General features: G+C 36.6%; 2 protein-coding genes and 1 long non-coding RNA gene across 5 annotated transcripts in view; all 3 read right to left on the bottom strand.

The window, feature by feature from the left end:
* Positions 1-5,760: 5,760 nt before the first annotated feature.
* heatr6 (HEAT repeat containing 6) lies at positions 5,761-37,913 on the bottom strand. 2 transcript variants are annotated; one of them, XM_056262185.1, is made up of 20 exons: positions 37,546-37,913; positions 36,189-36,296; positions 35,969-36,109; positions 35,774-35,889; positions 32,112-32,226; positions 30,802-30,903; positions 30,520-30,663; positions 29,425-29,666; positions 23,309-23,486; positions 23,012-23,218; positions 21,555-21,654; positions 13,945-14,288; positions 13,738-13,860; positions 13,554-13,643; positions 13,327-13,461; positions 13,103-13,225; positions 11,243-11,367; positions 11,060-11,156; positions 9,182-9,386; positions 5,761-6,477 (listed from the first exon to the last, which is right to left on the bottom strand). In XM_056262185.1, the coding sequence occupies exons 1-20, from the start codon at positions 37,837-37,839 to the stop codon at positions 5,861-5,863; spliced, it is 3,606 nt and encodes a 1,201-aa protein (XP_056118160.1). In that variant the 5' UTR covers positions 37,840-37,913; the 3' UTR covers positions 5,761-5,860. The 2 variants fall into 2 exon arrangements, with proteins under 2 accessions (XP_056118160.1, XP_056118159.1); XM_056262184.1 differs by having other exon boundaries at positions 29,425-29,675; positions 37,546-37,912.
* A 15,236-nt stretch (positions 37,914-53,149) lies between these two features.
* Positions 53,150-60,230, bottom strand: LOC130095447 (uncharacterized). Of its 2 annotated transcripts, XR_008808113.1 has the most exons (4): positions 60,098-60,230; positions 58,199-58,293; positions 57,985-58,094; positions 53,150-53,240 (listed from the first exon to the last, which is right to left on the bottom strand). It is a non-coding gene; the product is annotated as an uncharacterized LOC130095447 (long non-coding RNA). The 2 variants fall into 2 exon arrangements; XR_008808112.1 differs by lacking the exon at positions 60,098-60,230 and having other exon boundaries at positions 58,199-58,343.
* Positions 60,231-63,270: 3,040 nt separating this feature from the next.
* Positions 63,271-66,482, bottom strand: part of dynll2b (dynein, light chain, LC8-type 2b) — a 4,840-nt gene continuing 1,628 nt past the window's right edge. The window contains exons 2-3 of the mRNA XM_056262182.1: positions 64,398-64,534; positions 63,271-63,780 (exon numbers count right to left, since the gene is read on the bottom strand). Coding sequence (XP_056118157.1) covers positions 63,643-63,780; positions 64,398-64,529 — 270 coding nt within the window. The 5' untranslated portion in view covers positions 64,530-64,534 and the 3' untranslated portion in view covers positions 63,271-63,642. The remainder of the gene's footprint in view (positions 63,781-64,397; positions 64,535-66,482) is intronic.

The following is a 66,482-nucleotide window of genomic DNA, read 5'->3' as shown; positions in this document are numbered from 1 at the left end:
CCGCAAGCTCTGCGCATTTGTCAAAATTAAAGTGACTGAAAGACTTCACACTCATTTCCTTTAAGGAGGCAGAGGAGCAAATGAGATCAGTGGTAGAGGAAATAAGGAGTGTGAGTGGAGCTACTCTCCCAGAACGGACTGCAGCTCTGAAGCCCCCGCTGATTTAAACATCCCCCTTACAGAAATCTCATCTTCACACAATACCAACGGCCTTCTTTATTCTCAACTCTACAATCTCAGATTCTCTCTCTCTCTCTCTCTCTCTCTCTGTCTGTCTCTATCTCACAGACAGAAAGACAGACAGACATATAGATAGATGATAGATAGATAGATAGAATGTAAAAAGTGCTCAGTTGACTTAACTTAAAAAAGTGAGGAAACATGTTGCCTTAAAATGAAGTAAATAAACTTCATGCGTAATTGAAAAAAATTAAGTTATGTGGAATTGTCAAGTTCACATAACTTAATTTATTCAATAGGCATGACGTTTATTTACTTAAACCTATTAAGGCAACGGGTTTCCTCACTTTTTTAATGTTAAGTCAACTGATCACTTTTTACTGTGAGATAGATAGATAGAAACACAGACAGGTGATAGACAGACACACAGACAGACAGACAGACAGATGTATATAGATAGATAGACAGACAGATAGATAGATAGACAGGTGATAGACAGAGACAGACAGATAGATAGACAGACAGATAGATAGACAGAGACAGACAGACAGACAGACAGACAGACAGATGTATATAGATAGATAGACAGACAGATAGATAGATAGACAGGTGATAGACAGAGACAGACAGATAGATAGACAGACAGACAGATAGACAGAGACAGACATATAGATAGACAGAAAGACAGAGAGACAGATAGATAGATACAGATAGATAGACAGGTGATAGACAGACAGATATATATATATATACATATATAGATAGACAGATAGATAGATAGATAGATAGATAGATAGATAGATAGATAGATAGATAGATAGATAGATAGATAGATAGATAGACAGACAGACAGATAGATAGATAGATAGATAGATAGATAGATAGATAGATAGAGATAGATAGACAGATAGATAGATAGATAGACAGATAGATAGATAGACAGATAGATAGACAGATAGATAGACAGATAGATAGATAGATAGACAGACAGACAGACAGATAGATAGACAGATAGATAGATAGATAGATAGATAGATAGATAGATAGATAGATAGATAGATAGATAGATAGACAGATAGACAGATAGATAGACAGACAGGTGATAGACAGAGACAACAGATAGATTGACAGATATATATATATTTAGACAGACAGACAGACAGACAGGTAATAGACAGAGTCAGACAGATATATATATATATATATATATATATATATAGATAGATAGATAGATAGATAGATAGATAGATAGATAGACAGACAGACAGACAGACAGACAGGTGATAGACAGAGACAGACAGATAGACAGATAAATAGATCCTCCTAGGACCCAGGAATAGACTTTCGTCCACTATATGGACATTATATTTTTTGAATTTCTCAGATAACATGTCAGTTTTAAGTCTAGATATTATGTAAAGAGCACATTCAGAGATACCAAATGTTTGGAGGTTTCTCCATGACAACAACAACAACTCATTGGCCTTTAGAAATGACTGACATTAATTTAGTGATCAATTTTAGCACTCTTATGGAAATATGACATTTTGTAAATATAATTTAAATCTGACTAATTTTCAAATTGTTTTTTAAAAATCAACATTTCAGGAAAATGTTATGGGGTTTCTAATCAAAATATGACTTGCTGTTACAAGGGCATTGATTTCATACATGTCCACTGTAGAGGACACCACAACTTAAAGCATGTTTGTCAGCCATTTTGGGAGACACACCAAGTGAATAGGGAAAGCAATTACATATCAATATTCCTATGATTCCAATATTAGATATTATTATGAAAATGTTGCCAATTATTACTCCCATTATTACACGTCTTTATTCATTACATGATGCCCCAAGAACACATTACGCAGATTAGATACAGTGTAGATACTCCTTTTTGCACTGTATGATGTGTTATATGGACCTGTGTCTGGAATAAAGCTTTATTATTGTATCGAATGGGACTACACATTTATGGCCATTTTACACATACTGCATAAAGTAAAAAGGTAGCCTATATCAGTTCATTCTGTTATATCTTTGATAACAAAGTTGAGAATCATCTTTATACAAAGTTGGGTTAAAAAAAAATCCTGAAATCCTTATTTCTTATGGTCTAAACTCAGTGTAATGACAAATAATACAAAATTAAAAACCTTTTTTTTTTTCTGGGTCTCAGAAGTAGAATAAATAGATTAGATTGATTTCTAATTTTTTACATTAATTTCAAGCAAACTTAGGCCTATAACATTTACTGAGTATACTGAAGGCCATCCCTTTCGATCTACAAACTTTTGACGCCCCACTCAGTGTTTGCAAAAATCACTTGACATTTCATTTGAATTGCACAGGCAGAACAATTAACAGCATTACAACACGCATCAGTCAACAGATATGATGCTGTACTGCGCTTTTACAACACACTAAAGAATTCATGACCTTTTTATGGATACAACGTTCAAAAGAAGACTTTGATGGCTCCTCATGAGGGGTCAAAATCTGAAGAAATGGCCACCGTAAATGTAAGAAGGAGAATAAATACAGGCGGAGCATGTGATGCTGGCACAGGACCAGACACTTCAAATCTACAGCAAATCTGAAGTAAATGCTTTTTAAATTCAGGGATTCGACGTCACAAAAAAGTCCTTCAACTTTTTCTGTCTTTCACTTATTGCTCTCTAGGAGATCCATCGCTCACCCGTCCCGTACAGTCATTTAGTTAATCGGGTATTGGTTAACGCGCTGCAAATCTTTCAACCAACACAAACACCATGTTAATATCCACTATCTTCCTACGCAATATGTATATATACAAAAGCATTTTAAAAGGAAAAGTCTAGGTTTTTTTTAGTTTTTTTTTTTTACATAACATTTCAAAATATGCCTTATTTAAGATGAGTATTTAAATGATTTACTTTAGCATTCATTAGACTTTTGGAGAGACTCATCCACTCCTTTCAGAAAGGTTTTATTGTGCTTTATATCTTAATGGTCCCTCATTTTTCGGGTCCCCCAGGGTGAAGGGGGGATGAGGGTGAGCGCTCAGGAACAGACGTGCCTGAATCAGCGTTCCTCCCTCCTGTTAGAGATGAGTGGACTCTGCCCCGCTGAACCTCATGCTCGCTTGCTCTGCTCTTCGCAGGAATCACACGTTCCGTCCTCTTCTTCATCCTGATTGCACTCCTCCTGCTGCTTTTCTCTCTCATGCCTCAGTGACCCCGGGGCCCCAGAGGGCCAAAGTCAATCAAGGTATCAGGTCAAACTAAAACTCGCAGATAATTTCGTTACAGCTTTTTAGTCGCTGTCATTGCTCTAGCCATTCAAGACATTTAATGTTACTTTTCTACAACGTTAACAGAATTTTATAATATCCAATAATAATAACTCAAAGTATGTTATTGAACATTTGTAAAAATGCAAAAGATTTCAAAACGGTCTTCCTGGCAATTAGGTGTTGTTGCGCTCAAGCAAATTGATAGATATAACACCCACACACATGTTTTATGGGGACATTCCAGATATAATGATTTTTATATTGTAGAGACTGTATATTCTATCAGAAAACTGCAGTTTTACATTATAAAAAAAAAAAAAAAAAAAAAAAAAAAAGATAAAATAATTTAATGTGATTTAAAAGCTGTTTGCCTTATGGGGACCAAAACATTTCCCCACAAGGAGAAAGATTTCAGATATTGCCATGTTGTGGGGACATTTTTATGTACGTATACCTCCCTACCTACGCAAGTACCTACCTACCTACACTGCAAAAAAAGTTTTTTTTAAGTACAATCAACTTGAATGTTTAAGTCATTTCAACTTAAATTACATTAAACTGACCACATTTTTTAAATTTTTGTAAAACTTATGTAAAAAGTTGAAAATTGCTTAACTTATTTTCATGAGTTAAAGCAATGTAAAAACGTATGTTGTCATAACTTATTGATCATATAATTTTTTTCAGTGTACCTACATAAGTACCTACCAACCTACGTACATACCTATCTACGTACATATACGTACCTATCTACGCAAGTATACCTACCTACGTGCATATATACCTACGTATATGTACGTAATGTATATATCTACCTACCTATGTACATATAAGTACCCATCTACGTATTTATACCTACCTACTGTACATATATACCTACCTACGTACTATATGTATATCTACCTTATCCATCATAGGTGCTTCTTATAAAGATGATTTGATACCAATGTTCCTGTAAATTTTCACTTCTGATCCACAACTATGAAATTATTTACTACCGGTATACAAAATCATGGTAACAGGGTTGACAATTTTAACAGGGTCGTCCCATTACGACAAGCACAAAACAAACAAAAAACGTTTTAAGTCCAACAAAAGAAAATTTAAAAAATGAATTGAAGGGAACACAATATTTCAATATGTTCTCTAAATGTAATTGTCTATGGAAAAACACAATGCGTTGTATTAGAAACATTCATGGTTTGAAAAACAACTCCCAACAGTTATACGTTTCATTCTACAAAAAAAGTAGCTTGAACCGCTAGAATATGAAAATTTCTTTTAATGTACCTCCTGATCACACTGCACAAAAGTGATGGCCTTCCTCAGTATTTTTGTCTTTTCCAGTGGAAATGTCTCAAGATTCTTAAATTAGATACATTTGCTGGAGATGCAAGTTGACAACATATGAAGTCTTGTTTTCTGTGAAACTGATGAAAATGAAGTGAGTTTATGTTTTAAATAAGAACAAATATCTGCCAGTGGGATTAGAAAAATCATGATTTGTGTAAGGGTCAATTAAGACTTTTCAAGACCTTTTAAGACCCACAGAAACCCTGCTATTTGTAATCAACTGGTGATTTTTAGTAAATGCATCAAGTCAGTTCTCGACAAGTTTACACAGGGGTATTCAATATCAACACGTTCCAATAACATTTCACATCCAGAAAGTGTCCATATACTCGGTTTATAAAAAAATAATGATCTGTAGTGGTAACCTAATGATTAAGCAAATGGCTGCTAATACAAATTACTGATTCCAAGAATGACTGATTTAGGAATGGAAGTTATAGTAAGACCAGGTATAACTGAAGACCAAGTAAAAGTTGCCACAAGGGACAGGAGCAACTGACTGTAAATTGCTTTGAAAGAAAATGGTGAGCACTACTTTTAGAGGTTGTAACCATGAGATTTCCAAAATTGCTACAATGGGATATGTGCAAATAAAATGTCTGAAATGATTCTTAAATGCTATATGCATGTACAGTATTTTGCTAACTGAATATCTGCATTAGTCCAATATACAGTAATAACTGTTTAAAAAAAACATTGTATAATGCGAAACAAACACGCACACTAAAGCAGTTTTTGAATAACTTCCTATTCTGTGCAGACATGCTCACCATAATGATTCAGAACAATGATCTCCTTCTGAAATTAATATTTCATATCAGGTTTTAACTGAGAACTTGAAAAAAGGAACACTTGAATACTGCAAGCGTGTTTTTACTTGCGTCAAATCATTCAAGTGAAATTAGTTTTCTGGTGTAACTTGAGACTCAACGGGAATTTTCTTTTGATACTTTGATAATATATGTTAAAATATACATTTTGAATAAAATATAAAGGTGGTTATAACGTCAGACAGTCAATCCGTATGGCTTCATCGGTGCTTTTTTACTTTCACTTTGGTGATTTGCTGAGCTGAAGGGAGGAATCGTTGCTGTCCGATTCTTTTATTTCCTCAAAGTTCCTCACTACATCCTCAAGGAAACTCACCACAGTCTTCAGATCCTCACTGCGGTCCAACACAGTCTCTTCTAGCGGTCCCTTCAGCCTGGTCAGTGTCTCGTTGAGCACCATCAACCCATCTTCAGGCGCAGCGTGATCCACTGCCTCCTCCCCTGCAGGACCGTCAACCAAAGCCACGTCCTTATCGCCAAGGTAACGAACCAGGAAGTCCTGTAGCACTGGCCTGGATTGGTCACTCAGTGATGACCTCAGCGCTGGAAGGTCCTCAGGCTGGCATACGGACAGGAGGTGCAGGAGAGCACGGCAGAGCTGCGAGCGTAAACTAGCACAGTATCGATACTCCAGGAAGTCTTCCGTATCTTCACTGTGTTCGAGGGCCTGAGCCAAAGCTTGCCACACCTCGGCAAACTGGTGAACATCACCGTAGCAATCTCGCGTCGAGGGAACAGAAAGTGCAGCGGCGGATTTGATGCGTACTTTGAAGTTCTTGCAGGAAGTGACGACGTAGGAAAGGGCAGAGTAAGCTTCCTTAGACCAGACAGCAGAACCTGCGAGGGAAGTGGTGGCGTGTTAAGGTGCGTTCACAACATTATTACCAGATTCTGACTTCTCGTAAAGTTTTACAAGAATGGGAACACTTTTTACTTGTACCACGTGACCACAGAAAAACCAAAACACTCTAACAACCAACTCCTCAAATAAGGGGGATAGTTCCTAGAACTATTGGTGGAAGAACTTTTGGCGTTTTTGCACCGCAGGTTTAATTCTAGGAATGCTTTTTGGGGGAACTTAATTAGCACCTACTTCAGAGTAGGGTCTAACCCAGAACAATAGGAACTACCAGTGACATTAGTGTACGCTGATTGGCTGAACGCATACGAAACACCGGCACCTGCCATTTAAAAAAAAAAAAGCTGTGTACACACATAGATTATAGCCTATATATTGACACGGCAAACGCTAATACTTTTTCATTTACTGTCTACTTTTTATACGTTTTTTACTAGTTTTATCTAATAACGTATTAGACAGGAATGTTAAACAAATAGTAAACTAATGAGCACGGAGAATGCAAGTACTGTGTGCTCAGGATCTGGCGTTCTCAGTGCCGTCAAAAGGTCACAACAAGTGCAGCTTACATCACTTCAGAGTTCCTACTGGAAGTGGGAATGCAACCAGGAAAATGAAACATTTAGTTATCAGGGAACCACTTTAGTGGCTAGATCCTATAACTAAAGTTCCTAGAACTACCCAGTACGAAAGGGGCTAAAAAGAACAAATATCCCAAGTGTTCTGAGGCCATAACAATTGATTTGTGTGAAGAACAGACTCAAAAGTGGTCACCGTGTCCATCCGCCGTAGATCCTGTGCAAACATTAAAAAGTTACCTCTCGAAGAAGCTTTGATTGTGGAATGGCATTGGCTCTTGTGCGTCTCGTGACCAATTGCATCATGCTAAAGAGCCGGGTGTCCCTTTTGTATTAGATATAACTGTGTGCGTTCATGGAACGGGATCATTTTCAGCCAAGGGTTTGAAATGTACGCATGGTAACGCATATCATCACACTACCCAATTTGGTGGGTTGTGATTCGTAAATTATGTTCCCTAAAAGGAGCCTAAAACATTAGCAAAACAATGTGTAAAAAGGGTCGCACACTGAGAGAAAAGCTGCGCAATTTTTTCCTTAAAATTCGAACACATTGTTTTCTATGACCGTAACCAGAAACCAGGTTTCTCATTGAAAGCAATGGAGTACCCTGCACATCGAAAAATGACACTAAAGGGGTTCCCCTTTTCATTAAAAAGTGGTGCCGAGGGGTCCTGACCAACCGTCAATATGTGACGAGTTGGAAGTGAGAATGTGTTACAACGATTCGCAGTAGAAAATCACACGTTGTCATCTCGTAATTACGGTAATTATGACATGGCATAAACGAAGCATTAGCTCAATGTCATGTGGTTCCTTACTAGGCTAAATGAACCCACCCACAATCCTCTATGATATTCTGATCTCTAGATGGTGATTGACAAATAAAGCCCAAAGTATACTTCAGTTTTCACGCAAACACTTAGCATACAAGTACAGTTGAATGCAAAACCTTTACAAGTTTACTTCATTTGAAAGGGCACACTCGCAAGTTTCATCTCAGTTTTCCCCAGATTATCAATTAGGAATGATACAAATTGTCCTCGTTTAAACTAGAGTTGTGGGTAACACAAGTGCTCAATGCGGGCGTCTACTGTTGCTGCCATCTCCAGCATAGATATCCATAATAAAGGCTAGATGTCTCGTCCGCGCTGCTGGCCAATGGAGGTCGACGTCCGCACCTGGCGGCCATCTTGTCACAGGCAGCTCGCTCACTCGTAACATTGTGTTAATGGTGCATGTACTTTTTAAATAACCATAACTTGCTCAATTTTCTACCCATTTTCAACGGTTTGGTTTATTATAAATGTCAGAGATGTAGTTATGACACTGCATACTTATGCTAATTATTATTGTGTATAATAAATAATCATCCAGAATTATAGCCATGTTAATAACATTTGTAAGAAACCAAACGTTTGTAAATCCGTCAAGATTTCAACGAGATAAGAGCATTTGTGTTCGTGCTGATCACTCATCTTACATCAGGCACCACAGAGCCCGCCAGAAAGCTTGCCTGTGACAAGATGGCCGACGGTGATGACGATAGAGACTCCGCCGTAAGACATCTAGCCTTTATTATGGATATCTATGGTCTGCAGTAGTTTTTTTTTCTTTTTTTTTCTCTATTTTTTTTTCTAACCATGAAACAATGGGCCGGGCCAGGGGTGCCACCTTGTGGACCAACTAATTATTGCACATGTGAGCTAAGTGAAAGAGTACGCAGAAGAGTTTGCACGGTTAGAACATTTGTGAACAATGCGCACAAGCTATGCTTTGGACAAAATGTACGCCACACACACTGTACGCTTACTACAGCTGTGCGATTCTGGATAAATTGAGAATCACTATTTTTTTGTTTAAAAAAACCTAAAATATGAAAAAAATTAAGTCACTTGTTGCCACCTACTGGTGTAACTATGTCATTGATACTTTCAAAAGGCTTCATTCTGATTTGAGGACAGTTAGTTACATCACGCTGACATATTTGAAATGTAAGCCTCCTGAAATTTACCCCAAGAATAAGCGATAATAATAGTGATTTCTTCCTTAGAAAACACCACTAATCATTGCAAAAAGTTTTTTTTTTGGTGTGTTCACTCACCTAGAGGCAGGCTGCGGTTTCTGAAGGTATTGCCCAGTGCGTAGCAGGCGTTCCAGCGCACTTTCATGGTAGCATCTCCTCTAACCGTCTCGATCAGTGCCGTCATGGCCTCCTGCAGAGGCTGCTCAAACACAGGCTTTCCCAGGTGCACCGGCTGCAGGAAGTGAAGCAGATTCCCGAGCGCACGGACAGCATTGCTCTTTACCTGCGGCACAGGAAACTCTTATCTTCTAGGAGTTCATTCTACTTACAGCATTACTCTATGGTACAATATAAAAATATGGCTTTTGTTTCTGCCCCTAATGAGGATGCCACAATATTCAAAATGTAACTGATAAGCTGATAAGTAAATGTTATGGCTGTTAACACCATAGATCGATAAATGAGCATTAGAATAGTAATTAAGAACTGAAATGCGTTTTAATTACAGCAGTAATTAGTAAAGTTCTTTCAAGTGATGAATTTAAAGGAATAGTTCACTTAAATAATTTTACTCACCCTCAAGTTGTTTCAAACCTGTATGAATTTCTTTCTTCTGCTGAACACAAAGGAAGACATTTTGAAGAATGTCGGTAACCAAACAGTTCATGGACCCCACTGACTTCCATAGTAGACATTCTTCAAAATATCTTCTTTTGTGTTCAGCAGAAGAAAGAAATTCATACAGGTTTGAAACAACTTGAGGGTGAGTAAATGTTTATTTTTAAGTGAACTATTCCTTTAAACTAATCTTTATGCATGAATGCACAGATTTACATTTACAAAGCAACTCTTAAAGGGATAGCGTTATAACAGAGCAAGCACTCTTCAAGAAAAGGTGGTCTTTAATGGGTTAAATCAGGTAAATGTCCAGTTAAATGTCAATAAAATACATATCCAATATCAACTGATAAAATAATGACAATAAAAAAACTTTGAAATGGAAAGCTAAAAGCTACACATAACTTAAAGTACACTGAACAAAATTATAAATGCCAGCCTAAGGCACACCTGTGCAATAATCATGCTGTCTAATCTTGATATGCATCTTGATATGCCACACCTGTGAGGTGGATGGATTATCTCGGCAAAGGAGAAGTGCTCACTAACACAGATTTAGACAGATTTGTGAACAATATTTGAGAGAAATAGGCCTTTTGTGTACATAGAAAAGGTCTTAGATCTTTGAGTTCAGCTCATGAAAAATGGGGGCAGAAACAAAAGTGTTGCGTTTATAATTTTGTTCAGCGTAGTTTAACTCTAGTCAACCTACTCTTCTGAAAGTTTTCTAGACTAAAAGTAACAACAATTGCCAATCTGTTCAAACTATATGTAAATATGCATTACTGGTGAAAAGTTTGGGTAAGAATTTTTTGTTGTTGTTGAAAGAAATGAATTCTTGTACTCAGCAAGGATGCATTAAATTGGTCAAAAGTGACAGTAAAGACATTTATAATGTCACAAAAGATTAATAATTCATATAAATGCTGATCTTTTGAACTTTTTTCATCATCAAAGAATCCAGACAAAAAAAAAAACAGCAACAACTGTGATAATAATAAGACATTTTTCTTGAGCAGCTAAATATATACAGTATATATATTACATTTAATTTGATAACTTTCAAGGGGAAGAACGTTATAACATTTTCACTTAAAATTTGAGGGGGGTTTTGGGATATTATCTGCCCTAATAAAACATCTTATTTTAACAAATGCCTCACTCTCTCCAAAACCAGTATTTATATCAGGCAGTCCTAGTCCCAAAATCTTAAATGTTTGTATCATTTAGCATAGTCACAAAATTGATTCTGCCTTGATACTTGTAGAAAGTTAAACATAAAGTACATGTAAAAGACTTTTTGGCATCACTAATAAAAAATTTAAAACAAGTACCCACCCTGTCTTTATCTCCTGAAGCTTTAGTGGCAGATCTCAACATGTTCAGCAGCAGCATATCAGAGAACTCCTCCTGAAACTCCAGTCCCACTGACTGCCTGAGAACAACAGATGAGCAAAGGAAAACCATCAGTCTGCGAGATTTATGGAGCAAACACATACACACAGATGTGACCGCTCTCACATGTTGACAATGAGCGTGTCGGTGAGGTTGCCGAGAGACCAGGCCGCCTTGGCACGGACGTTAGGCGAGCGGTCATCCAGAGCGGTGAGGATGGCATTAGCCGTGTCTGCCACAAACATCACATCCTGTGGTCGTCAAAAAAATAAAGTTAAATCAATCATCCTTTTGAGATGGGCACTATTTTTTTTGTTGGATAAAGGTGGATTTACTTATAGTTAAACTTGTAAATGTATATATTTAACCCTCATCCTTCCCTCGCACTTTGTAACACATCTTTCCCACGCGGGTCAAAATTACCTGAAGCCCTTAAAGGATTAGTTCACTTTTAAAAAAACTTTTGCTGATAATTTACTCACCCCCATGTCATCCAAGATGTCCATGTCTTTCTTTCTTCAGGCGAAAAGAAATTAAGGTTTTTGATGAAAACATTCCAGGATTTTTCTCCATATAATGCACTTTGCTGGGCACCAAACGGTTCAAGGTCCAAAAGAAAGTTTCAGTGCAAACTGCAAACTGTTCAAAGGGCTTTAAACGATTCCAGACGATGAATAAGGGTCTTATCAAGCGAAACGATCGCTCATTTAAAAAAGAAATAACAAAGTTTAAGTTTTATAAGCTCAAATGCTCGCCTTGCTCTGTTCTGTGTGACTCTCCTGTTCGAACTCGTTCATCAAAATTAACGAATCTTTTTCCGAGTCAATTCGTTCATTTTGTTCGTTAAATGAACCAAATGACTCGAAAAAAGATTTGTTCATTTTGATGAACGAGTTCGAACAGGAGAGTCACGAACGTGCATCACAGAACAGAGCAAGGCGAGCATTTGACATTATTAAACTTAAACTTTGTTATTTATTTTTTAAATGAGCGATCGTTTCGCTTGATAAGACCATTATTCATCGTCTGGAATCGTTTAAAGCCCTTTGAACAGTTTGCAGTTTGCACTGAAACTGTCTTTTGGACCTTGAACCGTTTGGTGCCCAGCAAAGTGCATTATATGGAGAAAAATCCTGGAATGTTTTCATCAAAAACCTTAATTTCTTTTCGACTGAAGAAAGAAAGACATGGACATCTTGGATGACATGGGGGTGAGTAAATTATTAGCAAAAGTTTTTTTAAAAGTGAACTAATCCTTTAAATTATACTTAACTTTTGTTCTTTTTTATTTTATTTACCGTTACATTACTAGATTTATAGATCAATAAATAAATAAATAGTAATTTAAGCACATTCCTCACACTCAAAATAACTGAATTTCATGCATAACCCTTTTAAGTTCAGCTCAAAATATCTTACATTGGGTGTTTCTGTCGACCTCTAGTGAAAAAATGTATAATATAACATGATATTTCATGACTCTTGCCACTAGATGGCCTTATAGATCTATTTGGAGCAAATGAGCTGTTCCGCTGTGTCCTAAATTCAGTTTCTCTTCAGTATGCATTCAGATACACATGCAGACATTATAAAATAATTTTTTGTTAAAGTTTTAGCATTTTTAGTTTGAATTGTGTACTGAATCATTCCTCGCATCACATTCATTCCTAAGGGGGTCAAATTGACCCGCGAGGGAAGGATTGGTTACTTTTTAAAATTTCAACCACAAAACTCCTCGAATCCATTCTTTTTTTTTTTTTTTTGTATTCGTGGTTCAAGTGCGACAAAAGTTCTAGGGTCTTGGAATGACCCGAGGGAAGGATGAGGGTGAATGATTTGTAATTTTTAAAAAATATTATTAAAAATAAAGTAAAAAAAAATCAATCAATTAAAATAAAATTTAAATAAATGATTAAATAAATACATAAATAAACAATTAAAAATGAGAAGTGAAGCTCTGATTATACGAGTAGGCTGATCCTGTACCTCTCTCAGGCAGGGAAACAGGATGTAGACACCTAGAGCTCTCACCGCTGCCGACTTCACCAGAGAGTTCTCGCTGTACGTCAGTCCCAGCAGTAACGTGATACACAGCACTTGTGTCTTATCCTGGAGGGATTCATACACGCGAATATCACAAACACATTTTATAATGTTCGATCGAAAGACTTCCTGAACACCTGTAAACTCAAGAGCTCAAACACACTCACGGGCAGCTGGCTGAAAGCCTGTGGCAAGATGGAGGAGATGGTGTCACACGCACTGGTCTGTAGGGTGGGATGCTGCTCGTTCTGTAAGGCACTGATCAGTGGACCACTCAAGACTTCCGACCAGAACTGAACCACCTGCAAATCATCAAGATAATGATCTTTGAATTCAGTTTTGTTTTCTACCACGTCACATACACCGTTTAAAAAAAAAGAAAAGAATTTACTACCTGGCATACAGGCACAAGTTTGGCACTTTGTGGAGTGTTGGCATCAGCTCTGTACTGCTGGATAATGCCTGTTCCCAGTTCTTCCAGAAGCTTGGGAAAGGAACAGATAATAATAATAATAGCGATATTTCCCTTAACAAGCACCAGTAATGAAAAAAACAACAAAAAAACTAAGATCTGGTACTTTAGCGCCATGAAGTTGCACAGATGGCTCTTGCTCTGCGAGACAGCGGGCACTGAGTCGTCCCAACTCCAACAGAGACGTTTGAGCCAATGAGAAGTAACCCTTAACCAGATGAGCCAAAACCTGAAATAAACCACAGGCGAACATTTAAAGACAAGCGTTTCAAGAAGCACAAATTCTTCACATCTTCACGAACGGACCACTCACCTGCAGGGCTTCAAGTCGAACAGGTGAAGGTTCCAGCGATGCTCCGCTAGACCCCCCCGCGTCACTATCAGAGTACGGTTCCTCACGAGGCTGCGTGACCAGACTCACGCACAGCTGTAACAGCCAGCACGGCCCCTCCGGACCCCCCTCAACCCCTCCTCCAGGAGACGAGGTACCGGGACGTCTCCAGTTGTGAGAGAGCTCCTGCGGGGTCCTGACGCCGGGGCTGTTGAAGGCCGATGTGGATCCGGGCTGCTGGAGGAGGAGCTGGATCTCAGGGAGGGGGGCTTGTGTTGAGACCAATGCACCGAAGAGAGTGAGACAGGACACGCGGACATTCACATCTAAGATGGGAGGAAGAGACGGGATTGTGAATGTTTGAACTGGATGGATTTTTAGCAATTATCAGGGCAAGCACTGAACACCTGGACATTTTAAAGGGTTAGTTCACCCCTAAATAAAAACTGTGTCATTTTACTCACCCTCATGTCGTTCCAAACCCATAAGACTTTGGTTAAAGGGGTCCTTGATTATGATTGCACTTATTTCACTTTAGTTAGAGTGTAATGTTGCTGTTTGAGCATAAACAACATCTGCAAAGTTACAACGCTCAAAAGTTCAATGCAAAGGGAGATATTTTCTTTTACAGAAATCGCTTTTTAAGGACTACAACAAATGGCTGGTAGGGACTACAACGAGCTTCTTCTCGGGTTGGTGACATCACAGACCCTAAAATTTACATAAACCCCACCCCGGGAACACGCAACAAAGGGGGTGAGGCTATATTGGGCTGCTATAGAGAAGAGGAAGAGGAGTTGTCGCCGGAAACATTTGTTAAAATTTTTTTTTAACTCTGTTCCTGAACATTATTACCACAACGTTGGCACATTTTATGGAGAGCAGCTTCCAGAAGAGAGTACAATGCAGGCTATACACACACAAAAGCTTCTCCTGAAAGACGGAGCCATTCCCATTTTGTTGTGACAATCTGTTGTTTATGGATCACAACTTGTAAGTATGTCTTATTATCTGTAGTTGTGTTTTCCATTAGCAGTTCCAATTATAAGCTTTATGTAGTTGCTATGATAGCTATGATGTGAAAGGCAAAGGTTTGCCTCCGCTAACCTGCTCACTAACATTACAGTATTGTCATTTAATTATTGTAGTTTTCCGACAAATATGATTAAATGGTGGATAACATCGTATCTATAAGAAAATGACCAAAAAAACATACCACTCTGAAAAGTCCTGTGAAATCCGTGCTTGAAATCCGTTCAGCACAATCCTCGTTTGTATGGCAAGCCGTTTTAGCTTTAATTGTACCCAGCCTTACTCGGCGTAATTACATTTTTACTAGTAATAATTCAATTAGAGAGCTCTACAATTCAATTCTTAGGGACTGTTCGTTATTTATTTAAGGGGCCACCGGAGGAGATTTGAGATCTGTAGTCAAAAAAGACTTGACCCTCCCTTCGCCAGCAATAATTTTTTATATGACCCTCCAAAATGATTGTGAAAAAAGGCATGACCCTCCCCGATAATTTATTGATTAGGCTACTTTTCTGGTTTGCGCTTGGCAAAGATGTTCAGATAGCTATTCCATGATAAACGACTAAACTCCTGCTTTCTCATCTTGCTGTAATGATACACCAAACCTACAATTCGGTTCGTATCACAATTTTTGATTTGAAAAAAAAAAATCATGTTTTCGGGGCTGATGCAGTGGTGACGCGTTCATGTAAAATAAGGGCGCTGCCAATACAGTATCTTAAAGCTGCCACAAAGAACCAGCAAAAGTAACGATTATGAATAATATAGCAAGGGGACATTTTAATTTGTCAGTGTCGGTTGCAAATATAAAGGTGACGATACTGACTCGCGATCTTCGCAATAGTGAAAGCGCCAGAGAGAAATGCACATTTCGGATTACATAAGCAGAGAGCAGTCTGTCTGTTTTGTTTCGTTTTGAATTATTCTGTTAAAAAGTAGACATGTCAAGCTTTCTATTAGGGGTGTGCAAAGCAGCCGGTATTTGTATCTGTATTTGTATTTGTTGAGGGGGGAAAAGTATTTGTATTTGTATTCGTATTCGAGTAAAATTCAAAATAGGCCTAAAAATCTATTTGGGGGGGGGGGGGGGGGGTGGGGGGGGGGCGTGCTTTCATAACGCACACACGCAAGGTCTCTCGCTCTCTCCCTCTCTTCCGTGCGCGCGCTACACGGTGTGGAGCACAGTATGTTCTGTCTCGCATGCGCGTTAGATTCCGGGAGATTTGAACTAATTTCAGGGAGCCGCTATCAATAGAGACTTGGGATGTCTGCGTACCATATAACTCCCACAAGTGCATACAATTCGACACAACTACACAAGCATTTTTTAACCTTTTTAACCGAACGTTAACATTACTCTGCCAACAGCCTATATTGTCTAAATTACAGAGCTACGTAAACAGAGCGAACATGAGAGCATCCGACTGCAGCGTAATGGAATAATCTCCCGATCAAACTCCGCTTCCCGAAAGTTATAAACTGCTTCCGGAACCCAGTTAAGGTACAAAAATCTATTCAACAAAAATACTGATGCAGTTAAGTGTTTTTTCGCTCAGCCGAGCCCTCTCTGTTGCTGTGTCTGTGGAGCAGCCTGTGTCAGTCACCTCTTCCTGAACGTCAGTCACTCACTCAAACTCACTCATCCATGCATGCACTGCGGTCTCGTGAGGAAACGCAGCTTTTTGATATTAAGTTTTTCTTGTTCCCGAATACAAATTTTTTTTTAAGTATTTGTTCAAAATAACTATTCGTAAAAAACACGTTATTTGTACCTTTCCGAATACCGTATTCGGGTTCGGCTCATATATTTATCAGATCTGTGAGGCAAGTAGCCTACTACAGCCTATATGATGTTTCGGTTAATTTATTTGACAAGAGTCCAGTTCACACGCAGGCGCCTCCGTGTCATGATGATTTTCTACTATTTACTTCTTATATATTAAATCCAGACAATTTGTTGATGAAACATTGATTAAAATTAAGATACAATTTATGCAAAACGAAATTCACTTTAAAGAAAGGCTTTCTACAAAACAACACTTAATAAAGTGGTCAAAATCATGGCTGGCCATGTCTCCCGATATATTGCGTAGGCTATACTTTTCATAATTAACATAGATGGAAAAAAAACATTATAATATGAAAATGCGCTTATTATGGCTAACACATATACTTTTTGTAATTTTTTGTAATGCAGCAATTTTTCCTATTTGTACAAATTGCTGCACATTTATTAAATTCTGAATTTTGCACACAAGTTGAAAGGCATGTGTTTGTGCATATTAAAACATATCTGCAACATTTATCAAGTTCACTGATAATTGTGCATGCATTTATTAATCATTATGATACTAAAATCATAATAAAGTAGTAGGCTTCCCTTTCAATAGTCCCAATTCGCGGTGGCGCTGCCATTTTCGTCTTTCTTCTGTGGATTTCTTCAGCTCCTGGTTGGTCAAATTCAGATAGATCGACACATCGGCTCATTCAACCGCACAGCGCACACACCTCACGAATTCAAGCCTACAGCTCCCGAACTTTTTAGACATGTTTAAAAATTATCGTGAGGTCGAGATGTTCGGCTCGGCTCGTATCTTCCTAGCACACGACATGAGCCGCAACATGCGAGCACAACCGATTTCCACGCGATTTCTCCCGAGTGAAAAAAAATCATCTGCGAGCTCGTAAAACAGCAACAACAAAAAAATCGCACCGTGTAAGCCGCCTTGGAGTATAAATATATATACAGGCGTTTCAGTATTAAATGCATTTTCTGAGAATTTATATTTCATGTTTTGACAGCAAATGTGACATCCATAACGCTGGAATTGCCCAATTTTAAAGAATTTATCCTCAACTAGTTTTTTGGTGTAGGTCTATTTTATTATGTTAACTTCAAATACGTAATACTAATAGTAATTTAAAAATGTGGTAGCCCTATGTCCAACACATCACACTCCACTGTTATGGGGGCAATTTCAGTAGATTTGCTCACTAACATTGTTGTGGAAACACAATAAGAATGGAAACTGAAATATGGTAGTATCGTGCTACAGCGCACATTATATCAGCTGCAGTTCTGGCGCCTCAGTCCCAATACTGTAAAACTCGACGTACATTCACATCACATGTTAATGCAGCGGTAGAGTTACACTCACAGGACACTGCACTTATTCGCAATCCCAAAAGTTCATTATTTGCTCGTGCTTTAAAGCTTTGCCGGGTAAACATTACTTTGGCGTTCTGTTCTAATACACTTTTTCTGAGCGCGTACTGAAGTGCGCGTGCACTGTCAAACAGCGCCAAACTAGATTTTTGTTGGGTCAGACCATAGATAGCGATGGGGGGCCGAGACCGAGAGAGCTACATAAAGCTACATGGAAAAAATATGCACCAAACAAGCCACTTTGAAATGTAGCTGTTTTGATGAATACAAAAGTTGGGTGACCCTCCCCTATAGACTAAAAAAGTTGGATGACCCTCCCCTCAACAAAGAATAAAAAGACATGACCCTCCCCTATTTTCCTCCGGTGGCCCTTTCCATAAATACCGAAAGGTCCCTTACTAGTAACAATTACAATTAGAGAGCTCTCTAATTCGATTATTACTAGTAACAATTACAATTAGAGAGCTCTCTAATTCAATTATTACTAGTAAGAATTACAATTAGAGAGCTCTCTAATTCAATTCTTACTAGTAAGAATTACAATTAGAGAGCTCTCTAATTCAATTCTTACTAGTAACAATTATTATTAGAGAGCTCTCTAATTCAATTATTACTAGTAAGAATTACAATTACAGAGCTCTCTAATTCAATTCTTACTAGTAACAATTGCAATTAGAGAGCTCTACAAATGAATTTTTACTAGTCATATGTCTCCATTGACTTCCATTCATTTTTACTTAGAGAGCTCTATAATTGAATTGTTACTAGTAAGAATTACAATTAGAGAGCTCTCTAATTCAATTATTACTAGTAAGAATTACAATTAGAGAGCTCTCTAATCCAATTCTTACTAGTAACAATTACAATTAGAGAGCTCTCTAATTCAATTCTTACTAGTAACAATTACAATTAGAGAGCTCTCTAATTCAATTCTTACTAGTAAGAATACAATTGCAGAGCTCTACAATTGCATTCTTACTAGTAACAATTGAAATAGAGAGCTCTCTAATTGAATTAAAGAGCTCTGCAATTGAGTTGTTACTAGTAAGAATTGAATTAGAGAGCTCTCTAATTGTAATTCTTACTAGTAACAATTGCATTAGAGAGCTCTCTAATTGAATTGTTACTAGTAAGAATGCAATTAGAGAGCTCTATAATTAAATTACAGAGCTCTTTAATTGTAATTGTTACTAGTAACAATTCAATTAGAGAGCTCTACAATTAAATTGTTACTAGTAAGAATTGAATTAGAGAGCTCTCTAATTGTAATTGTTACTAGTAACAATTGAATTACAGAGCTCTCTAATGGTAATTCTTACTAGTAACAATTCAATTGTAGAGCTCTCTAATTGTAATTCTTACTAGTAACAATTCAATTAAAGAGCTCTGTAATTAAAAATGAATGGAAGTCAATGGAGACATATGACTAGTAAGAATTCATTTGTAGAGCTCTCTAATTGGAATTGTTACTAGTAAGAATTGAATTAGAGAGCTCTGCAATTGAGTTGTTACTAGTAAGAATTGAATTAGAGAGCTCTCTAATTGTAATTCTTACTAGTAACAATTGCATTAGAGAGCTCTCTAATTGAATTGTTACTAGTAAGAATGCAATTAGAGAGCTCTATAATTAAATTACAGAGCTCTTTAATTGTAATTGTTACTAGTAACAATTCAATTAGAGAGCTCTACAATTAAATTGTTACTAGTAAGAATTGAATTAGAGAGCTCTCTAATTGTAATTGTTACTAGTAACAATTGAATTACAGAGCTCTCTAATGGTAATTCTTACTAGTAACAATTCAATTGTAGAGCTCTCTAATTGTAATTCTTACTAGTAACAATTCAATTAAAGAGCTCTGTAATTAAAAATGAATGGAAGTCAATGGAGACATATGACTAGTAAGAATTCATTTGTAGAGCTCTCTAATTGGAATTGTTACTAGTAAGAATTGAATTAGAGAGCTCTGCAATTGTAATTGTTACTAGTAATAACTGAATTAGAGAGCTCTCTAATTGTATTTTCACTAGTAAGAATTGAATTAGAGAGCTCTCTAATTGGAATTGTTACTAGTAAGAATTGAATTAGAGAGCTCTGCAATTGTAATTGTTACTAGTAATAACTGAATTAGAGAGCTCTCTAATTGTATTTTCACTAGTAAGAATTGAATTAGAGAGCTCTCTAATTGTATTTTCACTAGTAAGAATTGAATTAGAGAGCTCTCTAATTGTAATTGCTACTAGTAAGAATTGAATTGTAGAGCTCTCTAATTGAATTCCTACTAGTAAGAATTGCATTAAAGAGCTCTCTAATTGAATTAAAGAGCTCTGCAATTGCATTCTTACTAGTAAGAACTGAATTAGAGAGCTCTCTAAATCAGTTTTTACTAGTAATAATTGCATTAAAGAGCTCTCCTAATGTAATTCTTACTAGTAAAAACTGATTTAGAGAGCTCTCTAATTTAATTCTTACTAGTAAGAATGCAATTGCAGAGCTCTTTAATTCAATTAAAGAGCTCTGCAATTACATTCTTACTAGTAAGAATCGAATTAGAGAGCTCTCTAATCGCAATTGTTACTAGTAAGAATTGAATTAGAGAGCTCTCTAATTGTAATTGCTACTAGTACGAATTGAATTGTAAAGTTCTCTAATTAAATTTTTACTAGTAAAAATGAAATTACTACAAGTAAGGCTGGGTACAATTTAAGCTAAAACGGCTTGCCATACGTTTGTTAACATTGTAAGGGTCTGAATCGGCCTCGAAATGGTTTGAAATTGACGCCATCGTTAATATTTACATCTGAGTAGAGCTTGCGGTTATGAAGGGGCGGGACATTTCCCGAACACGAGCTAAGCGCTGTATTTTTGGAAGGAGGAGCTTCATCGAAAACAATGCATTCAAACAGACTGGGGAGAGAGGAGCTGTAATAATCTAAAATATGTGAAAATCATGATTTTTTTTAACAATCAAGCATGAAAACATTCTAGTACACCCCAAAAACAAAATCAAGACTTCGTACAAGCCCTTTAATCTTCGAAACACAAATTGAGATATTTTTAAAGATATTTTTCAGGTAACCAAAACACACATGCGTAGAGCGAATAGCATATGGTAAACACTGAAGCTTGTGGAATGTGCGTGCATCAAGTATATGTGAATAAAGGCCCAAATTAAATCTGTTCATCATATAAAGTGATTGTACATCTTCACAAGACTTGGAGTAAAACGCTTGGTTCTTGTGGATTAGTTTTATGACACCATTATGACCTTTATGGATCTTCTCAGTTTTGGTTACCTGGACTTTCAATGGAAACACAGAAACCTCTCAGGTCTGGTCTGAAAATCTGGGTGAACTAAGCCTTTAACAGTACAACTGCAGCATCCTGTAACAGTACCTCTGTGGCGTATATACGGCCGGATCTGTTTCCACAGTGGGCTCAGCAGGCCCGGTCTGAGCCGGTTATAGGGCACGTTGGACACCAGGTGTGCAAGGCACTGGAAGACAAAACACAAATCCTGTTCACAAACTCTTTGTGGGGGAAAAACTCATGCATGGCCTAGGAAAACAGCAAATGCTGACCAAACCACCTTATATTCCTCCAAAGGAACATTTTTGTAGGGATCATGCTCATAGTAAGGATATAGTTGTGATGTTTTAGCTGAGTAACCACAGGTGTAGTTGATCTGTGTCAAATGACTTGGTAGAAGTTGGTAATTGCAAAATGGTTGAAGTAAGTTTTCAGGTCAAGCATTATTCGGAGGCCACTGTATGTGAGTTAGTGTTATTTCAAAGTATTATTTATAGTATTTATTAACATTTAGAATAGTTTTTTTAGTTTTCATTTTAGTTTAATTTTTAGTAATTTTTTGATGTGCTTTTGTCATTTTTATTAGTTTTTTTTTTCATATTTCTATAGAGCTTTAGTTCATTTATTTCACTTAGTTGCCAAGGCAACATCTCATATTTTAAGTTTTTCATTTAATATTTTTATTTTATTTAGTTGAGCTTTTTTTCCAATTACTGAAAGTGAATTTAAACCCTATAAAGTCTACTGTATCATTTGATAAACAAATTTCTAAGGCCTCTAAATATTGAACATAATTAAACCTTTGCTGAAAATCCTGTTGTACATAATCGTCTGATTGATAGTTCATACATTTTTTAGCAAGTAAAAGACCTTTTAGTGTCATTTTAAAACGGTCCATCGTCAGGTCGTGGTACACGTGCCTTTTTGCTGTGAAATCTTTTCTGATTTTTATAAAGGAAATGTAAGAATCGCTTTTATATTGTTAGTTATATTTTTGAATATGAACATTTACAGGACTGAACCAACTGAGGTTTGCTTGATTATCAATACATCATATTTTAGAAAAAAACATGTTAAAATGTGAGTTTCATCTCTCAATCATTATTATTATTTTGCATTGCACTGCATTATATGTCTTGCCCCTGACAATAAAAACTACAGAGCTAAAAACTAAACATTTAAATATCATCTTATTAAACATAATATTGGGAAGATATAGAGTGACAACTGATATTTATATGCATTTTATGCAAGTAATCTGCTATACTGTTATAAAGATCTTACTTTTTGGCTGAATAAATATCAACAAGCATATTTTTGCTCAGTTTGAGCCTCTGAAAAATACTGAGATATTTCTTTCCTCCTCGAGTGTGAGATCCATATTTTCCTATCTCATACTAAAAGAGCCTTACAAAACCTTTCAGTAAACTTCAAGTTTCAGTAAACTGTTAAATTTTCAAACTGTTATTTCTGATGTCAGGCCGTACATGGTTAATCATTTTATTTGTAGTAAACAACACCGGGATGAGTGTGTGTTCTGTTACCTTTAAGACCTGTGTGAGGGTCTGACAGGAGGACTCCGCTACGAGCGCTAGCAGCAAGCCGCGGTTCAGCTCTCTGACACTGGCAGCTAATGTGGCCGAGAAAGGAGTGAAGGCCTGGCGCGGCGCACTGGTGTCTTCAGCGGTGGAGAGGAACTGTCGAGAACCTTCCAGAAGAGCAGACAGAACCTGCAGAGAGCCTGCTCGCACCTAGGAGCAAATGGAGGACGTCAAAAGCCAAATATGCTACATTTAGCTGATGTCAGAAACTAAATGGGCAACAGTGGACTTGCGTTTTACCTTTGGGGAGGGGTCCTTTAGGGCTATGGTCAGGAGGGTAAGAGGAGGAGGGCCTCCAATCCCAGGAGCATCTGGAACAAAGGAAGACCAGTAGCCATAGAGGATTCGTTTCTCAACACACTTGACCACAGCCAGGAAGCACTGAAGCGCACTCTGCCGCACACGTGCTTGATACAACCTAGACGAGAGAGAGACCAACATAAACACGTACGCATTTACATCCATGTCAAAAAAGTGTTGTGTCAGAGAAGAAACACAGTATCAGACACTTAAGACATGCAAAAAAGTGATTATTTATAATAACAACAATAATAAACAATAATATTGATTACAATTACTGTGGATGATTAAATTGGTATTTATTGTTATTAAATGGCCTATTTAATTAATAATAATAAAATGGTAATAATTTATTGTACAATATACAATTGCATGATCATAAAAAATATTCATAATGCATAGGTTTTTATTAGGGATGCACGATATATCGACCACATATCGATATCGGCCGATAAATGATCTTTTTTGATGTTATCGTTATCGGTCTGATAAGAAAATTGGGCCGATATATCAAAGCCGATAGATAGATTATTTACTTCAGTTGAGAGATGCGCGCTGTTCGCCATGATGGTTCTGAATGATTGGATTAACTTCAAAAAGGAAGATACAGTTCAGTGCAACATGTGCAGCACAAATCTGTCACATAACATTATAATAAAAACATGCAAAAGAATGTTGTGAATTGTTGTTCGCCAGTGTTTCAGCGCGACGAGCGCGTTGTGGCAGAAAGAGCGCGTCTATGGAGTTTAGCCTTCATGACAAGCACAGTCAAGTTCTCTTGAGCATTCGCAGCATTCTGCGCCATTGTAAGTTGTAATATGTTTATTTTGTGTATATATATCTGATTAATCTAATATAGGATGCGTTTGGTTGAGTTAATGAACGATGCAGTAGCGCTTCATTGTACCAGTGATCATCTTTGGTGTGATCATCTTTGATCATTTTAGCGTTGCGCAGCTCAAACAGCAATGCACATTTATAACTATAATTGGGACTGTCATATACATGCCATTATAATGAGAACACTATTGTAATAAAACGTTGTGAATTCTCTGTTTAGTTGCCATTTCAGCGCGTTGTTGTGAGAATAGCGCGTCCAGAACAGGGATTAGCCTACACATTATGACCAGCACAAGTTCGATTATGCATTCACGTCATTTTGCGCAGATAAGTCGTAATATAAAGTTGATGTAATATAAATATCTGATTAATCTCACATATGATGCGTTTCGTTCGTGGATTTAAACAACCTTCTAGAAAAGTTCTTCAGTTTATGCCGGTGCTCGTTCTCTTCAGCGCGCGCAGATTAAACAACAATGCAAAACATTAAAAGCTATGATTGGGACTGCCATACAATTCTAATTGTATTCACTATTGTAATACATTTGTAAATTCTTTGGGTTTGCATTCTTCAACAACCGTTGAGTTGATTAACCTTCTAGCAATCAACCTTCTCTTCAGCTTCAGCGCGCGCAGCTCACACAGCAATGTCATTTGAAACAGTAACTACAAGCTATTGAAGATGTTTACTATCAATGTAATATTAAAAATGTTAATTTTTTTTCAAAAACATTGCGTTATAATTAATAACTAACATTATTTTGTTCTCGTATTATTTTCATCAACGATATGGTTTGATTAAAATATTTTTTTTCTTATTGTGCGTGCGGAGGCGATTCCATTTTATTGATCCATGGGACATGCATTTTGTTTCTTTATATGCAGCCCAATGTTATCCAATGACTTGTTTGCATTATTTATGTATTTTATTTTTTGTTAGGCAATAGATTTTTTGATAACACTTTACAATAAGGTCTCATTTGTTAATGCATTAACTAACAGAGAGCAATAGCCTTTGTTATTGTTAGTTAATAAAATATGTGGGTTCATGTTAGTTCACAGTGCATTGACTAATGTTAACAGATACAACTTTCTTAAAAATGTTTTATAAAATTGTTGGGTCATGCTAACTAATGCTAACAAAATTAAACCTTATTATGAAGTACCATTTTTTAATAAAGAAAGTTGTCCATATGAGTGTAAAATTAATTTTAAAAGTTAAGGAATCTTACACTGGTTCAAACTAGGCTATACTGTATTGTGATTTGATTTATGTTAAACGTGTTTGAGACCAGGCTTTTAATGGTGAGCCTTTTGTTATACAGGCTATCAAAGTATATAAAATTTTTAATTTAGATTCATCGGCCAATATATCGGTTATCGGCTTTCAAATGTAAAGAATTATCGGTTATCGGTATCGGCCAAAATGTTCATATCGGTGCATCCCTAGTTTTTATTGTAATTACCATTTAGTTTTTCAAATACTATTACAGTTGTGTCGGAGCAGAAATACAGTATCAGTTAATGGACAATTAATGAACGCAAAAAAAAGTGAATATAATAACAACCATAATTAATAGTAATAATAATGTAATATGATAACTAATGTGAATTATAAATTATTAAACATTAATTAAAAGCTTATGCATTGTTATTTAATTAAATTGTCTATTTTAAATTAATAATTATAAATACATACATGCATACAAAATTAAACAAGAAAAATCAGCATATCTGTTACTGGACACTAAATCACATACACAGTATTAGTCTTAAAAAAACCCCGCGCGGGCCAGTGAATGGCCATCAGCAAAACAAACAGCAAACATCATATACAGTGGCGCGAAGAGTGTCAATGTTACTTCAGGTTATAACGTGTTAAAATGTCAAAGAACTACGAGGCTGATACGAGAAAGAGGACATTCCTATAGGGCTGGGAGGTAAATCGAGTTTGTACAATATATCGATTTTTTTTAAACGATAAGGCAATACTGTTTATATCGATACAGTAGTTTGATACGAGCACATCTGAAAAATAGCGGAGTACGCAGTGTGAGCTCCTGCAGTGAAACAACATAGTACAATTTGTCCTAAACATGACAAGCTTATATTAAGCACTTCAAAATAACTGGTAAGATATAGTTAACAAGTTTAAAGCAGCTTGCCCTGTCAGATGCTCTGACAAATACTGTTGCTGACTGACAGATAAATAACGTTACTTCCGCTGTTTAATGCGTTTGAGACGTGGTGCTTTCCTCAGTGCTTAACTTACATTTCACAGGTATATTCTCCATCTGTAAATGTTAGAAAGTCAAACAAATATGTCCATTTCATTGTGAGGAGAGGACGAGCTTCTGCAAGTGAATCTCCGCTAATATTCAAGCTTCCGTGAATAAGCGCCGCCGCCAGCACGCGCGCCTAACAGACGAGCACAATAGAAGAGTAGCGCAATAATTCTGACTAAAAGATACATAGTGCTAAAATATTTGTTGTTGGAGACAATAAATGTGCCATATGTGGAATTTTAAACCTACAAGTAGGCCTCTGTTTTTATGAAAGTAAGCATTATAACGGGGTAATCAAAGTGCTTTTGTTTTTATTTTCATTTTTAGTTTAGCCTTAGTCATTTTAAAAACAAAAGCATTATTTTTGTTTTTAGATTGTAATGTTAGAATGTAATGTGATTTTAACCACCTTTTTGCACGTAATATATTGCATAGCCTACATTACATTCACTATATTTGTTTCCATATCCTTCAATATCAACATTGTTTGGATATCATTAAGCAGGATGTGAAATATTTTTTTTATAAATAAATACAGATTTTCTTTATCCAAATAGAAAAACATAGAAAGTACCGAGATATATATCGTATATCGGCATTTAACCAAAAAATACCGAGATATGATTTTTTGGCCATATCGCCCAGTCCTAATTCCTAGTGTCATGGAAAACGCAGTACACCTGGGTGGAGAAAGGCGATGAGGGCATGTACTGTTTCGTTTGCCGGAAATTTACAACAAAAGCCGACCAAAATGCAAAATGCATAACCGGCCTGCCGAGTGCCAACGAGCTATCTAAAAATAGTGTAATCAAATTCCCCCCTAAACTTCTGCCTAGCCCCCCTAAAAATGTGTGATTAAGTGTAAGCTACACAAATTTGTGTTCGCTTCAGTCTTGTTATAATCAGATTCAGCGCGTTCTTCATTTTTTCTTCATTGACAGTTTTTTAGGTCATAAATGTTAAACGTATGACAAAAATAATCAGGCAAACTAATATACTTTAGTCTAATTTCGCCATTTTGAAGTGAAAATATAGCCTATGTAACTCATCACTCATGTAATGTAATAATTAGTTTACTGTCATTGTGAGGGGGCAAGAAAAATTAATCCTAATGTATACAATAAATTAGGGGTGACCCCGAATAGTCGAAGATTCGATGCTTCGATAGGAGGAGCCTGATTCGACTACCAATCTCACGGTCGAATCTTCGCAGATGTGTTATTAAACGAGGATTATGTCATTTTGGCTATATGAGTGTGCTCAATGTCTGATTTCACATAGAACTACTGGTTTTCTGTCAATATGTTAATATACAGCCTATTATGATAATGCTGTCGATAAAAATGTGCAAAGAAAGAAGCTTTTAATAAATATTTTAACGTGCGCGCAGGGTGAATAAATCCAAACACCCCGTGACAGATTTAAGTTTCACTTTCGATCCGTGACCGACAGAGGAGCGTCTTGTCGGCAGGGATTTAAATCTTTAAAAATGTCTGGGATAAGACAATCTAAAGATGCACACCATCAGAAAGGATATTCTCCAAGGCTGGATTCAGCATCAGGAAAGCACTTCTGCCGGCCAACGTTAACAGGCTGGTTTTCCTCGGGACGTTCTAAAACGCTTAACGTGAAAAAAGCTTTTAAAACGCTTAAATGGCACTTTTACGTGCTTAATGTATGTACACAGTAGGCTACACACCTTAAGAAACCATTCTATGTGCAGATAAGCAGATGAACCCAGAATATGAACGCAACGCGTTTCTCCTATTGAAAGTCACGTAAAGCTTTTTCTTTAACGGTTTTCTATGGGAGGAAAATGCTTAACGTAGCCTAAGTTATAATAAAACGCGTTGCGTTCATATTCTGGGCTCATCTGCTTTTCTGTAGGCTATATAGTATGCTTTATTAATATAAGGTGTGTACAGAATTTGATCTTTTAATATAACAGTTTTAGGACAAAGCCGTTAAGCGTTTTTCACGTTAAGCGTTTTAGAATATATTTTATCCGCGCACACAATTTGAAAAGACTCAAACGGACACAGGCCGAGTGAAAGACTGGATTTAGTTTTTTCGATCAGGTATGAATAAGTGATTTCAAAACATTTCAGCCGGTTCTAATTAGATTTTTGGATACTGTGAACACGTTTAGCTAAAAAGACTGCCGCTCCAGTTTAGCGTTTATTGTTGTTTCTGCAGTTAAAAAGACAAAGTTGACCATCCTGGCCATACTTTCGTTATTTTAATAATTTCTTTATTTTTATTTTATTAATTGATCACTCAGGGTGATCTAATTTAACTATTTGTGACTTGTGTTTTGAATTTTGTTCCCCTGCACTTTAGGCATTTTGCACACATTTGTTCTGCTTCTTGTGATTTGATTCTGACTTATTTCGTTTTGTATTTTTATTTATTATAAAAGTATATTATGTTCTTAATTGTTGATTATTTTTCAGTGCATCGATGTTGCGCTGTAGGCCTACATAGAGCATGCTCGTACAGGCAATTCAGCCGATTTAATTTGATTTGCATGTGAAATGCAAATCCTATCTGCAGTGTGGCCTTTCTGCAGTTATTTATGTTATTTCTTAGTTTTATTGATCCAAAATGTTTTTATACATTTTCTTCTTTATCTTTGTGTGATGTTCTGTACATCGCGGCTTTAAAATGTTAAAGCCCCGCCCCCTCCCACACATGATTCGACTATTAGTCGACTATAGGCAGGACCTGACGAATCTGATTCGACTATGAAAATCCTTAGTCGGGGACACCCCTACAATAAATACAGTTTAATGGAAAAGTGCTTTTCATTCTATTTCTTTCAGGGCCAGTAAAAATATAGAAGGGGCCAGTAAAACTCTGATCTACTGGCCCTGGGGGCCAGTGGGGATTTTTTTTTATGTTGAGCCCTGATTAGTGGTCCGAGAGTCATACCTGAGTTTGGATTGCATTCCTCCCTCAGGGTCGGAGAATTCAGAGTCGGAGCTCCCCTTCTTCCAGGAAGGGTAGAGCTGCGGAGTCACTCCTGACGCTGAAGTAACACTCGAGGACTGAGAGCCGAGAGACCAACCACTCTGATCTCCAGATTTAACCTCATCACCCTCTCCTTCCTCAGCATCTCTCTTTCCCTCGGCTCCAGCTTTCTTCCCTTTCCCACGAGACTTACGCTTCTTGTTCTGTTGGGACTAAAGTAGAATTATAGTGTTTCCTCCTCTGGTAGATCATACAGTTACAGTCTTGATTTTACAATAACCTTTACACTAGTCGTGATATATCGGCATAGCATATCAGTATCGGCCAAATGTATGTTCAATTTAATTGTTATGGTTACTGGCCCGATAAGAAGATTAAGCTGAATAATGGATTATTTCCTCCAGCTGAGACACTTCAGTTGCGCACTGTTCGCCATGATGGTTTTAAATTGCTTGAAATATGATTGGATCAAATTGCAATGCTGCAACGTTTTCCTTATTTTCCATGCAGAGGTTATTCCAGTTTATTTATCCATGGCACATGCATTTTTATTTCTTTATACGTGTAGTCTAATGACTTGTTTGCATTATTTAGGCATTGTTTTATTTCTTTGCAAGGAAAAGCAAAAACACTTTTTGATAAAGAAAGTTTGCAATAGGAGTGTCAAATGAATTTGAAAAGTTCCTACACGGATTCACTATAGGTGCATATACTACTGTACTGTATATGTTTGATTTATGCTGAAGTGCTTAGGAAATGGCTTTTAATGGTGAGCCTTTTGTTTTTGTAATCAGGCTCTTCAAAATGCTATCAACATTTGGATTTAGATTTATCGGCGCATCCCTTGTAACGCGGATGGCTGGTATAAAGCGCACGATGACCGAAAGTATCAGAGCAAACAGTCCTTTAATAGATAATAATATCCAAATGGCACAGGAAAGCTCAGGGAATAGGTATCACAACAAGCAAAGGGAATACAGACAAAACAGGGACAGAACACTGAAAACGAAACCAAAACAGAACTACATACAGAACCCGAATGTTCTTGCCACTTACCCCTGCAGTTTTTTTCTGCACAGTTGAGTCTTGTGAGGGTTCAGGTTTTGCAGCGGAAACAGTCTCGTACTGAGGGAGAGGAGCGGGGTACAACACCTGTGGCATCTCCACACTCATTCCTGGCAGCCCGTAGAACATGAATCTCTGCCAAGGACACAATGAGACAATTATCAGCGATGATACAATTAGCTTCCCTGCACTTATCAATTCAGCTCCCTTTTGAACTGTACTACCAATCTGTAAATCTACATCTTTAAAACATGAACAGAATACAATGCATACTTTGAGCACAGCCAATAAGGTGCCCAGATCCTGGTTTGGAATGGCTTTCCATTTTCCACCATTGAGAAAATACTGCATTCCCTTCAGAGCACTCTGCAATAACTGAAACAGAAGCAATGGGAAACTTTTTATAGTACACAAATAAGACAAACCAGTGGTTATTCTTACCAAGTGGTTTGAGTGAAGGTGTGGTCACATTTACCATTGCTTTTTGTCAAATTTTGCAGACAAAATCCATTCATTTCAATCCACCTTATTCCTACGGCCCATGATGCTTTGCGCGAATTATGGGTGTAACTTCCGTTAAGCTGTAAACAATCAGTGAAAGTCTCGCTCTATGAACGCAATACATTCAAAAAAGTGTCACAATGAGATGACATTAATCGACTCACCCTTCAACCATGGAACATTAAAATGAAATTTAAAAGTTTAAAAGAATCAACAAGGTCAACAGACCAAAAATAGCCCCAAACGCGCGAGTCTTTGGTTAAATATCACTGTAGTAGGCAAATATATTGTATAACAAGCCTTAATCAAAAATATTCATTAACTTCAGAATTACATGACACTATATCAAAGTGATTTCCGTCATTTTGACAGATTATAAATTGCATTTACCTGTGAAAACAAACCTGGAAAGAGACGTGAGGATTTGAGGAGAATAACGAGAGATTCTTCGTGCATTCCAGTGAATTATTATCGTAAATTAAATTCGGGAGAACAGACCACAAATGTGCCGTATATGTTGTACTTTTTTCATACTTTTACAGCGGATTGCAAAGGAAAAAATAAAAATCATCATGAGGAAAAGAAAGCAGCGACTGAAAAGAGCTCTTGCCATAGATATTCTTGTTATAACATGTCATGTTAAAATACCAAGTATAACGTTATTCTCATGATGTCTGAAAATAAATCATGAAGGAAAATTGACAGCTCATCCAGTCAAACTGACGGATCAGCTTTATTTGTAGGGCAACCTTATGATTTGAAATTATTCGTTTCAGCCTTTTTGAATGGAAGTTCCCCAAACCGGAAGTGCCACCCTTAATTCAAAACGCAGTAAGGTCGTCAGGAATAAGGTGGATAGGAATCCATGCGGGAAAAAATTCTGCATGCAGATTTTACACACATTCAGGTTGCCATGAATTTTCCATATTGACCAGCAGAAAGTTACTTGGTTTGAAAGTGACAGTGAGAGTTTTGCTTCACACATTGTTACACTATTGACAATAGATATTGGACTTTGTCTACTTTGGCTAATGTGACCGCACCTTGAGTTCTAGCAGCATCAGAAAACATGCAGTACTGACTGAACAGAAGACAATGTCCTCCACATCAGCTGGTTTGGGAGACTGCAGTGTCCGCAGGAGGATTCCATAGCATACACCTTTATATGGCTCCTCTAAAAACGGCTGACCGGGAACACTAGCACACAACCAAATCGACATTTCACTGTAAAGGCCTGTTCACACAAAGGACGATGATGACTTTAATAACGATTATAACTCCACAGTTGACGGTAGCCATTGACTTCCATAGTATGAAAAAAATATATGGTAACACTTTACAATAAAGTTCATTAGTTAACATTAGTTAATGTATTAAATAACATGAACCAACAATAAGCAATACATTTGATACATTATTTATTAATGTTAGTTAATACAAATACAGATGTTCATTGTTCGTTCATGGTGCATTAACTAATGTTACCAAATAAAACCTTTGATTTAAAAAATTTATTTTATGTTGAAATTAATATTAACTAAGATTAAAACATGCTGTAGAAGTATTGGTCATTTTTAGTTCATGTTCATGTTATTGTAAAGTGTTACCAAAATACTATGGAAGTCAATGGCTACCGTCAGCAGTTTGGTTACAGACATTCTTCAAAATATCTTCTTTTCTGCTCAGCAAAAGAAAGAAAAACATACAAGTTTGGGACAACTTGAGTGAGTGCGAGTAAATGATGATAGAATTCTCATTTTTGGGAGAACTATCCCTTTAGCTCTGCAGTCTCTCTACTTTTTAAAATTGTATTAATAGTCAATAATAACAGTTTGTTGAAAAAACTGAAATGAACGGATGCATGATATATTGGTTCCATATCAGTAATCAGCTGATATTTGAGCTGATTTTTATTTATTTTGATTGATATCAGCTGATATTTAATATTTAATTGTGTATGCTCATTTGATCTATTTTTACATTGAGACTGCCATCATCTAACACTCAAAGTTAATATTTAAAAACAGTATAACGCATAATAAATATAATACATATCAAATACAGTATTAAAAACTGTTAAATGTAACATTATGAAAAGCAAAAAAACAAAACAAAACGAATATACATTTATCATCATTTTGAAATTTTAAAAAATATTTGTATTTATTTAAATAAAATAGTGTCACTTGTCCCAAATGTATTAACATTTAAATTAAAGGAGAACTCCGGCGCAAAATGAACCTTTGGTCTAATTACACATCGTTACCTAGTCAACCGTTATCTGAGATTTGTTTTCATGATTATCGAATGTAAATAGTTTTATCTCTACAAACAGTTTAGCCTATAAAGCTAGTATAACGGTAGTATATTGGGCATAGTGTAATGACAAATAAAAATCGCTTGTTAATACCACTAACAAGGCTCAAAATAGACCCACACTAACACGGTAGCATAATGAGGGTCCCTACCTTCAAACCGAAGCATTGAGAACTTAGTAAGTGTACAGATAGTTTAATAAGAAGGTATTTTAAACATACAGTCAACTTCGTGTATACAGGCAGAAGCCATCTTTGAAATACAGCCTTTACCAGTCGATCTACGAACGCCGATCCAAGTGCGCTGGTGAGAATGTGAACGAGCTATAAGTTGTGATAAGGTGAGCGCGAACAGCAGGCTTGGATCGGCGTTCGTAGATCGACTTATAAAGGCTGTATTTCAAAGATGGCTTCTGCCTGTATACACGAAGTTGACTGTATGTTTAAAATATCTTCTTATTAAACTGTCTGGACACTGACAAAGTTCTCAATGCTTCGGTTTGAAGGTAGGGAGCCTCATTATGCTACCGTGCTAGTGTGGGGCTATTTTGAGCCTTGTTAGTGGTATTAACAAGCGATTTTTATTTGTCATTGATCTATGCCCAATATACTAGCGTTATACTAGTTTTATAGGCTAAACTGTTTTTAGAGATAAAACTATTTACATTCGATAATCATGAAAACAAATCTCAGATAACGGTTGACTAGGTAACAATGTGTAATTAGACCAAAGGTTCATTTTGCGCCGGAGTTCTCCTTTAATAATTTGATACAATGTACTACTTATTAGGGGTGTGACGAGACGCTTATCTCACGAGACGAGACTAGACACGAGATTGGGTTCACGAGAACGAGACGAGACGAGATTTTTGCACAATTTTTCAGAAATCCTCAATGACAAAATTCATGGCTGGAAAAATAGTATGCAGGTGCATTTTTCAATGTTTTAACTAATAATCTTCTAATGCATGTCATTTCAGGTCTACTTTATGAGTATGAATTATCAAATGCATTGAAAGAAAACAATATTCAAGCACTGTAAAAGGTTTTTATTGACTGGCTTTTCTCCTGTATAATTTCACATTAGTCTCTTCAGACCTTACTGTACATTTAAGAGCTTTCAGAACTTCTGATTGAGGCTGTGTGTGACCTCCTAACTGAACTCCTTTTAACACACATTTAACAGAGAAATAAAAACCGTATAAATAACAAAAATAAATAACTGTTTTCTCTTAGTCTTATTAAGTGCAAACAATAAGTGCGAGTGCAACCATAATCAAAGTTAGCACACAGACTCTTTATAATTGTTGTGAAATTGCGGTTTTATTTTGCACCGGCAGTTATAGGGTTAATGCGGTGAGTTCGGAAAAGGCCGAGAGAAACGAGGCTGGTGTGTTTGTCTCTACAGTTGTTCTTGCGTTCCGATTATAAGTTCAGAAACGGAGCCTCCCTTGTCTGTTGTCCTTTGTACGTTACAGTGCTCTCTCAATATTCGCAGTGCCAACAGAGACCATAGCCGCAAATAAACAGTCCAGAGATGGGTATTGGGAGACGGATTATTTTATGTATGCAGCCTAATTTGTGCGCAATGCACATCAGGGAGCTTGTGTTTTACTTTCACTTACAAATTCGTGACCGCGCGTATAGGGAGCAGCGGTGCTGAGCGCGCATTCTACAAGATAAGACATTTACCAGACGTTTAGTCTGTTGCGCAACGAATCCTCCGCCATCGTCATGCGATCAGTGAACTGTGATTCGTGCTGCACTGATTGCAACGGCAACTCGTGCTGGATGAGCAGAGCAGACTTTTGCATTAGTTTATAATGGTTTTTATTTTTTTATAAAAACAACAAAACGATAGTTTAGGCGAATGTGAGTGTAGCGGTGGAATATTAATGGGGATATCGCGAGACAGCTTTTTCACTCGACGAGAAATCTCGTCATATTTAGTCTCGCGAGATCTCGTGGCACGAGATCTCGTCACACCCCTACTACTTATATTTGAAAAATAACTGCAAGTAATTAATTGCAGCTATAATTAATTTCTGTAATTACATCTATAATTACACTGTTGACTCTTCCAACACACCTTAACCCAAATAGTGTACTGTAATTCATTAGTAATCATTTACATTTTTTTTTACCAATGTAAGGTTAAAGTGCATATGTTGTGCTTGTTAGGGTGTATTTAGGAACACAAGCCAAATACTAATATGAAACAAAAAATGCCAATAGGAACACAATACTTTCGTAACTTAAAGCTGGAATAAACAGCACAACTAAAATTTGAACAGATTTTAAAACACTAGACATCATACATCATACACTTTAGTTTAACTTTTACATTTTAAATAGATATTAAATAGCAGGCAGTTATAAAGCTTGACTCATGACATGATTTCATTCCCGAAACTCGGGACACGCCTCACCTGAGACACAGATTAGCTATGCAATGCACAGCAGAACGGCGCAGCTCTATGTCGGGCTGAACGGGGTCACCGTAGCTCACCAGAATACCACTCAATCCAAGGAGTTCTGGAAGATGCTGGAGAGGATTACAAAATGAAGATGAATAGATTATAAATATCATAAACAAAAAATAAGTGCGAGTTTGTCGCTCCTACCCGTTGACATTTGGATCCATTGCCATAGACCAGTGACGAGAGGGCAAGCAACACATCCGGGTGAGTCCATGAGCTGCACGTGCGCAGAGCACGTGAGCAGTACGACACCAAAACATCAAGTGTGTGCTCATCCACTATTACCTGGAAGTACAAAAGCAGGATATTTTTCAGAAGATTGTGCCTCTTGATAAGAAACCATATATGGCCATAGTGTAAGTACCTGGAGCTGGTTTAGAAGTTGATGAATCAATTGGCACAATTTGATGAAGAGATGCTCTTGGCTGAGAGGAACCAGACGGCTTGCTTGCATAAGCATCTCACAAACAACCTGTGAAAGATGACAGGTGGTCATTTAAAAAGACATAATGGACAAACACTACCAATGATTTATGCCCTCTCACAGACTCATTGAGATTTTTGGAAATTGTAAAAATTAGCTCATTTTTTTGTACATGTTTATTTATTTATTATTTTTTATATGTATTATTATATTAAATGTTCAATTATTTGATGGATGGAAATATGCATATGTACATGTTCCAATATACATGTACCGGTCAAAAGTCTGAAATAGTTTTTAATAGTTTGGAAAGAAGTCTCTTATGCTCACCAAGACTGCATTTACTTTTGTTTAAAAAATACAGTAAAAACAGTAATGTTGTAAAGTATTATTACAATTTAAAAAAATATACTAAAGTGTAATTTATCCCTGTGATTGCAAAGCTGCATTTTCAGCATCATTACTCCAGTCTTCAGTGTCACATAACCCTTCATTCTGATATGATTTGCTGCTCAAGAAACATTTATTATTATCAATGTTGAAAACAGTTGTGCTGCTTAATATTTTTATGGAAACAGTGATACCCCAAACCTTTGAACAGTAGTGTGTATATATATATATATATATATATATATATATATATATATATATATATATACATACATACATACTTTTATTCAGCAAGGATGCATTAAGTTGATCTAAAGTGGAAGTAAATACATTTATAATGTTACAAAAGTGTTCTAGATCAAATAAATGCTGTTAAATGAACTTTCTATTCATCAAAGAATCCTGAAAAAAAAAAACGTTATCTTGGAAAACATTTAGCAGCCAAAAAATGTTTTGTGCACTGATAATAATAACCATTATTATTATTATTAAATCCTATTAGAAGGATCGTGTGACACTGAAGACTGGAGGATGCTGAAAATTCAGCTTTGCATCACAGGAATAAATTACATTTTAAACGGTAGTGTAGTATATATGTATGAATTTTGTATCGATTTATTTATGTTGATATAATACAAGTTCAGCTCATTTCTTCGAACGTGCAAGTTTATATCTTGTTTTGCGTCGTTTGTTGTATAATGATACATTTTGGTACAATCATTTGCAAAGGTTGTGGCTCAAAACCTGTCTACCTAGGCAGCATCTCTGAGCATCCTAGGCCATTAGATTCAGGCAGACATCCAAGCGATGCCCAGACATGTAGCAGCTAACGTTTGTCTATGTAGGGGACTTACAATGTTCTGGGAGCTTGACAGCATTAAGAAAAGCAGCATAAGTCTGATCCTACCTCTGGGTGAATGTTGTCATGGTTGCTGCTGCTGTAGTTTTCTGAGATGAGCTGGTCGAACAGTAAATTGAGCTCGGTTTTCAGAGTCGCACTATCAGACGGTCTCAGAGATCGGAGTTTCTCATAGCAGCGACTGATCTGATCCTGCGCCTGCGCGGAACCGTCCAGCTCATGCTGTGACTTTGACTGAGGGACTAACCTTGATGTATCGGGCGAGGCGGACTGAAATCCCTGTGTGTTGCGATTAGAAGGAAAACTTAAGTTCGTATCAAAAAACGTTACCTTACCGGCCATCTTTACGGGGTCAAAATAGCGGCTTTACTATGGTAACCATTAACCACTTCCGCGGTCAATCGGAAATCATCGTTTTTAAATTAAAAGTCTTTTCATTTTTCCCCCAAACGTTTCCTATACACTTTCCATACCATCTATGCTGGTTAGCTAGCTACCTAATATTATCTCTAGGTAATTTACCAGTCACCCAGTGGGCATTTGATGTCAATTTAACATCAAAATGACATCAAACACTGATGTCAAAATTACGTCACGAAATAGGTCAAAAATGAAAGTCAAATTGACAACGTCATGTTATTTTGATGTCATGCTTTGTTTGCATTTGATGCCAATTCAACAATTCTTTGACGTCAAGATGTAATTTTAATGCTATTTTGATATCATTCAATATCAAGCTTCGATATCAATTCAACATAAATGTGACATCAAACATTGATGTCAAAATTACATAAATTTATTGACATATTTTGATATCATTTCAATGCCAAGTAGGGATGTCAACGATTAATCGATGATCGATTAATTGTCGATAACACGTTTAATCGATAAACCTTATCGATCATCGATTAAGCAGGTTCATGCGCGTGCGTGCTGCTCAACCGCGAAACATGTAAGCGAGCGCGCCGGAGTTATGTTTGGGACTATTTTACACCTTCATCATGACTATAAGTTTGCGTGTGCATTCGCTGCCTTTTGTTTTGTGCAAATGTAAGTTGTAATAGTTTATTTTGTGTGTGCCTATCTATATCTGATTTATCTCATATTGGATGCATTTGGTTAAGAATTGACGCAGCGTGATCTTTAGCGCGCGCAGCTCAAATGGCAATGCACGACTAATAACGACTATTGGGACTGTCATATTATATAACATTATAAAGAGAACAATATTGTAATAAAACATTGTGAATTATTTGGGTTTAGTTGCCGTGTCGCGTTGTTCCAGGAAGAGCGCGTCCACAACATGAGTCATTCTGAATGGCACGTAACTTAGTTCAAGTTCACTTGTGCATTCACGTCATTTTGTGCAGATATTATTTGTAATATTATGTTTATTTTGTATATATCTAATTAATCTCATAGGATGCGTTTCTTTGAGTTAAATAACGTGCTAGCAAAGTGCTCAACGGTTAAGTTATTCATTCAGCGCGCGCCGCTCAAGCAGAATGCACGACTAACGAGGATTAATTTGGGACTGTCATATTACATAACATGAGAACACTATTTTATTAAATCGGTGTGAATTCATTGGGTTTAGTTGCCGTTTTAAGTGCGTTGTTCCAGGAAGAGCACGCGTCCACAAGTCACACATTCTGACAAGCGCATCTGAGGCACTTAGGTAAAGTTGGTTTTATATTCGCATATTCGCACATTCGCGGACTTCCGCGTTCAATAACTCGTGAACTAAACGTTGTTGCTACACACAACACATATCACAGATAACTACAGATAAAACACCAGAAGCTACAACATAAATTTCCTCAAAACGATCTTTCCTTCGCACTGGACAAAATACATTGATCTCTATGCGCAGGCTGCTAAGAAGGGACCATCTGCAAAGTGCAAACCCGAAGGAAAACTCGTTTTGAGGAGATTAAAATATTAAAACAATGTTATTTGTGTAGTAATAATATTCAGCTCACGAGATATTGAACGCGGAACTCCGCAAATATGCAAAGCGAATATAAAAAGCAACTGTACCCAAGTTGCAGACTTGATCATGTAGGACCTTCAGGACCACATAGTACGTGGACAGCACCATGAACATAGTCAAGTTTAAAAAAAAAAATCAACCAGGGGTGAAATTAGTTTCAGGTTTGATATTTGCTGAGTATTCTCCTAGATCACGACTGCATTAGTGTACTTTTGTGTAGGCTATTGTACAGTACAGTACGCAAAAATGTTTTAAAACTTACAGTAATTCACCAAAGAGATTTTTTCATGTTCCAAAGGTTGTGGTATGTTCCTACTGACCAGACTGACTTACTGCTACAGGTGGAATTTTGACAGTACCTCCCTTACTGTATGTACTGAAGGGTTGGGGTCAGAATCCCCTGTCTCTTCAATTTAATTATATATATATATATATATATATATATATATATATATATATATATATATATATATATATATACTTTTGAATGATTACTTTATTCTTATTAAAAAATCAACAATCAAGTATGTATCCTCATCATTTCTGTATTCATTTTTTTTAGGTGCATTCCAGTGTGTGCCCTTGGGTTGTGTTCACATGCAATGGGCCTTTTGATGATAGTTGTCTTGGGATTCAGAGAGCGGCGGGAGAGAGAGACATACATACATTCAGTCTTTTACAGCCAATTAGTCAAACACAAAATCTTGAACTGTCATTATTTCTAGAAGAGCCCTTAGGACTTTTGCATATAAAAGTATTTGTCCTCTTTTTCTGGACCTTTCCATCATCGCTGTATCTTCTGTATCTCGTCCGCAACATATAGACGGTAATGATGGCATTTTTCTCCTTTCTTTTGCAAAGCTCTTTCTAATAAATTTTCAATTCCTCTCTACTCTGCCACCATCATCTGCTTAATAAATGCTTACAACATTCAGTGTGGTATGTTTTTCTTTATAAACCATTTTCATAATAAAAATATTTATAAAACAAGTTACAGTGTTTTCATTAATAAACCAGCTTCATAATAAAAATCAAAAAAGAAATTTGTTTTCTGGTTACAATGATTATTAATACAAGTGTTTTACAGTAAACACTTTCTTAATAAATTGTTTAACAACTACTTATGATACCTTTCATTATAAAAGCACTTTTTATTGGTTACAATTGTGGCTTACTATAACCCATAAATACTTCATATACCAAAAGCCATGATTAGAATAGAATAATTGCATATTTCATAACAATATCCACATATCTTGTCTTAGTTGACTTGTATAAGTTTGAAGGTCAATTTATACATAATTTCACCTTATTTTCATTAAGTGAACATCTCATGTGTATTTCTTTAGGGAGTGGAGTAAAGGGGCATAATATTATCGTTCCTGCTTTCCTGGAGGGAAATGTTTTATCAGCCTGTTAAGGTGGACTGCTATTCTGATAATGAGCTCAGGCCTTCTTCAGCCTCGAAGAGAACTGTTGTTTGTCAGTGTTCTGTGTGTGTGTGCGTTTGATATTCTTTGGAGGTTCTGAACTTTGTGATATACAACATTCTCGTACCCTGGAAGAAGGTTCAAAATGTCAAAAATGTATTATTGTTTAGACTTTATGTTGTCTTAGCCAACCAGAAGTAAATGATTATGTAATGCATGTCCTTGGAAAAGGTATAATTGTGAGATTTTTGTGTAAGGTGGCTTGGGACCTCCTCGTGACTTTGACACTGGCTCTACCAATTGAACTGCAAACTATTCTACAGTAAAATTTTACTTATTTGATTGAATTTCACGACTCCTGGTCTTCTTTCATCATATCTGATCCTAGGTCTTACAACTGTACGTACAATAAACTAATAAGTTCAAGAAACAATTACTGTAATTCCCCTAAAGTATTTTTTCCCGTTCCAAAGGCTGTAGTGCTTTCCTAGTGACCACACTGACTTACTACAGGTGAAATTTTGACAATAACTCATTTACTGTACGTACAATAAACTAATAAGTTCAAGAAAAAATTACTGTAATTCCTCTAAAGTATTTTTTCCCGTTCCAAGGGCTGTAGTGCTTTCCTACTGATCAGACTAACTTACTACAGGTGAAATTTTGACAATAACTCCCTTACTGTACTTACAATAAACTAAAATGTTTATGAAACAATTACTGTAATTCCCCTAAAGTATTTTTTCCCGTTCCAAGGGCTGTAGTTCTTTCCTACTGATCAGACTGACTTACTACAGGTGAAATTTTGACAATAACTCCCTTACTGTACGTACAATAAACTAAAATGTTTATGAAAAAATTACTGTAATTCCCCTAAAGTATTTTTTCCCGTTCCAAAGGCTGTAGTGCTTTCCCAGTGACCACACTGACTTACTACAGGTGAAATTTTGACAATAACTCCCTTACTGTACGTATAATAAACTAAAATGTTTATGAAACAATTACTGTAATTCCCCTAAAGTATTTTTTCCCGTTCCAAGGGCTGTAGTGCTTTCCTACTGATCAGACTAACTTACTACAGGTGAAATTTTGACAATAACTCCCTTACTGTACTTACAATAAACTAAAATGTTTATGAAACAATTACTGTAATTCCCCTAAAGTATTTTTTCCCGTTCCAAGGGCTGTAGTTCTTTCCTTCTGATCAGACTGACTTACTACAGGTGAAATTTTGACAATAACTCCCTTACTGTACGTACAATAAACTAAAATGTTTATGAAAAAATTACTGTAATTCCCCTAAAGTATTTTTTCCCGTTCCAAAGGCTGTAGTGCTTTCCCAGTGACCACACTGACTTACTACAGGTGAAATTTTGACAATAACTCCCTTACTGTACGTACAATAAACTAAAATGTTTATGAAAAAATTACTGTAATTCCCCTAAAGTATTTTTTCCCGTTCCAAAGGCTGTAGTGCTTTCCCAGTGACCACACTGACTTACTACAGGTGAAATTTTGACAGTAACTCCCTTACTGTACGTACAATAAACTAATAAGTTCAAGAAAAAATTACTGTAATTCCCCTAAAGTATTTTTTCCTGTTCCAAAGGCTGTAGTGCTTCCCTAGTGACCACACTGACTTACTACAGGTGAAATTTCCACAATAACTCCCTTACTGTACGTACAATAAACTAATAAGTTCAAGAAAAAATTACTGTAATTCCCCTAAAGTATTTTTTCCCGTTCCAAAGGCTGTAGTGCTTTCCTAGTGACCACACTGACTTACTACAGCTGAAATTTCCACAATAACTCGCATACTGTACGTGCTATTATCAAATGTTTATTAGAAAAATTACTGTAATTCCCCTAAAGTATTTTTTCCCGTTCCAAGGGCTGTAGTGCTTTCCTACTGATCAGACTGACTTACTACAGGTGAAATTTTGACAATAACTCCCTTACTGTATGTACAATAAACTAATAAGTTCAAGAAAAAATTACTGTAATTCCCCTAAAGTATTTTTTCCCATTCCAAAGGCTGTAGTGCTTTCCTAGTGACCACACTGACTTACTACAGGTGAAATTTCCACAATAACTCCCTTACTGTACGTACAATAAACTAATAAGTTCAAGAAAAAATTACTGTAATTCCCCTAAAGTATTTTTTCCCGTTCCAAAGGCTGTAGTGCTTTCCTAGTGATCACACTGACTTACTACAGGTGAAATTTTGACAATAACTCCCTTACTGTACGTACAATAAACTAATAAGTTCAAGAAAAAATTACTGTAATTCCCCTAAAGTATTTTTTCCCATTCCAAAGGCTGTAGTGCTTTCCTAGTGACCACACTGACTTACTACAGGTGAAATTTCCACAATAACTCCCTTACTGTACGTACAATAAACTAATAAGTTCAAGAAAAAATTACTGTAATTCCCCTAAAGTATTTTTTCCCGTTCCAAAGGCTGTAGTGCTTTCCTAGTGACCACACTGACTTACTACAGGTGAAATTTTGACAATAACTCCCTTACTGTACGTACAATAAACTAATAAGTTCAAGAAAAAATTACTGTAATTCCCCTAAAGTATTTTTTCCCGTTCCAAGGGCTGTAGTGCTTTCCTACTGATCAGACTGATTTACTACAGGTGAAATTTTGACAATAACTCATTTACTGTACGTACAATAAACTAATAAGTTCAAGAAAAAATTACTGTAATTCCCCTAAAGTATTTTTTCCCGTTCCAAAGGCTGTAGTGCTTTCCTAGTGACCACACTGACTTACTACAGCTGAAATTTCCACAATAACTCGCATACTGTACGTGCTATTATCAAATGTTTATTAGAAAAATTACAGTAATTCCCCTAAAGTATTCTTTTCGTGTTTCAAAGGGCTGTAGTGCTTTCCTAGTGACCACACTGACTTACTACAGGTGAAATTTCCACAATAACTCGCACACTGTACGTGCTTTTGTCAAATATGTTTATGAAAAATTTACTGTAAATGACCGTAACTATTTTTCCACGTTCCAAATGCTGTAGTACTTTCCTAATGACCAGTGTGACTTACTAAAGGTGACATTTTGACAATATATCCCTTACTGTACGTACTATTGTCAATTATGTTTATGAAAAAATTACTGTAATTCACCGTATGTATTTTTTCATGTTTCAAAGGGTGTAGTACTCTCCTAGTGACCAGACTGACTTACTTCAGGTGAAATTTTGACAATAACTCCCTAACTGAATATACTATTATCAAAAAGGTTTATGAAAAAATTACTGTAATTCACTGTAAGTATTTTATAGTGTTCCAAAGGGTGTATTGCTTTCCTAGTGACCACACTGACTTACTACAGGTGACATTTTGGCAATACCTCCCATACTGTACGTACAATTATCAAATGTTAATTAAAAAAAATTACTGTAATTTCCCTAAATCATTCTTTTCATGTTTCAAAGGGTGTAGTACTTTTCTAGTGACCAGACTGACTTAATACACATGAAATTTTGACATTACATAATAATATAATACTGTAATTCACTAAAAGGGGTTTTGTTTGTTTAAGGTTGTAGAATATTAATAGGGGCTAAATTATTAATAACAGCAGTGAATGAACCTGTTGGCATTGGTGCAGCAAATCTGACAGATAATGTACAGCAAGATCAAGAAGGCATTCAAGATACTGTACAGTGCAGAATTTTATGACCAACATGTAATTTTTGCTTCTTGTACAGCAGGAATAAAGGGTCTGATTGCAGGAGTCCGAGTCCGGTATATTTTTGTATGCAAGGTTATCCAAAATAATGGTTTGTTCAGAGGATGCTGTTGGCATCATCTTTTCTGACACTGACTCTCCTGTCAATCTGTATGTAGTGTAGTTGTCCTTCATGGTCAATATTTGTACATAATCACATGTGCTGATATAGCCACCAGCCAAAAAACTTATATGACATTCACTTTTATGTTCCTTCTCCCCCCTCCAAATTCAACCAAAGTAACGTAGAAAGTCACTGTTGATGTAAACACTGTTTTATATGTATTATCTTTCTAATTGTCCATGGAATACGACTGGGATTATACATAAAAGTTGTAGTTAATTCCTCATGGTTAGAGTAATATTTCAATATCACCTCTTCATAATTTTGCTGTTGTTGATCCTCTCTTGGTTTAAGTTGTTCTTATATTATCATAAACCCTTTAACTGATTGTTTTGTCACGTAATTTTTACTTTACTATATTTTCTTTTAGTGGCAATAAAATATAAATCGAATAAAAATGTGTATATTTTAATTAAAATATTGTTTTCAGCACAGTTTTCAGTCAGGACTACTTTGGGTAAACCAAAATATTGAAGCAATTGAACATATTCAAATTATTTAATATTTCTTTATTACATAATGTAATTGGTTAACACACACAACTGCTAGTGGTGTATTACATAATTAGTCCTTGTCATGTTTAGCAATGTGAACAGTGCAAAATATTGGTACCATGCCTTGGACTATCACCAGACAAGCTACCTGAAAAGATGCCCAATGGTTGTGCTCACTGGGTACCTAGTTAAACAGTGGAACCTAACGCCACTTTTAAAATTGTAATGTCTTACATTAAGAATACTTGATAAGTTGGCTAAACTTTGTATCATTAAATAATATCTGCAGAAACTTCTGCTTTATTGTTCTTGTTGCAATATAGATTACCACTGTATACAGTTAAAGACCCAAGGACCAGATATGATTAATTAAAACCAGGAGTTAGTCAGTCAATTTAAGACAAGAGTCAGAATTATAATAAATTAATGAAAGTTTTACTGAAGTTTGTAGTTTCATCATGAAATTCATCATCAAAACACAACCATTGACACCTGATCATACTTTCTTTTGACTTTTGTGCCATTACAAATGTGTTTTATAAACACATGAGTTACAGCAGCCAAACACAAACTAATTTGCAAGGGTCAAGAGTCCAACTAAAACAACCGCTAATCTCCAATATGGTGACCTTGAACGAAACTCAATAAATCATCATCTTCTAAACCTCTGTCACTTCTTCTTGTGTCACTCCATCTATGTCTGTCTCCTGTTTGACAATAAAAGGCAATAAAACGTTTTTGAAAGTTTCAGTGCATGTTTGTTTGAGGTAAAATGACAGAACCTCATGAGGCTCCGCCCCCTGTGCTGGGAGCAGCAGCTCATTTGCATTTCAAGTTTTTCTTTCCTTCAGTGATTTTGCTTGTTAACAGCAGGTGTTCATCACTAATGCTCAATCATCACTTAATTAGTCACTTAAATAATTGCTTAACTTATTGATTGCAATGTATATCTTCTTTTTGTTTTTTAAATTCAATTAAGGTAATCGGTGTCCTCACATGTAATGAGTTAGCTTAACTTAAGGATTTGACTTTGTGTGTGATATTGTGAGCTAGTAGTAACTACAAGCACTTAAAAGTTCATTTAAAGTTTGTAATTTCACTGTTTTTACTCAATATATAATATCATATATCAATATATTTGAATGCAGAAGTTTAATTGTGTATTAAGAAATATCCTTGTTTTAGTGGACTTGATTAAAATAAGTTCAGAGTACTCACAACTATTGTTTTTATAAACTTAATTGAATTCAAGTAATCGGTCTCAACTGAAATGAGTTAGCTTAACGTGTTGGGTTTTACAGTGCACCTCTCAGATATTCAATACAGACATTAGAGAACACATGAAATAACATTTTCGATAATCACACTGGTAATTTCTATAACAATGTACAATCTTATAAGCCTAGAGAAGTCATTCAACTCATTTGATATTTAGAATGAAAATATTGATTAATACCTTGATTAAATTTGTCGGTAACACTTTACAATAAGGTTCCATTAGTTAACATTAGTTAATGCATTAGTTAACATGAACTAACCATGAACAACATCTCTGTTCAGCATTAGTTCATATTTGTTAAAGTTAACTCACACATGTACTAATGCATCAATTCACATTAATAGCCCGGTTAGTTAACATTAGTTAATGTTGAAATAGTGTACACTTTTCAGTCAATCCATTAATAAATGCTTATTTGAATGCAAGTAATGATAGTAAAGTGCGTATAAACATGAACAACATATTTTTCCGCTGTAGAATTATGTTTACCAACAAATCAATGCCTTTGCCTTATAAATATGAAAGAGGGTTGATAAGGTACACAACAGTATTTTTACATTTAGGATAACATGTTGAGTTAGAAATGTTCATACTTAGTGTGTGTCAACTGCTACGTAAACTAATGTAAATATGTACAGTAAGTTAACCTTACAAAACAGTAAAGCTATTTACAGGCATTGTTCATGGTTAGTTCATGTTAACTAATGCATTAACTAATGTTAACTAACCGTGCTGTTAACTAACATGTGTGAGTTAACGTTAACAAATATGAACTAATGCTGAACAGAGATGTTGTTCATGGTTAGTACATGTTAACTAATGCATTAACTAATGTTAACTAATGGAACCTTATTGTAAAGTGTTACCAATTTGTCATTAGATATACACTGAAGCAGCAATGGATTCCAGATTGAAATCATTACAATAAGATTGTTGCTTATTTATAACGTTAAAAATATGATTAAGCTAAAATCTTTACAGTTTTTAATCAATGAACGAAATGTGTTGTACCAGGAACAGCAGTTCTAATACCTACTTTTACCTAATACATTTATCAAAATTAATTGAGTAGAGTGATCACTAGAAACATACTATAACCTTTGGAACATGAAAAAACACTTGAGGTGAATTACAGTAATTTTTCTTGAACTTATTAGTTTATTGTACGTACAGTAAGGGAGTTATTGTCAAAATTTCACCTGTAGTAAGTCAGTCTGATCAGTAGGAAAGCACTACAGCCCTTGGAACGGGAAAAAATACTTTAGGTGAATTACAGTAATTTTTTCATAAACATTTCAGTTTATTGTACATACTGTAAGGGAGTTATTGTCAAAATGTCAGCTGTAGTAAGTCAGTGTGGTCACTAGGAAAGCACTACAGCCTTTGGAACGGGAAAAAATACTTTAGGTGAATTACAGTAGTTTTTTCATAAACATTTCAGTTTATTGTACGTACAGTAAGGGAGTTATTGTCAAAATTTCAGCTGTAGTAAGTCAGTGGGGTCACTAGGAAAGCACTACAGCCCTTGGAACGGGAAAAAATACTTTAGGGGAATTACAGTAATTTTTTCTTGAACTTATTAGTTTATTGTAAGTACAGTAAGGGAGTTATTGTCAAAATTTCACCTGTAGTAAGTCAGTCTGATCAGTAGGAAAGCACTACAGCCCTTGGAACGGGAAAGAATACTTTAGGGGAATTACAGTATTTTTTTCTTGAACTTATTAGTTTATTGTACGTACAGTAAGGGAGTTATTGTCAAAATTTCACCTGTAGTAAGTCAGTGTGGTCACTAGGAAAGCACTACAGCCTTTGGAACGGGAAAAAATACTTTAGGTGAATACAGTATTTTTTTCATAAACATTTCAGTTTATTGTACGTACAGTAAGGGAGTTATTGTCAAAATTTCAGCTGTAGTAAGTCAGTGTGGTCACTAGGAAAGCACTACAGCCCTTGGAACGGGAAAAAATACTTTAGGGGAATTACAGTAATTTTTTCTTGAACTTATTAGTTTATTGTAAGTACAGTAAGGGAGTTATTGTCAAAATTTCACCTGTAGTAAGTCAGTCTGATCAGTAGGAAAGCACTACAGCCCTTGGAACGGGAAAAAATACTTTAGGGGAATTACAGTAATTTTTTCTTGAACTTATTAGTTTATTGTACGTACAGTAAAGGAGTTATTGTGGAAATTTCACCTGTAGTAAGTCAGTGTGGTCACTAGGAAAGCACTACAGCCTTTGGAACGGGAAAAAATACTTTAGGGGAATTACAGTAATTTTTTCTTGAACTTATTAGTTTATTGTACGTACAGTAAGGGAGTTATTGTCAAAATTTCACCTGTAGTAAGTCAGTGTGGTCACTAGGAAAGCACTACAGCCTTTGGAACGGGAAAAAATACTTTAGGTGAATACAGTATTTTTTTCATAAACATTTCAGTTTATTGTACGTACAGTAAGGGAGTTATTGTCAAAATTTCAGCTGTAGTAAGTCAGTGTGGTCACTAGGAAAGCACTACAGCCCTTGGAACGGGAAAAAATACTTTAGGGGAATTACAGTAATTTTTTCTTGAACTTATTAGTTTATTTTACGTACAGTAAGGGAGTTATTGTCAAAATTTCACCTGTAGTAAGTCAGTGTGGTCACTAGGAAAGCACTACAGCCTTTGGAACGGGAAAAAATACTTTAGGTGAATACAGTATTTTTTTCATAAACATTTCAGTTTATTGTACGTACAGTAAGGGAGTTATTGTCAAAATTTCAGCTGTAGTAAGTCAGTGTGGTCACTAGGAAAGCACTACAGCCCTTGGAACGGGAAAAAATACTTTAGGGGAATTACAGTAATTTTTTCTTGAACTTATTAGTTTATTGTAAGTACAGTAAGGGAGTTATTGTCAAAATTTCACCTGTAGTAAGTCAGTCTGATCAGTAGGAAAGCACTACAGCCCTTGGAACGGGAAAAAATACTTTAGGGGAATTACAGTAATTTTTTCTTGAACTTATTAGTTTATTGTACGTACAGTAAGGGAGTTATTGTCAAAATTTCAGCTGTAGTAAGTCAGTGTGGTCACTAGGAAAGCACTACAGCCCTTGAAACAGGAAAAAATACTTTAGGGGAATTACAGTAATTTTTTCTTGAACTTATTAGTTTATTGTAAGTACAGTAAGGGAGTTATTGTCAAAATTTCACCTGTAGTAAGTCAGTGTGGTCACTAGGAAAGCACTACAGCCTTTGGAACGGGAAAAAATACTTTAGGGGAATTACAGTAATTTTTTCTTGAACTTATTAGTTTATTGTACGTACAGTAAGGGAGTTATTGTCAAAATTTCACCTGTAGTAAGTCAGTGTGGTCACTAGGAAAGCACTACAGCCCTTGGAATGGGAAAAATACTTTAGGGGAATTACAGTAATTTTTTCTTGAACTTATTAGTTTATTGTAAGTACAGTAAGGTAGTTATTGTCAAAATTTCACTTGTAGTAAGTCAGTGTGGTCACTAGGAAAGCACTACAGCCCTTGGAACGGGAAAGAATACTTTAGGGGAAATACAGTATTTTTTTTAATACACATTTGATAATTGTACGTACAGTAAGGGAGATATTTTCAAAACTGTACTTTGTTTAATGGTTTCAATGTTCTTTTAAAGCAAATCATTCTTCTATAAATACATCCATGAAGTAAATAAGTTACTGTTTTCAGCCATTACAGTAATAAATACATTTAGATAATGTAATATTTTTTGATGGAAGGTGTGCCATTGAAGAACCCCATAGGAGTTTTGCTAGTTTTTTAAATGTTCACCTGTTAGGGGCGCACAGTCAAAGACCCAGAACCAGATATGATGAATGAAGAGCAGGAGTCAGAATTATAATAAAGAAAAGATTTACTGAAGATAGTTTTCAGTTTCATCAGCAGAAGTCAGCTTCAAGACTCAATCACTAAATGAGCAAGCACTGTTACTGCTTTCAGATATCAAATACAGACATTAGAAAATACATGAAACAAACATTTCAGTAATCATACTGGTAACTTCTATAACTAAGTAAAATCTCACATGCCTATATAAGTCATTCCACTCATGTGATATTTAGAAAGAAAACCTTGATTATAATCACTCATTACATATACATTGAAGCAGCAGTTTATTCCAAAATCCACACCCTTCACACCCAAAATAAACATCATGTTTGCTGTCATGCTTTCTGAGTACTTGTCAATAATCTGATGGATTCAGTACCACGGACAGTAATTTTACTGCAGGACTGTAAACATCAATCAATGCACACGAATTGTGTTATTGTGAGAGTTTAATGTTAATTGAAGATGCTATACAACAGGAAAACATAAAATACTGTTAGGCCATTCTTTTTATTCAGCACCCGGAGAACACTGTTACACTGTAAAGTCTTTATTACACTTAAAAACAGAAAAACCGAGGTGGATAAAACAGCAAGACGTGGGCTGTAGTGTGTTCTGTAGGGTCCAGACAAGACCATCCAACTTGCTTTGGAACAGTCGGCCCATCCTTTCAAAACCTATTGAAATAAATCATATGTCATTATTAAAACCAACACCAACACTGTTCTTGTTCATTTTGATTTCAAATAAATAAATAAACATAAATATAAACAGATGTAAAATGAAGCGATTAACTATATTCAGGAGATTACACATGATTTTCCACTTTCTACAGTCTGGATTGTTACCAGATTACAGTTCATGTAGCCCATGTTCATTCTTTATTATTTCCTAAACACCTTTTTAAACACCATCATTATAATGCAGTTTTTATTGTTGCTAAAGGACATTCTATTGCATTAGAACACATAATGTGAGAGATATTTGCTGGTACATCTGTAGTTGGCTAAAATGTAGTTGTCTGTTTGCACACGATGAAAAACAATATAAACTTTTTAGATGGTCCCTATCTTGGTTACCACACTACATTGAATATTCAACAAAGTGTGTATGCATTAAAAATATACTTGCCCATTTTGATCGATTGTAGAAAATGTTGTAGTTCACAGTCTTTGTTGTCAATATTGTGTAGCTGCTTCGAATCTGAAAAAAATTGCTTCATTGACTATTTAATTGAAAAAGTTCTTGAACGCGAATGTGCGAATATAAAACCAACTTTACCTAAGTATCTGAGGCGGCGTTGGTGACACGTTGTATTAGTCGTTATATTTGATTATTAAATATTTAATTTAATTCAGGGCCTGAATTTCGTTTTGGAAAATGGGATGGGGGGGATTTTTTTTTTGAGGGGGAGAAGGGCGGGGGGCATTTTTTCCAAACAAAAATTACATTTATCTTGCCTAAATGTTTGCGCTCATTGCATTTTTACAATGGGGTAATATTGTTGTTAAGAGTTTACACAACACAAGGAAGCTTGATTTAAACTGTTTAATTAAATTGAAAAAAGTAGCACAAATAAATACAATAGAATAAAGATACAAATAAAGACAAATAAAGAGAAAAGTTTTTCAATGGGTCTAACTTCATATAGGCCTACAGAAACTGAATAAAGTAATCAAATGGAAAATAACACTGGGTAGTATTTTAGTCCTGAATAAATTAAATATATATAGGCTATTAATCCTGATTCCTTTAACTTAAAGCTATATTTTGTTGTTTTGACAACTAAATTAATGAGCTAGTGCACTGTGCACGGATCCTGTGTTCATTATACTGGCATGCGTTTTATGCTTATTAAAAGACAAAACCGACTATGTTTAGAGTATACTCACGAAGACCGAAATTGACACAATTTTGCGTGTTAAATATAATCCGCGAAAAATAACTTTTGTTACTGGCCAGCTGTTTTTGAGGCGGATTTTCTATGAATGTGCGCATAGAAAATCATCTCAGAGAGCGTGCGAGCACTGATTAGTTTAAAATCGCTTGAATGTTTAAACTGGTAAGACTTAAAAAGACGTGCAAATGGTAAACTTCAGTCACGATGCACTGCTGGCCCGATTGTGCAAGTGAATATTCCGTCATGTCCCGACTCCTAAACGCGAGTGTGTATTATCGCCGCAGCGCTTGATGCTTGCCTTGCACAACACATTTTGAGAGAAGAGATAGAAGACGCGGCACGCTGAACACTCACGCTGTTTGTGAAATTGCGCCTGGCAGATAGTTGTTAAAAGAATGATTTGATTTTATTATCTGTGTGGATTACGATTGCGGGAATTTCCTGCATTATAAATGGGAGACCTGTGGGAATTATTAGAATTATGCGCAATACCCGCAATCCCGCGCCGAAATTCGAGCCCTGAAATTTAATTATCAATCACATTGAAACATTTTACAATCCTACTAGCCCTTTATTTAGATTAAAACCATTCTCATTAATTTGGTGAGGAACATAGCGGTTTGAGCAGCATTTGCAGACGCTGTCATGCTGTTGGCCATATGCACTGCAGCAGACGCATATTGCAGTATTAAGGCTAACGATTAATCGATTTATTGATCGTTAATTTAAACGACGATCGATCATGGGAATTTGTGAAAATTGACATCCCTAATGCCAAGCATCACTCAATTCCAACCTTAATGTACAATGACTGACAACATACACATACTTTGAGATCTGATATGTTTTTATTTAATTTTTTTGAGCAGTGTAATACAGTGGGGGCGCTATGGGTTCACACCTCCAGGGCTCTCAAGTGCCTGTAAAAGGGAACAAGAGAACAAGAAAGCAAACATTAAAATGAGGCCTGACCATTAACATAACTAATGCTTAGTACCCATCAGTAGTAGGCTACTCTACAGTATATAGACAACTAAAAGATAATCCACATTATAGGGCATAAAAAAAAAAATTGTTTGGTTCCGGTTTCCGACCGACCCTGTCAATTTATGTGCGACCCAAATTTATTTTATGAGCTTGGGGAAGAAATAATACAAATTAAATAAATACACAAATAAAAAACTTTGAGGCGAACTATAATTTACGTTTTTGTACAGCACCGTATTTTTATAGCACGCGATGCAAGATGCCTGTTGTCCTCCAGCAAAACAAACGAGGCAGCTACATGGTCGTTCACACATCGTTCGTCAAACTGAACTATAATACATACACAAGTCTTTTTTTTTTGTCATTTAGGACACTTTTATTCATATACGCATTACGCACTTCATAGGCACGCACACACCACATGATGCGTTAAAGAGTAACCTCCATCCGCCTCCCAAGTTTCATTAAAAATCATCCCTAATCCCAATCCCCTCTTCTGCTGTCTACCACTTCTTTCGCCATGTATTTGTTCGTTTCTTTTATTATTTTATGCAATCCAAAACACTCTAACCTGCCGCGCTTCGTATCTCCAGAGCCCGTCTAACTTGTCCGCTTGTCCGGGACAAATGGATTTTTGAAGGACAAGTAAAAGAGAATTTTACTTGCCCGAACGGACAAGTAGCCTGATTAGAACATCAATAACAAACAAAAAAATAACTAGGGAATCACTAAACCGAGAGAATGATTCTGATTTTATTACATTTATTGTAAGTTGCGATCGATTGTGGATAATAAATGTATTAGCCTGCTGACGGTGAGGTTGCGCTGTTGACGCTCGCGTAGCCTCTCGAGGAGAAATCTACACACATGAGCGCAGCACACATACACACACACTCAGTTAACAACATACTGCCTATAAAAAATCTATATGTGGAGTTTCTATATTTTAACATATGTGTTAAGCAGCCTCAATTATTTTTCCTGAATACCATATCATGATTGAAAATGTGACATTGTTTTCCTACAACAGGTTAATAAACAGTTCAAATTAAGTCACTTACATTTTAGATGCAAAATTGCCTGTTTTTGTTCTGTTTCTGCAGTGAAAATAGTTACAAACAAAAATCACATCAGAAACACGGCACATCTCACAGGAACACTCAACCTGTTTTCATTACTGAATGATTCAGCATTTTGACCGAATCGGTTGAGTCAAAGAATCAATGACCCATTCATTAACATCTGTCTCATTCTTGAATGAATCAACCGTTTAATCATTTGAATTAATGAATCAATGACTCACTAATTAATACTGCCGCCACCTATTGGCAGTTTAGTGTTATGTTTATAAGTAGCCTAGTATACTTCTTTCCAATGTTTCTTATTTGTACATTTAAATCAATTTCATAACATTAATTTTATGCAATTGTAATTTTTCAGTGTAAATTATTTAATTTGATCAGCCCTACCTAGGGTAACAGTATGCTTCATCTTTCATTTTAAATTCCTAAATTTGATCAATAAATTCAATTATTTAGAATAAGACGACCCTATAGGGTAGAGTTCTCAACGGGCCTGAAAATTACAACCCGACCCGACCCGGCCCGTGGCTTTTAAAGCCCGGACCCGATGTAACCCGACACATCAACATGAATTATCTGCCCGAACCCGGCCCGCGGCCCGACGCCACCCTTTTGATCGGTGAGTGATGTATGTAGAATAGAATGACTGCTGCGCTTGACGCAGAGAGAGAGAGCCCCGGCCACACGCGCGCACTCTCACGTCTCCCACGTTCCGCCCATCCAGCTGACATACACCACATTTCAATAAAGGAAAAAAAACGATCCAGTGATTAAATGTTTTCTGTATTGACGCAAATCTTGTGCGATGTCCTAAACTGCCGAGATAATCACACAACGTGTCGCGCCGCCCCTGAGCGACGGTGATTTCATCTGCGGCAAGTTTACTTTTCACCAACTCCATCTTCTCCGGGCTAAAGGCGTGCACGCAGCTGCGTCAGTTCTGCCCTCGCGTCGCGATGCACGTTGCACGCAGCAGCCAGACTTTCTTTACAGTGAACAGCAGCGATGAATAATAAAAATTTTTTTTTAACCGTACAATTCAAAAGATTAAGCCCGAGGTCCGACCCGAGTCATTTGCAAATATTTTCGACCCGAACCCACGGGTCCCGTCGGGCCGACCCGACCCGTTGAGAACTCTACTATAGGGCATTTAATAAGATTGGGGGAGGGGATGCCCTTCAAAGGTGCAGATATTACAATATGCCAATTTAAATATCAAAGCTGATTGAACATTGATGAGAATATTGCTTCAGAATAAATAAATAAAATTAAAAAAAATCCGGACAAGCAACTTTTTTGATGTGAATGACAGATTTACTTGTTTGGAGGGCAAGCACATGAAAAGGCTTACGCCACCTTCACACTGGCAGTTGAAATCATCTCCGATACGGCTCCGAAACGACCGGAAGTCATTCATTTCCTATGGAGATTCGCAGACCGCATGCGAATGGGTCCGAAACGGGTCCGACCGAGTGCGGTGCGAAGAAAATCGTGTCCGTTGGTCATCCGGATGCGTTCAACAAATTGAACTCTTGCGAAAAGCTACGGACGGTTCCTATCCGACAATTGACCGTTCGCAAAAGCCACGCCCCCTAGTTATTGTTGCTACGCCCGTCAAACAAATGGTCAAACACGACCAGCGCCACAGATTGCCATGACGGGAAGAGATGCGTCAGTGACCTTTTTTGGAGCAATACCTCCGCGATATCCTCCAGATCGAGGCAAAAGGGGTTACAGTATGCAGTGGAGGGACAGCGCACATTGTGTTTTCGGCGTTTGAAACGAAAAGAACACAACTCCTCCAGACAATCTCTTGGGGTATCTAGTGTCCGATTTACAAACGCCGTGGGCGCACCGCTTCACCATCTTGCTTGGAGTCAATGTTTGACGGACCTGCTCATATAGTAACGGTTGCTATGATGTGTGATTGGACAATAGCCGTTTTGGGGGAGGGGCCTGCGAACAGTCAATAGCTGGGTTTCAGTCACGTGATTATGATGACGCGCGAAATTCAGATGGAGGGCAGGGGAGTGAAGAGCGCAATGGACGAGATGGAGGAAAGTCCGTACTGTACTACTTTACACGCTATTACAAGAGAAAGATATAAACAAAAAATCAAACATATGTTGGACGTGATCCTTACGTTATGAAGAGGAGCGATTTTCAACTGAATTGAAAGATTTTCCTGCCATCGAGGCGGTAGATATCAGCAACTACCTCGTCTTACAGACATACTTTGACTTTACAAAGTTCGTAAATGTTACACGTTACACAAACATAGCCACTTAAGTTGTATTAACTCACCATTGACGAAGTGATCACTGCACAAACGGGCATTTTCCCATTCGGCTCCTCCCGACCGCAGACGTAGGTTTGCAAGCCGTTTTTCCGGAGTTTTTCGGTCAATTTCTTGCATTTTCCCCCTTTATGAACAACAACTTTTGGTACACGATAAAAACTCCTCGTGGTTTGATCGATTTAAGTAACCATAAACGACGCAAAACATAGGCATTTTGAGTTTGTTATAGTGCTTTCTAAATACAGCAAATCACTTCCTGCCCTCCATTTGCATTTCGCGCCATGGCAACGCAGTGGCGTGACGTCATATGAAAACAAGCTATTCCAGCGGAAGTTAGCGTTGCTATGATACTGATAAACAAACCTGAATTCTTATCGTTATAAAATCATTATTTATTTTATTAAAAGTTAAGTTGTCATGTCATTTTTTTTATTTTCATGATTTGCTAACGTTATTAGGGCAGTTAATACAATTAAATTGTAGGCAGACATCGAACTAAATATGATATAGTGGTATAAATTATACCACTATATCACATTTTTAGCCGATCTGACATGTCAACGTCCTGAGCAACTTTCCTCACGCAGCAGCCTTCCTATTAATATCTCTATAACCCTCATCAGAGAGATCATACAGAACTGACAGAATCAAACTTTCTAATCTCTCCGCCATTTTTGTTCTACCCGCTTCCGACGCTTTTCACTGTGTAGTACGACGTCCGTTGGGGGCGTATTGCGTATTACGGAGCTGATTTCAACTGCCAGTGTGAAGGCGGCGTTAAGGTCGAGCCCTGAATAATTTCCTACCTATCCCTTGCTGCCACTGAAAAAAAAATAAAAAATCTCTACCGACCCATGACCTAAACTGACAACAAACCGGAACCAAACTTTTTTTTTTTTTTTTTTTTTATGCCTAGCCTAATCACATGCAGTAGTCAGAGGTGCAGATGTGTACTAATATATGATAATGGATCAAGTCAAACTTTTGTTAATATCTGTTAATAGTGTCATATGTCAGGATCTCATTTCACTGCTAGTAATCAGTCCACATTTTGTACTGAATTGTAGAATGTAAATATTCATTCAAAGCCAGAGAGCAGCGATATCAAAACATCACATTCGTTCGGGCTCTTCCCTTTGTAGGCTATTGGTGTCTCATTTCCATGGAGAATATTTTTACCCCTATATCTTTCCACTCTGTTTCGAAGGACACGGTGTAGGGGTAAAATGAAGGGGAAGGGTAAAAACAGAGAAATGGGATTGGGCCTAAATCTACATTGTTTGCAGCAGCTCCTACCTTCCGGCACCCAGTGCCCCCTCTTCTGTCCGGTGCAGCGCGCAAATGGTTGGCCGTAAGGCTACCAATGGAAGCTTCTGTGATGCCGGGTTGCGACTTCTGGATGGCACCTGAAAAATGTAACAGCAATTGCAATTTATCTTGCACATACTGATCAAAATAAAAATCATGTAGAGAATAGAGCTATAGGTGCACAAATAGAAAATATAATTACCTATTGCGACCTTATAAAGTTCCATTCTTCTGAAAGGCAGCTTGTCACCAGTCCCATCCATGTTCATTATAGACATGAGGCTATTTGTGAGCACTCTGTCAATAAAAATGGGAATAAACAATGTTATACATGCTGTACAGCAAGAAATGTGAAATAATGTCAGGGCTCACAAAATCGTTAGCCCGATGTCCCGGGGCTATTGTATTTTCCAGTCTGGCTACCAAAATGCATAACTGGCCTGCCTGACGGGCTATCTGAAATAGTGTAATCAAATTCCCCTAAACTTCTGCCTAATTTGTGATTAATTGTTAAGTACACAAATTTGTGTTCGCTTCAGTCTTGTTATAATCAGATTCAGCGTGTTCTTCATCTTCAACCCGCAGATGTTGGCGTACTCATTTAAGAATATTAAATACATTTTAAGATATTAAAGGGTCACTTCACCCATTTGCATTAAGGTTTGTATTGTTAGAAACCCAGTCATATATTATAATGATGGTGGAATTTTGCTTGTTTTTTTTCTGAGATGGGAGAAAAAAGGATTTAAGTGTTTTACTTCCGTCCTATCATGACGTAAATATCGTCATTTTGCGTCACGATAGGACGGAAGATAAATTTCATTGCATATTAAGAAAACTACAGCCTTTAGCTCATTATTATTCAAGGGCGTGGGACCCACTCACCCCACCGGCCTATTACAGATCAGTGGGTGGGACTAAACCTGAAGAAACTAAACTATTAATCCGCCATCTTGCTTGGAAGACAGCAAGCTAAGCTAACAAGCGCTCAAGGAGTTAGATTTACCATAATGCCTGAATTTACGACACACGATATGGAAGACGAGGATTTTGAAAATCTTTTGCTCGAAACTGATGTTCGTGGCTATTTATACGAGCCGCAATATAGTGAAGAGCAGCTGAGGCTGATGGAGGAACAGGAGGCGGCTGCCTGTCGCGGACGAGGAGCCCGGACTGGCTCGAGCTGGGCGGACTGCTGGTGCCTGTGCTCTCGCTGTGCGCTACGGACACAGATAGAGTCCGTCTGCTGTAGAGAATTTCAACGATAGCAATTTCTCCTGGACGAAATCTCTGAATCAGAGGAGCACACGGACGTTTGTGTTATGATGTGAACCATCCTCGTGTCGCACCGCATGTTCTGACTGAACCAGGTATCATGCAATAATTCACCATATAGAAAGAAATACAAACGAGGAGTAATTCGCTAATGAGTTTGCCAATGTAACGGGGTTCGTTGTTGTGGGAAGAATGAGGCGGGAACCGGCAAACATTTAAACATTTTAATAGTAAAATAAACAAATACAAAACAAAAGTATAAGCCAGCAGCCCCTCACTGTTGGCCACACACAACAGAAACAAAACACAACATAAAATCAGGCCTGTTCCTCACTCGATCTGCCCTGTCGTCGCTCCTCGTTTTATGCGTCCGCTCCTCGGTGAGAGACGCGAGAGAGACCGGTGCATCTCAGAGGTGTCGTTCATTATCACTCACGCCACCGGCCTCGCGCAGTCATCTCACCTGCCTCGGCTCGCCCTCGTCCTGCTCGCCACAGCCAACTAACTATAAATTTTGTGTGAAATTAATTTCTAACTCTGGTGGCGATTAACGTTAGCCTTGTAGACGGAAGAGTGATTTGTGATGTTTGCGCTGCTGTTCTGGATTAGTGGGAGTGGCTTGCGGAGCTGTGCAATGTGGTGCATTGTGGGAGTTGTTGTCTTACATACAAATGCGCCCAAAAGTTATTTTCTGTCTTTTCTCGGTCAAGAGGGCACCAAATTCAAAATTTCTTTTACATTTTGACTACATATATGACCCACTTTCAATAAAGATTAATGTTGAAATGGGTGAAGTGCTCCTTTAACAGCACAACTTCTGACTGACCTTTTCCTCACATTGTTGACATTTTCCTGCAGGGTAGCGGCACCAATTTGACATCGGATCTGTCTGAAGGAATAATTTAGCAAATATGCAGAAATGTATATGAGGTACAAGAATATGTGAATAAGATATTGTATGTGTAATAATTACATCTGTTAGCAAAGGTTTGTTTTACTTTTTCATAGTAACCTAGGCTGATATGGCTGGGAACTATACTCTCATTCCTGCGTAATAATCAAGAAACTTCACTGCCGTACCATGAGTGCAGCAGGCGTAATGATATGACGCAGCGCCTGAAAATAGTTCCGTTGTGTTGACGGAAGGTGGCCTATTTTCAGGCGCTGCGTCATATCATTACGCCTGCTGCACTCATGGTACGGCAGTGAAGTTTCTTGATTATTACGCAGGAATGAGAGTATAGTTCCTAGCCATATCAGCCTAGAAAATCGCAACTTTACATTTTCCGTCGGTCTTAGTGCACGATGTACAGAAGAGTCAAGTTTTAAATAGGAAAAATATCGAAACACTTTGGTCATTTTTTTTTTTTTTTTTAAATGCTAATGGTCTTGTCCACTTCAATGATGTATGCTAAGCTATGCTAAAAGTGATACCGCCAGAACCGGAGTTCGGCTGAATGGATTCAAAAACGGTAAAAACTCAACAGTTTAACTCTAGGGGAGTTGTAAAATGAGCCTATTTCCAAAAAAAAAGTGGAGTATCCCTTTAAGCTAACCTCAGGTTAAATTAGCTAGCAGCTAGCTAACTCGCTCGGGTAAAGGCTTTGAAATTATTCGACATAATTCAGAAATTTACACCCATTAAGATTAAGTAGCCTGTGTATTAACATAATAACAACAATAGCATGCTAGCTAGTTACTTACCAGGATTTGAAAGAGAAGGATTTTTTGAAATTGAAATTGACGATCTCTTCTCTGGCAGTTGAGCAGACGTGTGAGGGCGGTTATGCAAATCTTCTAGTTTAAAAAATGATGAATATTTAAAAAAATCAGCTTTAATATCAGATTAAACCTTTTATAGTATATGCAATTATAGTGTCTGCTGTCATTTTAATCGTGAACTGAATATAAACTTGCTAGGATTTAAATAAAATAAAAATGCAAAATACATAGACCTATTAGGCCTACAACTTTCAAGATCATTCAGGCTAGGTCTTTTAGATGTTGAAAATTAGTCGCATTGATTTACAGTGAGTAATAAATATACTTTTTCAGACATTGTTTTGATATACATTTCACATCAACTTGACGTTTTATTTCCTGACGTCAAATCAACATCGATTTAATGTCAATGATATTGACCTGATATATAGGGACCAGAAAAAACATGTCAGATTGATACCTTTGTTTGGCCTCTTTACAACCACAAGGAAATAATTACAAAATATAATGAAAATATGCATATTCATGCATGTTATACATGGTGGTCAAAATCTTGACTATTTGTTGATGTCAAATTGACGTCAAGGTGTCCGCTGGGCAGTCATACATTTATTTTTTGCTCTACACTGTGTGGCAAAAAGGTATAGTATATAAATGTTACAATTTACTGCACACAATTCGTTAGTAATGCAGGACAGAGGCAGAATGTTCTGCAGGAACACAACTTATCTGAACAACAGTAACATATGTTATTTTTATTTTCCCCCCTGTAAATGTAAGTGACTCTTTATTAAGACTGTTACTGTTCAGATTAAAATATTTAATAATTTAATATGATTTAATTTATTTTAATGCACGAAAATGCATAAATGATATTATTGCGCAATTTGCGCTCATCTAACAGCACAAGCACAGCTGTCGGCATCTGATGCGGACCACCAAATTAAATTCTACCAAATAAGCCTATTTGAAGTTCAAGACAACTTGGGTTGGGTTGTGCACTTTCTCGAGGCAGTTTGCTCTCTACCTTTTTTTAAACGCGTTTCCACTACTGTAAAGTCAACTAATTGACAATGAAACTATAGTCTCTAGCTACCAGACTGTTACACTGCGAAGTCCACATTTTCACGCAATTGGCACGTGTTATAATTTCCTAGTAATTATATAGTTTGGGGGCAAAAATCAGTCATTATTATTTCAACGTATTTTAAACAATTGAGTAATTGAAATGGAATTCCTGGTGAAAAACTACATCACCCATGAGTCTACAGAGAAATCTCCACCAATCATAGTCATAATGCTTCATGGGATTGTAGTTCTTTTCCCTCATAAAGCCATGAAGTATGCAGTCATGTACCTTTGTCTTGTCAGATTTTCAAATAAATACTACTTCAGAATCAAAGTTTGTAATGTGATTAGCTCCAAAACGTAAACTTTTTAAAAACACCCATGTTGGAAAAAGCTACTTAAAAGACTTTGATATGTACTGACAAGCAAAAAGCTGACATGGGTTCTTAATAGTAATATATATATATGGTAGTGGTATTGCCAAGACGGGTTCCCCCAGGAATTTTCAGTGGGTTTTTAGAACGGCAGTGTTCAATTTATGAGTGTGACGGTATGACATTTATGTTGTAGAACGCTTCATGTCTGTCCTCTGATTAGCTTCATCGCTCCATTTGAAGTGACAAACAAGGTGGTAGGAGTCTGGCCATGAACACAGCACATTATCTTCAATAGGCAAAGCTACAGAAGACTTCACTCATCACTGTATAAAATATTTAGGGCTGGACTGGCACTCACCTAGGAGGGCTTTTGTGTCATGACAAAGAGATTGCGAGGGCGATCATTGACATTTTTAAATGTATACTTTCATAAGAGGGGCATAAAAGCAGCAAAGCCTTTAGTAAATGTGTGTCCTTGAAATTCGAGAGGTACTGTATCCCATTAATGGCCCCTTGTTTCCAGACAGGTCTGCTCATTAGTAACTGAACAGCCTGAATACTCCCTACCTCAGCAAAAATGCATGCAGTGAGTGCCCTTGTCTTCTGAGAAAGTGAAGTTTGTTCAATTCTTCAGCTGCACTTCTTAGGAGGCAAATAAAGACAATTGATCATGTTACATTATGGTGCAAAAAAAAAAGAAAAAAGGCTGTTGGGTAAATTTTACATCATATAACCGAGGGGTTAAGAACAACCATTTACTTGAAACCAAATGCAGACAATCCCGTGTTTGGATCTACAAAATTAATTAAAAAAACACTTCTTACCCAAAATATGTATGACATATCAATTTTTAATATACTTTAAAGGCAGCGGTCAAAGCATTTTGTACAACTTCAGTGCAAAACAAATTTGGACTTGGAAAAAACAAACAAAAATCATCTTGTTGCGTCATCTCGTGCAACTACAGAAAGCAAAAAAAGTTACTGTATTGCAACATATACAAATTAAATATACACGGTCCATGCATTTATGCATAGCCTCTATAGCTAAATTCATGAGTGTGTATGTGAAAGAGTATGAAAGCGCGTGTGTGTGTGTATGCATGTGTCTGTGTGCATGTAATCTGAGTGTGGCTCAAGCCATCAGTGCGTCACAGTCCAGGTTTGGAGTTGATGTCCAACTTTCACAAACAACAGTTTTCCTCTCAGCCCGATTTGAAGAGTAGAATGGCTACTTGACCCAAGTAAAAGTAGATGAAATGCTTCGTTTCATGCGTCACGTAACTGCCAAAGTTCCGTCCCACAATACAATGCCATGTTGGATTATACTTCTTATCAAACTCCTGTTGAAAAGCAAGAACAGTAATGTATACTTTAGTAAGACCAACAGAATTCAATATGCTGGAACAGTGGTTCTCAATCAAAGGCCCCAAGATTACTTAAAATGATAGACAAAACAAGCATGAAAATCAAGGTATTTCTTCTTACGTGGTTATTCTTATAACAAATATACATCTTTCTATTATACCCTTTCAAATATTGTTGTGGCCTTCAAGTAAAAAAAAGTTGAGATCCACTGATCCCTAGAAGGACCGCAGGGGTCTTCAAACTTGCTCATTTGCTCAGACCTTTAACATGTATAGTACCATATTCATGTTTTTACATACTTTATGGTGCTTATATTGCAAAGCCATTAAAATAAATCAATAATGTACATACACTTTTCATTAAAATTTAATTTGACAATACATTTTAATGTGAGGGGCATTTAAACATTTAGCTGAACATTAGCTTCAAAGTTTTGTTGATGTATACAAATTATTTGAGACCAAACAATAACTGAACCCTGTTTTACTGAATATATCTAAGCAGCAAGACAGAATAGGAAATTAAATCTTAAAGATAAAATATTGTTGATGAAGTCTGTGGTGGTGTCAATCATAAACGTTCTGTGGATGACCTTTTTGATATATGCAGCAATGTCTTTCTCAATATTGTACTTCTCCATGGCCTGTGTGGCACAATCCACTGCATCCTGCTGCATGTCCTCAGACATATCAGCGTTCTTTATTACTGCCTTCCTGTCAGTCATGATGGCTGTGAATATGAAGAAAGAGAAAACGCAAAGGAGATTCACTGACCATCTCTTATAAAGTCAGAAGAACAAGGAAGAACCTGGACCGTCAAGCTGAATTAGCTTTTTAAATCAAAAGCGTTCTCGTTTAACAGTGCCACTACCATCATCAAACAGGATTGGGGAAAAAAAAGGTTTCCCGAACTCCCCCCATCTGCCATGTGTCAGACAAACAGATAGTCCCGCCCCTCAACTGGTTTAGCCAATGCTGCTGCTTCAGGATGTCAACAAATCTTAAAGGGATAGTTCACCAAAAAAAGTCTTCATTTACTCTCCCTTATGTTGTTCCAAACCTGTATTTGTTTCTATTGAACACAAAAGATGATATTTTGAAGAATGTTGATAATCAGACAGTTGACGGTAGCCATTGACTTCAATAGTATTTTTTTCCTACAATAAAAGTCAATGTCTACTTTCAACTGTTTGATTACCAACATTCTTCAAAATCTCTTTTATGTTCAACAGAAGAAAGAAACTCATACAGGTTTGGAACAACATTAGGGAGAGTAAATGATGGCAATTTTCATTTTTGGGTGAACTAGGCCTATCCCTTTAACCTACCAAAGGCTTACTTATAGTTTAAGTTTATTAATACATATAGTTTCAAAGAAGCATACAAAATATGCTTGTTTCAAATGTTACAATTAGGAAGTATTCTTATCAACCAGAGATGAGTGTATAATAAATGTTCATATGGCAGTAATATACAGCAATAATAATACATGTTATGCTCTTAATTAACATCATGCATTCAGTTAATCAGACACACAATTACAACTTGTGCTCATAATGATTACAAAACAAGGATAAAATACAATATAAAGATAATATTTGACAGTTTAATTGTATTATAGTTGACTGCCTATTAAGTTGTGATTTGAAAGTATTTTAATATCAGAAAATTAGTTTTTTTTTTTATGTTGACAAGGACAAACTTGATTACCTGCACAGACAATTTTTTTTTTTTTAAATGTATTTTTAAAGCTCATAACGTTCTATAATAACCCATCCTCGTTCACTTGCATCAAAAGCTCTGTTGCTTTATTCTTGGCCAAGACAGCAACTTCAAAAATTTTAAATATTTCGCACAAGGCCTTCTCTTACAAATAAATAAAAATGGGCCTGAATCACTATAGTTGCTTGCCAGTTCCTTTAAAGGCAAATACAGATGTAAACGGTCTACCTCTGGGACCTGTCTGAGTTTACAGAGTCATCCATCTTTCCAATCAGCTCATAAAGGAACTAGTGCATCTACTAAAAATGAAATCGTGCAGTCATGATTTGACAAAAAGGAGGCCACCTCAATCAGCTCCCTCTACAAAAGACTCTCAGGCACTCAGTGTTGGGCCCAGGAGAGGGAGGAGGTTGATGAAATCCATTCAGTGAGAAGGACGTATGAGAAAGCACAGATCTCTATCCAGCTCCATTTACTGAAATTAAACTAAACCTAGGCCTAATGCATATGCAACAGAGAGATCGGTTACATCAGAGACATTTCAAATAATTTGCATTCAGTAAACTGCCATTTAGAATTAGAGATTGACCGATATCGTTTTTGACTCATGAAGCTAAAGTGTGCAATTTAACTTTCTCCTATACCTAATTAGCATGCAGATAAATCTAAAAGTCCAAACAAACCTGGCTCAACCAATCGCATAAGTTTAGGGTGGGACTATTTGTTTAACTGGCCAATGGCACATGAGGGCGTGTTTGAAAAATGTGGCCAGTAACCTAGAAGTAGAATTTATTTCTGCTTTTTAGACAATAACTAAAAAACAAAACCAATTTGTACATTAGTATTTGTATAATAATAATTATAGCTGAAGTGCGTAATTTAATTTTCTCCTATCCCTGTATAGTATTCAGATAAAACTTAAGAGCTGTTTACACGACACCGTTTTTCAACTAAAA

Source organism: Rhinichthys klamathensis, unplaced genomic scaffold (genome assembly GCF_029890125.1).
Source record: "Rhinichthys klamathensis goyatoka isolate OS25496 unplaced genomic scaffold, OSU_Roscu_1.1 h1tg000191l_1, whole genome shotgun sequence".
Taxonomy (NCBI): Eukaryota; Metazoa; Chordata; class Actinopteri; order Cypriniformes; family Leuciscidae; genus Rhinichthys; species Rhinichthys klamathensis.
Note: the sequence above shows the minus strand (reverse complement) of the source record. Positions and strands in the feature narration are given on the sequence as shown.

What these genes read in the sequence shown, in the direction of transcription:
- heatr6 (XM_056262184.1), bottom strand. Translation starts at nt 37,839, where the DNA reads ATGGCCGGTAAGGTAACGTTTTTTGATACGAACTTAAGTTTTCCTTCT. An exon ending in ATGACAACATTCACCCAGAG is followed by an intron (nt 36,297 to 37,545) that starts GTAGGATCAGAC and finishes CATCTTTCACAG; the next exon opens with GTTGTTTGTGAGATGCTTAT. An exon ending in TGTTTCCCTGCCTGAGAGAG is followed by an intron (nt 11,368 to 13,102) that starts GTACAGGATCAG and finishes TGACGACCACAG; the next exon opens with GATGTGATGTTTGTGGCAGA.